Genomic DNA, 72,089 nt, shown 5'->3' on the forward strand with positions numbered 1-72,089 from the left:
CTTAATCATTTTCAGCACCCACACCCCCTCTTGGGCCAGGGGGACTCTTCTCGTCACAAGGGACTCTCGCCCTCACTAGAGCACACACCCCCTTCTGGGCTCTTGGGCTTGTATTTCCCTCATTGGATGACCCCCTGCCCTCCTGTCTGTGCTCATGGGTTTGCCTCCCCATCACTGGAGCACACCCGCCTTCTGAGCTTCCAAGGGCTCACCACTTCCTCAATGGATCAAATCCTCCTAAGGTTACAGGGGCTTGACTCCATTGCACTGGAGCACACCCCTCTTCTGAGGTTCAAGGGGCTCTTCTCCCTCTCACTGGAGTACAGCGTCTTCTGGCTTCAAGGGGCTCCGCTTCCTAGCACTCTCCAGCTTCCTTGACAAACTCCTCTTCTCAGTGCCCAGCCCAGAGACTCTTTATGTGAATTATAGCCTCAGTTTTAAAGCATTCACCATCTGCCTATTGGCTGAGGCACACTTTCAAATTGATTGGATAATCGGTTTCCCAATTTAGGCCACAGGAAGTGAGTCTTAAAAAGGCTTGCCACCGTTTTGGATTTCTTTTTGTTAGTGTCCAGTGCAGGAACTGGTGTTTGCCTGCTGCTCAGCTTCTCCACTGCCTCCTGGCTGTCCCTTTGCAAATAAGTTCATTTTGTGGTTTATGGTGTTTAAAGGGTCATTACCAGGGATAGAAAAACCTGCCTTACCTGATTAAAATCTATTTTCCGATGTGAAGGGAAAAGGAAGCATTTCTCTCCTTAATTGCTGCAGCTGCAGGGGAGAGGGAAAGGCATTCTCTTTTACAAGCACTGCTGCTGTGGAGGTGGGGTTGCAATGAGCTAGACTTTTCCCTTCAAGGATTCACACCTGTTGACTAAGGGGTCTCTGTGAATGTGCTTGTGTGTCCCCCTTTGTGTGTCTTTCTCTGAATACCCGGCAGACGCAGTCCCGGATATCCTGTTTCTTTGGAACCTGGTAGTTCTTTACTAGCTGCTCTCTCTCTGGGTTCAGGAATAGTTCAGGGCTGATCGACTAACATTCTGTGTCTGATTTAAAGGGACCCTCTGGTAGGGTCTTTCGGGAGGGGGGTTAGTCTGCAAGTCCCCTCCCCCACCTCTTGTGCACTAATTCTTCTCCTTGCACCAGATAACATTTAGGATGCTTAACTGGTCAGATTGGAGTGTGGGTTAGTCTTACTCTCAGGCAGACGGTGTGCAGGAAACAACCTCTAAACAATACATCTTTTGGTGTCAAGGTGCCAGGCATTTCAATTTCACCACTTCATTCACATTTCTTCTGTTACCGACAACAAACATTCAACTTTATACATAGACTATCATGACAACAAACATTCAACTTTATACATAGACTATCATTGACTTTTCACCTTTTTTTGTTGCTGTTTTTATTAAACGGTTGGATCATGGAAAATTACAGCAAATGAAATAAACACAGATAACATATGCAGTATGTCAAACACTTGTGTGTGAGCGCGATAGAAAGAAAATATGAATATCAATAGATCAGGATGGAGCGCTCCCTGTCTTTAGCATCAAATACCTTCTCCAGAACAACAAAGCCCTTTAGGAGACCCCAGTCTGCAAATACAGTCTAGCCAATTTAGGCTTAAATGTTAAGGCCGGAAAGGTCTGGTCGTAATTCAACAAGGGTGCCCAAATATTCAGAAATTGGAGAAGTCTGCCTTCCTTTGCAGCTGTAATCTTTTCCGCCACCAGCACGTCCCACACTTTAATCCACCACAAAGAGAGAGCTGTGCCCTCTGAGGATTTCCAGCAATGTGCAATTGTGATACGTGCCGCTAGCAATAATTGAGTAATTAGTTTCGCCCGCTCTCCATATTTAGGATATACCACTTCACTATGGTCACCAAAAGTAATGTTTCAGGACCCATTGGAAGCTTCATACCAGTTTTGGGATGTGATGATGGTAACAATGGTATCCCAGAAGGCGTTAATAAGTGGACAGTCCCACCACATGTGAAAGTATGAGTCTTGAGCCCTGCATTGTCGCCAACAAGTGGAAGCAACTGAGGATTGAAAATGAGGAAGTTGGGCGGGGAGTAATACCAACGAAATAGATGTTTTGGAGCACGTTCATTGTTGGTCACACATGTGGAGGAAGAGTGGTTTGTAGTCCAAATCTCTAACCATGCTTGATCCTCCAGTGGGTGGCCTAAATCTGCCGCCCAATGGCTCATGTAAGATAGGCACACAGTCAGCATATCATCTCTCAAGAGTTTATAAAGTTTGGAATCCCCCAGTCCCTGGTCCACAGTTAGCTCTATTGGGCTCAAGTTTTGTGTTGCATTCTGTCTCTTCTCTGGATGTGTGATCCAGTGTCAAAGCGGCGCATATGAAAAGCTATCCAACTCCAAGAGAAGGAATGTCACTTTGCTGTCTTTAATTGAGCATGGGTAATCCCCATCAAACAGCTGAGCCAAAGTTAGCAGACCACCCAAGTGCAATTTCTGAATGCTTCTGGATGCAAATCTGGGGAGAAGGCAGGGTCCCATCCCATAAATTCAAGGTGACTTTCGTTGAGGAGAGCAAATTCTGTCAACATTTTCGTGTACCATGGGAGATGTAAGGCAGAAAACAGAGGGAAAGTGGGAGTTTAGACTGTTCAATCTCAGCCCATTTTGGGAGAGGGAGAGGGAGAAGGTACATCCACATCAGGAGGTGTAAGTTTGAGCGCGTTCCACATATTTTTGTAGATCTGGAAGCCAAAACCCACACAATTGGGCGCCTCCCATCATCACCCTCCCAAGGATCCTAGACCTTTTGCTTCCCCAAATACATTTCAGAATCTTACGCTGAACGCGGTCTAATGAGTTTGTTGGGATTTCCACCGGTAGAGACGAGCACATATAGAGAAAGCAGGGGAGTACATTCATTTTGACTGCCGTAATACGGCCCGTCCAAGAAATCCCCACTTTTCTAAATCCGTTTCTATAGTCTTAAAGAGGGGAAAGGGAGAAATTAACCACAAATTACCCTTTAGGAGAAGCCGTGATCCGAACCCCCAGATATTCGATGGATGTAGTATCCCACTGGATTGGACAGAGAGAATGAAAAGACCTAATGTCCTGTTGAGATACTCCCACCCCCAATGTCACTGATTTCCCATAATTTATTTCAAAACCTGCAGTTGGCCAAAGGAGCGAAGTTCTTGAATGGCGTCTGTAGAGATGGGTGAATGTTAGTTACCGAGAGCAACACATTGGCCCTCATTCCGGGGTTGGTGGAAGTCATGGCACTATTTGTGCCATGACTGCCACAAATAACGGGTCCGGCGCCGGTATAGTTCAATGGGGACTTACCGGTGTAGTCCGACTTTTGCGGGACCGATAAGTCCCCATTGAAAATGCCATTCCCCATTCCTATTTGAGCCCCCATAGGGCTCAATGGGAATGGGGAGGGCGCTAATAACGGGCTTGTGACTTGCGAGCCCGTTATTAGTGCCCTGCTCCCTTAACGGGTCCCGTCCAGAATGGCTGGTCAGACCTGCCGTTCATGGTGGGACCTGCTAAGGGACCTTGTAGTAGGGCAGTAAGGGATTACCGGCACCGGTCTCCTTACTGGTGCCCGGTATCCCTTACCCCCCAACTTGGAATGAGGCCCATTGTCTGCGTAAAGAGAGACATTGTCTGAAGAGCCCCAAACCTTGACCCCTAGAATCACTGAAGCACTGCGTATATGCTGAGTCAGAGGCTCCATAATCAGAGCAAACAAGAGGGGGAAATGGGACATCCCTGTCGCATTCCACTCGGGAGAGTAATTGGGGATGATAGATCTTGGTTTACCCGGAGCAATGTGTTCAGGGAGATGTAGTTGGCTGACACCATTTTGCGAAAATAGGACCCAAAATTGAACGCTTCCAGGGTTGAATGCATAAAAGCCCAATCCACCTTTTCAAATGCCTTAGTGGCATCTAATGCTAGGAGGGCCAATTTACCTTGGTTCATAGTAGTCGTCTCTATCAAATTCAGCGCTCGCCTGATATTATCCCCGGTTTTTCTCCCCAGAACGAACCCTGTTTGCTCCAAATCTATCAAAGCTGGAAGAAGCGGAGCCAGAATATTAGCCAGAACTTTTCAATGGTTGCATCAATATTTAGCAACAAAATCAGCCTATATGAGGCACAGTCCTTAGGATCTTTCCCAGGCTTCAGAAACAAAACAGTGGCTGAGGTTTGTATAGAGGGGGTTAAAGTGCCCGTTTCTCTGAAAGAGTTAGAGGGCCGATAGTGGGGGCAACAACTGGCCTCTAAAAAAGGTTATACAATTTAACTGAAAACCCATTTTGAAGATGAAGACATCACAGCCCTAAATGATTGGGTAGAACTATTACATAACACTTCTAAGGAAATGATGATATGGTTTATAAATCAAGCAGCACTAACCCATGAAAGAATTATGAAAGACATAGAAGACACAAAAGAAGTAATTAAGGAACTTCAATGTCCAGAGATCACATTTAAGAATTATCAGATCCTGGATGAATTTTTAGGTAACTAGGAGAAAGAACTCAAAATCAAGAAACAAAGAACCTTTATCAGAGATGAGAATGATTATATCAATAACAGAATATTCACCTTCCAAAGAAAATATGATACCGGTACTAAACCAACCCAAAAAAGCAAAACCCCGTCCTCAAGTAATCTTTCCACTCCCATCTACTTCTGATGTAGAAACATCAAGTGATAAGGAAGTATCTATAGCGAAACCTATCTCAACAGCAGCTATTCCTACAATTGACATGACAACAGAGAAAAATCAAGTTCCCAAAACCAAGATATGTCCTTTTTTGGAGGAACTACAAAGACACAGGATCAATTCGTGAATAAGCAATCCAATGTATCGCGGACTGCCAAAACAACAAAGATCTCAAAATACCTCTCACCAAAACACCATAGAGGCAGTAGAGGAGGAAGCAAAACAAGGAGAAACAAATCAAGGAGTAGAAACAAGAGCACAAAGACAAGGGAAGAGAAGGTGAACCTCATTATAAATTCATTAGAATATGAAGTTACACCAGCATTAACTACAGCTTTAAGCAAGGGACTCTCTTTTAGTCCAACGTATAAAGGAGATTATTTTCAGCTACAACTAGACCTGTATACATTTTGCAGGAAATTAAAGTTGAAAAAACATTTTGAGGAAACAACTTTCAAAAAAACTATTTGTCAATTTCTCCGTCACAACTCATAGATAAAATGGTTGAAGACACTGTGGACTTATTGAATATTGAAGAGGAACAATTTTACACCAAGGAAACATTCCTAGAAGAACAAGGTATCTCAACAGATCTAATGGATAAAACCAGCTTAAAACCGAAATCAACATTTGTGCCAATCTTATCTACAGAAAATGTAATTGATGTATTTCATAAGGCAGTCAGCAATAACATACGGAAGAATTATCTAAATAAAAAACACATGAAGACAGCCTATAACCTAACAAAAGAAAAAAACAGGCAATTAAAGATTTGTCTAAATATAAGTCAATAATAACCAAAGCAGCAGACAAAGGAGGAAAAATTGTCCTATTTAACAGAATTGACTATATCAGAGAAGGATCTAAACAACTTAATGTAATGGAATGTTATGAGAAGCTAACCAATAATCCTATTCCTGACTTGGAAATTCTCTGGAATGATGATATTAAAACCTGGCATGAACAAGACCTATTAAGTGATAAGGAATATCAAAGTTTGATTTGTAAAAATTTTATCATGGCAACAATATATTTTTTGCCTAAAGTTCATAAAACCTATAAAGATTTTCCACCACTTCGACCTATCATAAATGCCATTGGCTCAATAACAGAAAAAACTTCACAATACATTGATACTCATCTACAACCGTTGGCAGCAAACTTAGCTTAATTTGTGAAAGATTCAAAACATATCATACAGCAGTTAAACCTAATACCATGGGAACCCAATTACCACTTTGTCACATTGGATGTAGTGCAACTATACACAAGTATACAACACCAAAAAGGCCTGTAAAGCACAAAGTTTTTTCTCAAAACGATCTGTTTCATTTCTTGAGCAAAACAAAATGATAATTGAAATGCTACATTTATGTCTGCACAATAATATATTCATCTTTGACAATACCATCTTTAAACAACTCCAAGGAACTTCAAAATTTGCCCCTCCTTACGCAAATCTTTTTATGGGTTTTTTTGAATTGCAACATGCTTGGAAACATCCACTTTTCCATACAAACATCAAATTTTGGGGTCGTTTCATAGACGACATTTTATTAATTTGGGAAGGAAACATGAAAGATCTGGACAACTATGTAACTCATCTCAACAACAACTCTTTTAATTTGTCATTCACGAAATCAGCCAGTGCCACAAACATAGAATTTTTGGTCCTTGAACTTTTTGTTGAAAACGCACAAATCCAAACAAAGTTATTCATGAAACCTACAGCTGGAAATAGTCTTCTCTATGCAACATCTGATCATCCAAAACACACTGTGCACAGTATTCCATATGGGGAGATTCTCAGAATTAAAATAAATTGCAGCACTGTCTCTACCATTCAAGATAATCTTTGACAAACCTATCAAAAATTCATACAGAGAGGCTATGGAACAAAAATCATCAAAAAAGCAACTATCAAGGCAGAACTTGTATCAAGGGACTCTCTTTTGAAAGACAAACCAAAATTAGCAAAAACAAGTCCAAAAACTTCTTTCATCACTACATACAGTACGGAAGCAAGTAGGATCAAACAAATACTCAAGAATCACTGGAATATTCTTCTCACAGATTCAAGTCTGCAAAAACATCTGGATAATCATCCAAATATTTGCTTCGGAAGAGCACCGACTATTAAGAATTTGATCAGCCCAAGCTTTCTGAGTCCATTACCCAATGAGAGGAAAATCTTTTTTCAAATGGCAAATAAAGGAACTTTCAAATGTGGGCACTGCAAATTATGTCCGTTCATAAAACAAGGCAAAACAGAAATTGAACTACCGAATGGAAAAATTAAACACATTAATCAAATGATGAACTCTAACTCCACTTTTGTTATCTATGGGATAGAATGCACCTGCAGGAAGCTATACATAGGGAGTACCATAAGAAAACTAGAAATAAGAATGTTTGAACATATAAGAGCAATCAGAAATAAAGATCTAAGATCCCCCATCTCAGTACATATCATCACGAATCACCCAGATTTTGACATCTCCAATTTGAGAATTTTTGGCCTGGAGAAAGTGACTCTATCTCCGAGAGGAGGAAATAAGGAAGATGTATTACGAAAAAATGAATGCAAATGGAATTGTATCATGGATACCTGTGTCACAGGTTTAAATTGTGACACAGAAATGTATAACTGGCTTTAAATATCTATTTATATTTTTTTGTTGGTTGTTTGAGGTTTTTATCACCTGTTTATTTTCTATACATGTATGTTACAATTAGAATTGATTTGCTTAATACACATGATCTAAAAATTGTATTATCCTATGATCAAATGAGAATTCAAAATCAGCCCACAAATCATGTTTGCATGAACATACCACAAAATTTAAATAATTAGCCAATAAAAAACAAAATGAGCACATATATAACTTATCTATGTAGAACTAAAAACAGAATAATTCTTAGCTGAATGACCAACAAACAATAATATTCGAAAATAAATAAGTATTTCTAAAATATGATACATTTTTAGGAAGGTTCGAGTTTAGAGGTAGTTTTACCAATTCAAAATGGCCACCGGCACGTAAAGATGTGCGCGATGACGTCATCGCGTCACCCTAAATCACGTGGACGTGGCATGATGACGTCATCACGGAACGATCAAAGCATAAATAGTAGGAATCAGCCAGCTTAAGTCATCCTTTTACTCGGATGCTTATCATGGCAAAGGATCGCAAAACAAGAAACAAGGTAAGAGTATTATTTCTGTAGAACTAAGTAGTATCAGAAAATTAGTATTTAAACTGTGACCCTTTCTCCAAGCGCACTAACAAGAAAAACTTTCTTGTTGTTTCTTTTCACCTTCCTCCCTCCAGTTATAACACAGAACTCTATCCAAAAATTGGGATAAAAAGGCAAACCCTGAAAAAATAAAATAACCTTCAAGTTTATTTGTTCATCTATTTTGAGCCTGTCAAAATTAGCTGGATATATGCTAAAATCACAAGAATGGTGAGTCATTACATACAAAAATGCATTGTTGGGTATATAAAAATTAACAGCAAAATTTAATATGTGTAATTTAGCATTATTCTAAATGAAATTTTGTTTTTTTCTTTCTTTTAGCAAATACACTTCCTCTCCTGATGAACCATTGTTAGCAACAATGGGGAAACACATGTTGAGAGAGATATAGTTAGGCACAGATAATCAGATTAACAAAAATAATTTTTCTTGAAGAAGCTACTAAACTATAGGTGTGAAGCTAACACCTAATATCAAGTTGTATCAAGGATTGAAATGATGTGAAGCAAACACAAAATTGGAACAATTTTTGTTTGAATGTTCTTTAATCTATTGCGCAAAATGAAAACAAAATTGAATTGACTCACCTTGAACATATTCTTTGAATATGGTTGGCGCATTTGAGTAACTTTTACAAACTTCTCTTTTTTTACTTAAATTGCATCTGTGTAGCAGACACACAGTTTTGGAATAGACTCATGCTGACAACCTAGTACAATCACTTCGAAGTGCACATTTAGTTTACCTTGTTTTACAGCCAAAATTAGCGGTCGCCAAGGGAACATTTCTTTACTCAAGGCTGGAAAGGTTTTTTTCTAATTGAAAACCCATCGGGCCTGGAGCTCTCGCCTTCAAGGATTTAATGACAGCATCTACCTGCTCCAGCTGGATCAGAGCTTCCAAGACTATTATGTCTTCCCTGGGAAGATGTGGCAAAGCAACTCCCTCAATATATTGTTTTTGGGCCTGAGGCGACCGGGCCACTGCTGTCATTGTTTCCAATAAATGTGCCCTCGCTAGCTGCAGTTTCGCTTGTCCCCCATATTGTACCACCCCTGCTGGTCTCTAAGGCCTATCATAGTGTTGTGTTTTTTAGTTTGGGCTAATTTCCTCACCAAACGACGGTTGGCTTTATTATTTTTGGCATTATAGGCTTTGTTTTGTCATTAGCAGGGACTGGGCCATCTCTTCAGTATAAAGCGCCTCCAGTTTACTTCGGGCAATTCGAAGAAGTTTAAGGGACCAACCCTGCTTATTTATTCCTTCAATCTCAGAAATGTCTCGTTCTAATTGGATTCGGGTCTGCTGTTTTGGTTTGTGATAAGCCGCTGTGTGAGCTATTAAACCCCCCCTATTTACTGCTTTCATGGCATCCCATGTTGTAGCCGGGCATGTGAGATCTGAAGGATTTTCCCAGAAGTAGTCCTGTATCACTTTTGCTACCCCATCCCTTACGGCCAGATCATTTAAAATTGGGGCATATCGCCATTGAGGCCTGGAGGGGTGGGGGGGCTGTGTGCCAAATCCTAACCTTTAGGAGGACCGGTGCATGATCAGAAATAATCCTGGGAGTAATCGAGACACTATCAATGAGTTGGGGGGGGGGGAAACCAAGATTAGGTCTATACGTGATGAAGAGCGGTGGACATGGAGAAGAAAGTAAAGTCATTCTCCTCTGGATGCAACACTCTCCAAGAGTCCACTACCCCCAGAATTTGAGAACATGGAGGCTACTCAAGGCAATCTTAAAATCCTTAGCAGAGGGGTCATGTGTTTTGTCTTTGATGGGGTCTGGGTCCCCTTTAAAGTCACCCCCAAGAATAATCTGGCCCTCCAAAAAGGGGAGAAGCGTAGTCTCCAGTTCTTCGAAGAATCGGATCTGTCCTTCGTTGGGAGCATAAATCGAGACTAGGGATTACAACTGCCCCAACAACATACCTTTTATTCCACTGTATCGGCCTCCCTGTCTTGTATAATGTCCAGTTCCTCTAAGTGGATGTCTTTTGCCAGCAGGATTGCTGTTAACCCCGCTTTAGTGCCACTAGAGGTCAGAAATGTTTAGGAAAATCTCTACTCTGCAAGCAAATATAATCCACAGTGAGAAGATGAGTCTCTTGCAGAAAAATTACTGACCCTTCTAGAACCTACAACCTACGCAAGACAGATTTTCGTGTCTCTGTGGAGTTCAAGCCTTTCACGTTCAATTACACAAAGCCTGACTTTTCACCATTTGTGTCAGGCTTGGCAGTCACACAATTAACATTCTGGATTTTGATCTGGGGTACAAAGTTAAGAGTCACCCAGGCAAATCATGGATCCAACATTACATTGTGTACTAACATACAGTTCTCGAAACTTCCCTTAGAAACGCAACCCAATTATCTCAGCATTTTAGGACATCTAGACATTTTGGGTGGCCTGCTCCATTTTGCAGAAGCATGGTCCACCTAACAGAACTGATACACACCCATGCAATAAAAAAAAAACAATCATCACTGCTACATCCCTCCTTGTGCTCATAGCATCTATTTCCCGCTTCCCCATCCTCATATTGTCCCATCGCTAATGCTTCTCTCTTCCAGCAGACTATGTTTTGCACCACTGGTGGAGGCACAGTACGCCACAGCATGGACAAGCCTAGGTGCCCTGATTTTAATGCGGTGGAGATTGGGTGTAGTACAAAGCATAGTTACATAACATAGGTAGTCATGTCAGTTAGGATTTGTCTGTGGGCAGCAGAGCCTGGGTGGTGTGGTAGTACAGGAATGAGAGTTAAAGAAATTCCATCCAAGGAGCCTTTTAACTATGTTATTTGGCATGCAGACGATAAAACGCACTTCATGACCCGGACTCAGAATATTTAGATTTCATCACTAAGTTCATCAGTATGATCCTCACAATCTACTGTGCTGGTGTCATGTAAGACCTGGGTCTGAAGTTTTGGTCAACTGGAAGACCTGAAACAAGAATGTGCAGTTTTGAGCACATTAACCAAAATGCACAGGGCTGGTCCACTGGAAGGACGGGTGCCTACATTTGCACTTCAGCCTTCTCGTGCCTGCCCACCTTCAATAGAACCCTGCACCTGCAAACCGTGAATACAGCACTGGCTGCTCGCATGCCCTCCCTGTGGCCCTGTAGCAAGCCTTTTCAATGGCGAATTAGTCACAGAACAGTAGGACTGGAAATGCTAATAGCCACACAGCAAAGACAAAGATGTGCAGGAAATGTGTATGAGATTCAATGGAAACAGATTTATTTGCAGGAGGAATCTCCCCATCACTGCCCATCCCATTACTGGGCATCCCAAAATGGCGAATTTCTACTGCTCGACTTAACTGCATGTATATGTGGGAGGGGTGGGTTCAATTAATAATAAATGTTGGGGTATGTGGGTTGTGGTGTGTATACCCCTGCATATAGGCGGTGAAACAAAAATATTCTCCATTTTGAGACGTGCAGTAAAAAAGGCACAGCAATGACATAGATCCGTCTGTAAAACATCTGAGTAAATATCAGTGAGTATTGAAGGGCCCATTCAAGGGACTTGGGTCATGTAATGTTGTGGAAGGCCCTAAGTATTGAGTGAGTTGGGCAAAGTGCATTCTCACAAATATGCTTCTCTTTGTGGGCTGCTCCAGAAGTTTCTTTCACTTCCATTTCCCTCCTTGCAGCCATATCATAGCTTCCCACCAGGCATTAGCGGTAATTACAAGGCACATCAGTGGGATTTGGGGAAATCATCAGTTATCATGGAAGGCAAATAAGGTACATTTGCAGGGAACATTAAGGAAGTAAGATAGCTCAATGAGTTGACCCCCTCACTGTTAAGCTGTGTGTGACTTGGTGGTCACATGCTCGAATCACAGGAGGACACACTTTGCATTTACATTTAAGTGCTATTTAGGTGGCTAAACTGTTATTTGGAGCACAACAAAGTGCTATATTGCATTATTTGGATTCAACATTTGATTGGTGGGAAAGTTGTGGAAATGTAATACAGCATCAAGAGATTTGGAGGGTATTTGAGGGATATTCGGTTAACACGTGGGAGAAAACATTAGCAAAATGTGCAGGAATACTGAGGCAGGGTTTATTTTGTAACGTGTGCAATTTGAGGGTAGTCTTGTTTGCTCCCAGAGCGAACACTGGGACGAGTAGTCCTGTTTGTAAGGGATCTCCTCTGTTCTGAAGCACAGAGGATTTCTGGGATATGCAGTACTGCTAGAACATCTTCGCTAAGTGTGGTAGTGTGCAATATTGTATGTGTACTCTGTTAGGAAGATCTGGACCGTGCAGTGGAGTAACTTTGCTGAAAATGTTGGGGGGGGGGGACATGCCATCTGGAGAAAATGTACCCTAGCCAAATAAATGGGGAAAAAATGGTGTGCCATGAAAGTAGGGGGGGGACAAACACCCCCTTAACCCCTTAATATGTTGTCCATGAATATGTGGCAGGCAGCCCTTCTGGCAGAACTGTGAACTGAAGACTTTGGGCTCTATCCCGGCAGTAATACCGCCAATGCAAATAGTGTTACCGCTACTCAGTCAGCACTATTAATGCCGGATCACAAGTAGTGGTGCAGCTGTAAGTTCCCAATGGGGTGGGGGCGCTATTAGAGCCGCGAAATTGGTGCAAAGTTGAGTATTTGACCTCCAGAATAAAGCTGGAGGTGAAACTCCAAACTTTCCACCAAACTCATGATTTGGCCAGCCCTTAAATGCGGTGGTAATAGTGTTGCCGCCGCATTTAAGGGCTGAGGCAAAACTCGTAATGAATGAGGCCCTATGTATTGTATAGGGGTGAATCAAGGTGAATGTCGGGGTAGGTAGTCGTCTGGAGACGTCTGCACATGTGAGGCAGAGTGCATTGATAGAAATGGATTTATGTGAGTGCTTTATTACTGATTGGAGCAATGTTTATTTGGTCATGGCCAGCAGATCAACTGACAACTCAGGACACCGTGTATAAAGTTTGAAAGGGTTTATTTTACAAGGTAAATGTGCCCATGGTTTAGAGAAGACTGGAAACAAGATTATGGGAAATTCAAAGAAAAAAATGGTGAGCAATTTCAACTTGGTGAAGGACGGTAGTCAGTCAGTCCACCCCTCTCCCTTTTGGTTCAGCCAGCCAGTGGTCAGTCATTAAGTCGTTGGGGTTTTACGTGCCTGATACTTCTTTTTTGGCTTTGGCTGTCGGATTCTCCTTCATTTCACTTTTCATGATGTCATTCCCCTTTGCAGAAGGTTCCACCACCGTGGCCCGAATTTCCAAGCTTTGATGTGATATTAAACCTCACTGTACCCAGGAATGCCCAATCTTGTTCCCCAAGGTGCCTTTGCGAGACTCTGCCACAGTCTCTACCAGCACATGGTTGGTACGCTTCCGACCAAGTAGGTGCCCTTGGTCTTCGGCACTTCCTCTTTCTCCTGACTTCACTCACTCTTTCACTTCTCATCTGAAGTCTTACCCCTCTTTCCTCTATAAACTAACACAACCATGTGGCCATCTTTACTACACTTTTTAGGTTTCCTCTCCTACACCTTGTTGCAGCGTCTTGCTCCATCTTTTCTTTTGCCTCCTCTCTCTCCAAAAGACTTCTCCCCTCCACCTCTCCAGATTCACTTCCTCCCACTCAACCATTCCATTTCTTACCTCCTCATTCACTTTTACCACTGCCTGATCTTTTCCAACCTCTTCTCTTTCTCTCCTCCAACTCACTGGCTTTGTTTCTGTTCCACCAACCTGTTCACGGTCTTGCGGCTTACCTCCCTCCTCCTCATTTTGCTCAACTACCTCCTTTCTCTTCCTGCTTGCCCCACCTGCTCATTCTGCTTTTCTACTGTCACAACTCTTTCTGCATGCCCTTATCTGTATTATGCTCCTCCTCCAAGCTTTCTCTATTCCGGCTCAGGCTCATCCTCCTAATTTTGCCCTGCCTCCTTTTCATAGAACCTCACTCCTCCAACTCCCACACCTGCTGCAGCACTCCAGGCCCCATAATACTTACGCAAGCCCACCCACGGAGCACAACATTGGAGAATTATGCTCAGGTGTTTCACGATCCCCTCCAGACATGGGAATTGGCTCTCCAGGTTTGAATTTGTCCTTCAGCTAATTCTGGTTTGGCTCCTTGTTTACGCGTGGACCCCTGGGCTGAGCAGTCATTAGGTCTGTCCATTATCTTGGATCTTTGTTCTTCTTTGTGGCTGCTGCGGTTCAATCCTGCGGCACTGTAGTGAGAGTGTGCTCTACCGCGCTGGCATTTTCAAGCGTTGAGGCTCCAGGGTCGCAGCTGTTGGTGTTCGTGGTGCCTGCAACTTGAGACTGCTGCTTAGCACGCCAATGCTAAATATTCGTGGTTCAGTGACCACAGGATGCGGCGTTTGTTTTTCCATGAATGGGTCCCACGAAAGTAGTTCTCCTGGCAAAGTCCTTTCACTGGGTAGTGTTTCCTGGGGCACAGTGACTGCCACTCGTAGTCGCGGGAGTTACGCATACAGACTGTCAGGCACGTTGGGGCTACTACTATTAGCACAGCTCAGGGGAGAGTGAGTATCCATCAGACTTGAGAGAGGGTCTATCTACAGCAGTAGATTTACCTCAGGTTAGCAATAGACTGGTTGACATTGGGCATCCTCAATTTACCTCCTCTAGGGCCCACTTTCAGCAGGTGGTGATACCCAGGCCCCATATCTACCCAAGCCCCATCATCTAATCGAAGACATGCAACATTGTTATAGTTCCTTGTCACAAAGTGTTGTCTGAGGTAGGGATTAGAGGTTAGCTGAACTGTATAAAGTAGTGTGCCTCGTGTAACATGTAGTCCTAATGAGGTATCTTTATGAAAAGGCTTCTGGTTTATAGGATAAATCCCCTTGTGGGGGCATTTTTATTAAGTGAGTTTAGTGTATTCTGGGATGAGTTGTCTGTGCTTATATGCACTTTGTGACATTGTCCTATGTCTCAGGCCAATGGATGGGACTCGGGAGGCCATGGGGACCACCACCCTCTCCATGAAGAAAACCCTGCAGGAGGTAATGAGGTGGATCATCAAACCCCAAGTCCAACCTAAGCCTATCATGCCTAAATAACCTTACGGCCCTGGGGATCCACTGGCCAGTCTTTGAGAAGAAACATGCCCTCAAACAAGAAGTCACTGTTACCCATATTGAGAGGCAAGGTCATTACAATGAGAGAATCAACCCTGCTAATGTTTCAGTAGAAAGTGTCACCTGTAACCAACAACGAAGACAGACTGCTTTTTGGAAGGAACAGCATGTTTGAAGTACAATCTGCATCTCCAACGCCATCTAGCTGCTGGACCACTACCTCATGTTCCCGTGAACTAAGTCATGTAAAGTTGACAGCATTCAGAGGAGAGTGTGTTCGCTAGCCAAGCTCCCTTGCACAACTACCAAGGAGCCTGCATTGCTAGAGTTTGCATGAACCACAGCAACCACGAGGAAACTTCACACACCACATGAACCAAAAACCTCTGCCAAGTGGCCCAAGACTGCAGACTCAGAAGAATGCATCAAAGAGGACAGTCCACTGTCTTAAAAGCGCCTCTTAAGTCCTTGACTACAGCATGCATGGTAACCGGGAACAGATGGGGAATTTGTAGTTCTCTAGAAAGCTGCTGAACTACATGCTCACTCACAACAGACCCCTAGCTGAAATCAGTTTCACAATTACAACGTCATCTGATGGTCCTGCGTGTGAAATGTGACAGAGAATCAGGAAAGATGTGGGCGTTGGAGACATGATGTGCCAGATAGTGTGTGGTGGTGCAGCAATTTCTGAGAAGAGCAGAAGTGAGGTAGTGCAAGTTAAGAGAAGGAGGTTGCAGAAGTTGAGAAAAGCAGCGGGGATTTGTTGGAGAGTAAAAATGAGCAGGAGGAAAGTGAGTAGCAATACGAAGGAGGAGCAAACATCTGCGGACGAAGGAGTGGCTGTGAAAGATGATGAAAATAGTAACAAGGAGACGGTGGAGAGACCATCTTACAGAAAAGGAGGAGTGGCGGTAAAGGAGGGGCAGATAAGTGAAGAGGAAGTGCATAGTACATCATGGAAAGAGGGAGGCGAGGGGGGCTGAGAGGAGTTAGGGAAGGTGGCGGCAACAAGAGATATTAAGAGGAAGAAAGTGAGAGGTGCTGGAGTACAAGAGCAGCGCATCCCCAGGGTACCCACATGGGTTTTGCCCATCACTCTGTCCAAGTCTCTGACGGCCTGATTCTGAGTTTATGCTAAATATAGTGTGGAAAGCCGATATTCTCCCCTCCACTTTCCAGCACCATCATGCTGAGCTGGGTGGAAACATTGGAGGGGAAATGTAGTGCTTTTTAGCAGCAAAAGCTGCTAAACTCTCTCGTTGTGGAGGCACGTGTTCCAGTATCATTGCGAGCATTTCTTAAGACTGCCACCTTTCTAATTTAAGAACGTTTTCTTAAACTTTTGTTAAACTACGAAAGTGGTGCTGCAGTCTAAGAAATGCTATATTTATAATGGGGAAAGGTGTTCAGTGGAGTTTACCGGCATCTCCCAGGGTACATTTAGGGAACACCTCTTTAGGTTGGTGCGGAAAGGGTGTTCTGGCTTTGGAATACAATCTCTGCCAGACACTAAAATATGAAGTGGTTGGCAAGGATGTTGCTATGCTGTAAATCACGGCTTTCCGGGAGTGGTGGATTTGATTTATTACTGCCATTCTCGGACTAGTTCAGAATCCTTTGCATCACAGTAAAGTGTCTTTCTGCAGGTACACATCACTCCTCTTATTTAACATGCACCTCAGAATCATCAGCCCCTGACTGTTCCTCTCCAGAAGAATTTCTCTTTCTTGCACTGCCAAAAGCGAAGTAAAAAGTTGCTTACAGGTTGCCACATCTAAGTTATGCACAAGTATGTTCCCGGTCAATTGCATGCCTCGGTAAGCGTGTGGTGTGGGTCCTATTCAAGATGTTGCCTTGCATTTATGCATTTATGATATTTTATTTGTACCTTGCTCATACATATGTGTTTCAGAGCGCGACAAGGCAAGGGAGGGGAACAGTGGAGAACACAACAACCATCTTACTAGGCCCAGTGACATTGAGAACGCGCAAGTTCATGGGAAAGGGAAAGGGGAAAAGTGGAGAGTGTGGGGCAGAGGAGAAACAGATAAATAATAATAAATACAAATAAATAGATAAGCAATAAACAGTGGTAGTGCAGCCAGCAAGTGGCAAGTGCTGTGTTTATGGCAGCGGACTGGGTAAATCTGATAAGTGCAGACAAAGAAGAAATGGAGGGGTGGGGGACTTTATGGGTACAGATACAGACCCCAGTGCGAGGGGTGGCCAGGAGGCAGTGCAGGAGGGGCGAAGGCAGAAGAAAGAGGAGAGTCTTGAGGTGCTTCCGGAAGCGGAGATGGTTCTCCTCACATTTTAGAGTGGCAGGGAGGCTATTTCAGAGGGAGGCACCAGCCGAGGACAGAGATCTACTCCCTGCTCGTTTCTTTGAAAAACGACTGACCCTGAGGGAATTAGAGGTAGAGGAGCGAAGAGCTCGCGAGGGGAGGTATTTGCGGAGGGATAGCTGAAGATATTTTGTTATAGATTTATATTTGTTTGAATTTAGCATTTCTTGACACACATTTTTACTTGTAGGGACGTTATTCACTTATTTGGTTACCATCAATTAATTCTGGTTACCATTTCAATTTGATCTACAAAGAGGGTTTCCTTTTGTCAGTGTACAGGGCCCTGTATAATCTGGTAACTGACTTCAGACCATAATTAGTGTCCAGCATCACTTTCATAATATGTGATTCCACCGGTCTGTCGAAAATTTGACCAGTCATCTTTTACGTCTCTTCTTTAAAGGGCTTCCTGTTATGTTCTGAATGGGGCAATGGACTCTTACATATACACATTGGACTTCAGTGAGCCATCTTGGTGCCACAAGTGAATCCCCTCTACAGTGACAAGTAGGGATTGCTTAGATTAAGAGCATTGATTTTACTTTTGGTGGGAACCTTCTTCCGACACATGTACAAAATAGATGAGAAGAAATGTATAATGTTTCAAGTGAACATAGAAAAAAACTGATTTGTTCATAAACAAGGAAGCATATTCTTCTTGGCATATAAATCCTTGTAATTCTCATTCAGATTGTTTATTTTTTAAGAGCCTCATATAGCTTAAGGATTGGGTTCTCCCTTACTTTGGAATACAATTCTTGATTGTAATATAGCAGCATAGTCCACATTATCCATGATTACAGGCCTTTGCTGCTTTGAACATTTTATTGTAGTCCTTATGTAGTTTGTTGATAACTGCCAGTTCCTGTGGAGTTTTATTGTTATTGAGTTTGTGATTTGAGGATTTAGTTATTTTATTGTGCAATGTGTACAAGTCTTCAGTGACAGCCTGAGTAAAGTGTTTCTATAAGTTAGCTGATTGTGTTGGGATGCATACCTTTGGAATAGTCTTTTAGAGGGTTGCCAGTGTTTTTAGGTTGCATCTCTAGGTCTTCGAGTGAGTAAGGAATCTGCGGTGCCATGTCATCCCCTAGAGATAATGGGGCTTGGACAACTGTATGATACAGGCTCATATCGGAGTACCTGGGCATAGGTTTTGATATAAGTGGTCTGGTCTCCGAATTCTGGAATACAAATTGCAGATTCTGTCCAAATGTATAAAGATCTTCGTTCATGCTAGTAAAGATGCCTCTTGGTAGGCGGGGGAGGGTGGGCAAGGGACAGGCCATTCAAGGTAAAGATGTCTGCCATTTCCAGTTGTTTAGAGAACATTTTTAATTACACTTCTGATATGTCGTCGGTTGGTTCCATTGCATCCTCTTCTTGGTCTTGTTTCTAAAGAAAATAGCCTTCCTTGATATATACATATAACACAAGGAGGGACTGCTCCATACCTCCATTTTTAGAAAACCTACTGATCGAAATATCGTTTTGCATTACTCTAGCCAACACCCAAAATATTTCTTTTTCAATTTTCCTTACAGTCAGTTTTTAAGAATCAGAAGAAATTGCTCACTCACAAGTGATTAACGTTGAGAGTGCGAATGTCCTCACCAAAGAAGTGTAAAAGCAGGGATACCCCGGCTTCTTAAACATGGGGCCAAGAGAGTATTGCACATTGACAGAGCTGCCCTGTTACAGCCAAATAAGGATTTACCAACTAAAGAGGATATTTTGATGTATGTGTGACCAAATTCTCCAGATTTACCCCCGCGTTAAAACAACACATTTACAGTCTCTGGAATGCTTTAGGCATTGGCCGGGCCACTGGCCCAAGCTTCTGTTTGCATTAATACACATCACAATCTTAAGAATAAGCTAGACAGTAGCTTAAAATAGATCACAGAACAACTGGGTTTGCCATATTTAGTGGGGCATCATCCTTGTGGCCACTGCTTAGTGCACACATTTACTAACAAGACTACAACTTTTCAAAGTGACAACTTAAGATGGCAATTGAGCCAGTGCTATAAATGTCAGACCAAAAATGCTAGTTGTGGTACATTGGGATGACCACATGCACAGCAGCTATAACATTGTTCCAGAATCAGGACCCAGAGCATACAAGCAGCAATTATGCAGACAACAACCACAGCACTAATGATATCCAGTGGCGGCTGATGGACCAGCTACTACCTGATTGCAATAACTTCTCTATAGTGAGCAAACTCCTCAAATTAGAACACTGGATTCTGAGATCTCGCACGCACTTGCATGGCGTGAACGATGAAATACAACAGTCAATTTTAGTGTGACATCTATTCTGAAAATAGAAGTGACAACAACATATGTCTTTAAAAGAAAACACCATTTTTTCATTTACTTTTCACACATTCTCCTATTTTGCCGGAAACTGAGGATGCATGACAGCACTTTTAAACCCTCAACCGAGCTCTTGCCCAAGCTCTCCGTGATGAAACCGCCACATACACTATAACTGCCCCTTTTGCACATTGCAGACTTTCCGCTTCAAAATGGCACACGCAGAGAGGCGCTGCGCCTTTATAACACAGGAGCGGTGCAGCTTTAAAAAATTGAAGCGGTACACTTCCGTTCAACTATGTGCCACGTTCGGAGAAACTGATGGAAGCCCTTTCACCATGGCGCTATGAAATGAAATATTTTATTTATATTGCGCTGGTACACAAGTGTTCATTTAATACGCAGATAAGAGAATGACAGAAGGTAAGGACACCCCTGATATCTAAAACACTCAAGATAAACTTCAAAACTAAGCTTTTAAACTGGCATTCACCTGCTATTATCCACAGGTCCCTGACAACGTCTGAAATGTGGGGGATGCGACAAGCCTACGGCATACCTGCCTTTCATTCTACCATCACACATTAGCACATAATCGCAAATTAAAGGTAAGACTGCTCCATTTACATTTTTAATTCAACTTGTTTCTAAAATATTGTTCTTCTCAGATGTACTTTTATACTACAATATACAGAGCTCACTAGCGAGTTTCAGTGTTTTGCTCATTTCCCTTTTCTAGGACTCCCTTAATTGAGGACACACAGCTACCTATTGCATCCTTTTGGAGCACCAAACCTGGCAAATAATCTCACCCTATACATTCTATATATTCTCTTTAGATATTTTGATTTTAAAATAAGACTGTTACAAAATCTTCTTTACATTTCCCTTCCGTTTAGAAAGACCCATTAACTTCTCAATAGGAGTAGCCCATACACAGCTTAATTACGTCCTGAGGAAGGCTTGGACTTAAACAAATGATGTTGATAGCCAAAACCTAAGTAGACTCCACAAAATATTATTTCAGAATATTCCCCTGGCAATCAAACAAATCACAATTTTTCTGCCCATACTATATACTTTGGACATGGTTGATCTTAATAGACAATCCGAATTTTCCCCTGTTTGTCAATATTTGTCTTTCCCCCCAAAAAACCTTTGTAATTGGATGTTTGACCTTCAATACTTGTTATACCATGTCCTTGGGTCTATTTCATGTGCTCTTGTCTTGATATGTCTTGTTTAAACTATGCTTTTTATACGGCAGAGTTGTAGACACGTTCTGCAACGTGTTCTATTGTACTCCCAAATGAATTTGCACATTAAAGACACAAGAAAGGTTTTTTAGATATCTTTGCAATTATCATTTCTGTAGTGTTCATTTAAATTTAAAATCATACACAAACTGTTGTCTTGTGCCTTTCTGGTTTGCTCATATGTATTTTCAAGCTCTTTGCCCCCTTTAGCACCATTACATTAAATTACTCTTAAGAGTCTAGCCCATCCCTTGCGTTTCCTTTTTGTTTCTAGTTTGGTCATATGGGTTTCCTCTTCTGTGTCTCATCCATTTTTCGGTTCTATGAAAGCAAATGGTTTTGGTTGGTCCTGCCAGTTGCCTCTGCCTTATTGGTGAATTTAGTTTAAAAAATAATTCTCAAGTTTCCTAATATTATTGAGCTAGATATCTGTTCCTCAACACTTGCATGGGATTCTGTTTCCAAGCTTGTGATGCATTAAATGAGCATTGAGAGAATGTATTTGGATCACTGAACTTCTAAAATGAAACAGGAATGAGGTCCACATACATGTGGACAGAGCAAATATATATATAATCCGGCATTATCAAAGCCAATAAATTTGGTTTCATGCACTGTACCACCTACAGACTAAAAGGTTTGGTGCAGGCTCATATGGTGAGGTATTGGCATCATATGACAAGTTAAGCCTCACTTGCGGCCAGATACAGCTATCTACAGTCATCCTAGCCCAGGACCAGGATTGTGTGCCAGCTATAACCATTGTATACCCAGATGCAGGGCATGTTCCAAAGATAGCCTTGTTTGTTAGGCAAAGCCTCACGTTATCAGATCATTCCAGAACACAACATGTTTTGATATCCTTTGCTTAGGTACCGTGAACACATGCTGGAATGCTTGCCCCTTCACAAAGTATACAGGCACCGCAGGACTACATTCCTAGAATGCAATTGACTAATTCAGTGCACAAATTCACAGATGTCCTAGAATACACTGGGCTTCACTCCATAGGCATGCTCGACAGGAATATGTCCCACATTACACTATGAGAAGCCCTGTGCAGAGTACATGTTGCCAAATGCATTATGCCCCACTAATTCTCCCCTGGGATGAACCGCCTCTCCTCACTCTGTGTGCCTTCTGTGGTGGTGACGTGGGAAAGCATGTCCCCTCCTGCCCCTGTCTGGCACATTAATCACCATGGCCTGGGCCCTGCATCCACAACCTTTTGCCTGTTTGCCACTCCAGCCAAAAAAAGTGACCCATCAGTGGGACACCAGGACCACTCACATCCTCAGCATGTGCACCTTGTCCACAGCTTGATCCTCCTGCATACCCCGGGCTACCCCTGGCAATGCAGCCCAAGCATAGGGCAACACCTAGAATAACCTGGCTGCAACGATGGCAGCACAGGCCTCCTGCATCCACAATAGGTTCCTCCTTATTGCACGGGGCGATGCCACGCCAGATCTTCACCCATCATAAACCACGTGGCTCCCCCACATCAATCCAGCACAAGCAGCCCAGTGGCAGCACACCTTCTCGGCACCTTGCTGGCAGAGCAACCCTATGACTTCACACGACTTATGCACACCACAGGCTGTGACACTGCCCTGAACCATGCTTGTGTTGCACAGCCCCCTCACCGGTGGAATTAGCCACCTGAGGGGCGGCTATGGGAGGACCTTTGCTCCACACTCTCTCCTACCATGAGGGTAAGTCGTCCGTGGGAAGAGGTGCTCAGTGAAGCAGCCCCCAGGAGTAAAACTGCTCTTCCTCTTCTCCCTTGGTCTCCCTGGCCAACTCTTATGACAGTGGTTTCTTACTTGGTCACACAGTCCAATGCCGCATTTCCCACAGAGGGGGGGGGGGGTCTAGTTTTTGTTATGGGAGACCAACATTCTAGATGCACACCATTGAAGATCTGTGGCGTGGCCCAGTTTAGGGGCAAAACAGATGACATCAAATAGCTACAAATCACAATTTCAGCTAACATCCTTATTCAATAAACTAGATCCACTTAACTTTTTTTTTAATTAGCTTGTTTTAATCAAGATAAATCTCGATTTTTTTTCAACAGAAAAACTCAGTATATTTGCTAATACGACAATATTCAACTTTAAAACATAACATATATCTTACATAATTAAAAAATATCATGATCATTGACACACAATCTGTAGATTAAAATAAAATAGAAAATAAAAGAAAAAGAGAATTATCATCAACATTATATATATGCATTCATTGTTGCTTATTGATGTTCTCCTTTGAGGATTACATACATCTGCAAAAGAAATGGAAATTCCTCTCCGGCAATGCTCGGAGTTAACAGTATCAGAATGGGTCAAATAATAGGTGGGCTTCAGAAAAGTAGGTCTGTGCCTCCCAGGTATCCCAAACTGATCCCTTTCTCATCATAACATACCAGCCTAGGATATTGCAGTTTGCATGCCCAGGTAAAATGTGGAGGGAATATGGATAAATCACATATGTGATGTTTGGGTTTTCACTCTACAATTAAACATGATGTGCCACTCTCTGACTGATTTAAGCAGAAAGGTGTCACTGTTGAATAAACTATAAGGTGTCAGGGGGCCTTCCTCTAGTTGGGTGTGACAAGGTCACCAATATAAGAACCCTTGACGGTGACGGGCACTTCCTGGAAGCAGGGGAGCTACCCACTCTGTGATGCAACCCCTGGAGATGGTTTTGGGGATCCTCCAATCCTCCTTCATGCAACCCAGGACTCAGGATCCTGCTGAGAGCTAGCTTAATAAACAGGAGAAATGTATGAGATGGGAAGGGTGGTAGGGGGTGTACTATCGGCCACAGACAGTACTCCACCCAGCGAAGGGAGGAAGACACCAGAACATCAGACTTAATGCATAATTAGCAGATCTAAAAGTCAGCAGATCATTTTGACCAGCATCCTTCCCTGCTCATAGCAACAGTTGGGGATCAAACCTCACATGATGGTTTTGCAAACCCTGACATGGAATATAGACCATAGCAGGAGACAAAGATCATTCTACCGGGAAACACAGAAAGTGGTCAGGCTTAGTAGGAACCTGCTCATAAGAAACAGAAACAATGTACACCATGAACGGCAAGCAGCAGAAAAGGAGCCATGAGCCACCATTATGGGGATCCTTTAAGTCAACATGGTGGACAGGCTGTTTAGGAGGTTGGGCTGTGGGGCTTTGTGCATGTGATCATTCTCCCTCTTGAATTATGCACTCTATAGCACACTGAGCAGGTGAACCAGGTTACAGATGAATAATCCAGATCATGGGACAGATCAGGGAAGCAGATCCACGAATCAGAGTGGCCATTAGATCAATCACATAATCACTGTTGATATAAAAGGAGACCCAAATCTTGGCATGCTGAGCTTGCTGGGATAGCGTTTCGGAGAGCGAGTGGTGTGGTGAAGGTAGAGGAGTGACAGTGGGAGAGAAGCAGACAGTGCAAACCCGCAAAGACCAACTAGTCGCAGGCAGTTGGGGCCTGAGGTAACTAAGTCAATTGGGCCACCCACTACACAAGGCTAGGATTAGGGGGCCAGTTAATTTCACACAACTGCTGAAAACATGTGTACAGGGAGTGCCGAAAGCCAGGCCTAAACTGAGTGACTCGAGAATTAACAGCTGGGGGTTGTTACCCAAAGTGTTGCTCAACTAAAAAGAAGTAGTTGGTAGTGAGGGATGCAATTCTACCGAAAGTACTGTGGCAAAGTCCTCTGAATTACCTTGCTGGTGGTTGGTGATGTCGCCGGGGGAATTTTATATTTGTGTTTTTGTACAATTTCAGCTTTAGAGCATAAACATTGCAAACACCATAGGAACAGCACAAACAAATAATGGCAGTAAGAAACCTAAATATCACAAAAAGGAAAGAGAAGATACAGACATGTTTGCCTCTGAAAGATTGGAGAAGTCAACTGTCCTAACACCACTCCAATAGAAACTGGACAACAACTTTTGTAGCACTACATCCCTCCCCCAAAAAAGGACAACACAGAGAATCCAACTATTGGAGCACTACCGTAAGGGAAACTAGCCAACGAATGCACAGTAACACCCTTACCATCTCAAGATAAACCTGAAAAACAAACGTCAGTGGAAAATGCACCACTTTCCAGAGCCGAATACACAGATGAAAGGTAAAGTTAATTCAAGATGCACTTGATTGTAAGTAGTACATAAACAATGTAATATACAGTGAAATAACACACATTAAATATATTACAATTCATTTAATGCTTCACTGTTAGTATTATTAAATAACTTCCCTCATCTTTGTACTAGAACACTCAGTGTAACATGGTAATAAACTATATACTATTTTATAACTGTATTATTAAAAACAATTCAGTACAACATACATATCTCCAGAAATATATCCTTAGTGCTGTATAGAACATGCGCTGTTCATGTGCATGAAAGAAATAGCGCAAGTACCACAGCAATGGAAGATCACAACACAAAATACATCCGTTCTAAAAATAATGTTCTGGATGTGACAGTTCGCCAACCTGCATGTTCAATTGAAGTCCCCAAATTAAATTACTGAAAGTTACACAAATACCAACATCATTAATACCAACACAAATTGATGTACAATGTGTTACAAAATGACTACTGCTCTGGAGAAACACAGAGATGCGAAGTGTCGAAAACGCCTACTCAGCCCCACACTGCTAATAATCCTGAAGATTCCCCATCATACAGGTGAAACGGATCATTATACCTCCTTCACCTCTTTTGGTAACATGGGCCGAGGGAGGCTGTACTCTTCAGGAGGGGTGTGCGCTGATACAGTTGCAACTTGAACAACAATAAGAGGGTGGAACATAAATAAAGTCCAACCAAGGTTCTATAAATAGGACTTTAATGAAAACGAATTGCATACCACTAATTAAAAACACAAATGATACACCTCATTAAAGGAATCACAGAGAATGCTGACTTTGAGAGCAAACGGGGCACTCTGGGTGAAGACTGGGCTGCAGAAGATTGATTCAAGCAGTAAATGTCAAAGGTACTTAGAAATGCCTCAAAGGGCAAAGAGTGGGAACTTTTCAGTCACTAGGGCAATCTAAAGTGTATGATGTCTACAGGACATTTGTTGGTCCAACTGTGTGGTGAGTTTTGTGCAGCAGTGATCCCCTCAATTGGGCGAAGCAACGGTAAGCAATGGGGCAAAGTCAGCTCGAGGAGGCCCGATGGTGAACTGCACTGCTTCATCAGCAGATGGATCCAAGGTGCTGGAGTGCAGACAGGTTGCTTGATAGCAGATCTGAACACGTTGGGCCTCATTATAAGTTTGCTGGTCCGGGAACTACAGTACTGGTAAGCTTGCCGGTACCGTAGTTCCCGGATGGGCAAACTATGAGTTGTGCTTGCTGGTGCCTTTCTGCTTGCCAGGTCGGACCTGGCGGGCAGAGCGGCACCCGCGAGCACATCATTTCGGATGCACCGGCACCGTTCATAATGGTGCCGGTGCATCCGGCTTCCCCTTTCCCATTGAGCGCCCTATGCGGCTCAATGGGAATGGGGAAGAATTTTTCCCGGCGCCAAGGAATGGGCAAATACTGGGTCTGGCAAAGCCATAATGACCCGTAATTGTCCATTTCTGGGCGCCGGAAAAAATAAAATACCAGCGTCAGCCGTGCCTGTATTACAGGTATGGCCACCACCAGCCTCTTAATGAATGAGGCCCATTGAGTGTAAAAAACAGACCCTGTTGATCATGAGAGCTCGAAATGCATCTTGAAGCTGTCAAACCAGCTTAAATGGATCAAAGCTGAGAAACAACATCTAAAATTGCTCCTTGACTTATGGTTTACTGTCATACTCAATTCAAGACCCCTATGCATCCTTTCTTGCTGCACCCTCCAGCCAATGGGGAGTTGGCACCCTTGCAAGGTTCTGCCACCCCCACTGAGAAGGGTCCTAGGTGGCAATATCTCAGTTGCAGAAGGTCTGGTCAAATTATTATTATGCTATATGATATTTATTTATTTTTATGATATATGATATATATGATATATGATATTAGGGTATCTATTGAGCACACCTAGCTTTCAGAAGGAACAGAGCGCCTTATTGTCAAAGGGGGAAGAACATGGTGAGGGAAGCAGAGAAACATGGGAGCAGAGAGCTAACAGGGGAGGGGGCAGAGCGGTTTGTTAGCAAGGGATCTACAAGCAATCAGGGGAGGAAACAGTGGGCAGTCCCGTGAGGTTGGTTCATAGCACAGAGCCAGGTCTGGATGTCAGAGTGTTCGAATTTGTTGGCCAGGAGTAGGAATTCAGTCTGGGAGAAGTTAAGCTTCAGAAAAGCACTGGTCATTCATGACTGGATCAATGAAAGGCAGACCATGAGCGTGTGGAGGGTGTCTGGAGGTGGAGCTGCGTTTCATCTGTTGTACCAAGCAAGGAGGGTTCCGAGCAGTTTGATGTAAAGATTGAAGATCACTTGGTAGAGGATTGATCCTTGTGGGATACACAGGTGATGGGCAGAGTTGATGATCTGGAGGAATCCATTTGTACGAACAGGTGGCGATTAGCAAGGTATGATTTGAACCAGCTGAGGACAATCTTGCTGATCCCCATGCAGCATTGTAGATTGTCAGTGATTGTCTGGTGGCTTACTGTGCCAAATGCCGCTGACAAGTCAAATGTGCCCTTGTGATGGGTAAGGAGCGTACCTTTCCTCGACCGTAGAGCCTTCTGTCTTCCCCTTTATGGCAGAGGAATTTGGAAGTGCCAACAGAGTTCCAGTGAACACTACTTCTTCTGAGAGTCCAGAAATGAATCCCCTAAGGGTAGGATTTCCATTCTACTCCAAACCCAAATTGCTACTGCGGATTGGTCTAAAGCAAGCCTGTTGTAAGGGGTCCAATCCAGGCTGCTGTAACAAGTGTCATTTGTCTTCTGATGTCATACACAGAGTGCTTTATCTGCAGGACGTGGGATGGGCAGGAAGGGTAGGGAACCATAGCAAAATCCAAAATGGTGTATCCCTTCTCTTGGCCTAATATCTGTCCTCTGACTTCTCTACCTCCACCCCTATTTCTGCCTACTACAAAAGCACTCCAATGATCAGGCACCATGAGTGGGAGTGGCATTGTTATGTTAGAACTGTCTTTGTAGCACTCTTTCACAGCGGACCTCATGGGAGAGTTCCTGTGCCCCGAAGAAAGCTGTTGCCTTTCCCAGGGGGGATCAAAAGAGCAGCTTCCTGGGGTAGGGTCTTGCATGGTTGTTGGGGAAACACCCAGAACTGCCAATAACACAAACCAGCTCTGTGATGACTGAAGCACTGCTCACCAAGCTGACAACAAATTGACATCCCAATGTTGCAGCTTTATAACTGTGTGACCCCAGCAACCACCATTCCATAACCAGACATATGTTTTATGTACATTTTAACGTGCCACTGTGCTGACTAGGGTGCACACTTATGTTTTTGTGCACTAGCACCTTGAAAAATCTATTGTGCTAGATGGAATTACCAGTAAAGATAGCAGACCAAATAACCGGACAGACTCAAAGAATAATAAAGCAGGGTCAACTGGCAGACATCGGACTGATGCTTGCACACTCATACACAAACTTGATTACACAGAGGTCTTATACCCCAGTATGCATCATCTATGATGTAATCCTAAGTGGCAAACTATAAAATGTATTAGCTGGAGGGATTGATTAGGGGAATATGTCAATTTATAGAATTCATAGGGGTTAGTACACCATTGGCTGTCTCTTATCTGTGAGGCATGCCTCAAACTACCTCTTAATATGTATAATACTGATTATAGTGAACAAACTGGCCGCAGATTGGTCTACGCAAAATTGTATAGCAGGTGGCCCCATAGACCCTCTGATTAGTTGGCATTCTCACCCAACAGTGAACTTTTGGCTCGGCTAGCAGTATGTAAGTGAAACAAAACCCAGGTGCTTGAATCACGCCAGATTACTCCCCACTTTCCCGATTAGTCTGGCCATGGGCCAAATTTTCCCATCCCTAGTTGACCTTGCAACCTACTGTCTGTTCTGGGACATTCAAGGGAGTGTAAGCACATCGGTTTCTTCATCCAAGGCTTAATGAATAGCCCTTGTTTTCGACTTCTGGATCACTTGAAGAGACTGCAAATTTGTCCACTTCGGCCTCTCATTTACTGCTGTTTGATTTATTTACACTTCATGGCCTCTAGAGACTTGCCCACTCTACCTTGTGTAGACTATACACTTTTAATTGTCCAATACTTGGCTCTTGCAGATGTTTCCTTCTTCTTTAATCTAAGAGAAATAGGTCCCGTTCATGTCTTATACGTCTGCCTCCTTTTGTGCTTTCTAGCTATTCCTTAGAAATTGCATCCTTGATCATAAGACAACATAGGCTCCTCTTTGTTTTGCACACAAAGCTGTTCTTCCAGCATCTACTGACTTTTCAGCCCTGATCTGTTTCTGAGGTAGCTGAATTGAATCTTAACACGAGCCGGTGTCCATTTTCCAATTATGGCCGTCCTAGCCCCATTATATATTTCTCCTTAGCAAGTATCTATATGTTTATTCTACCTTGCGTTACTGCGTATTCACACTGATTGGTCAGCAAGTTATGTTGTCTTCTTTTGCATTCATGATTACTTTATCATTTCATACATTTTTTGATTGTTACTCCAGTCACATCATCTCTCTTAAGTATTTTCATATCATTTCAGTATGGCTTCGTATATATCACTCTGCCCTCATCAGGTTTCACTCAGCACTCCATGATATTCAATGGTGCGTGTTGACATCCTTCGACATGCATCCTTCCACACTTTCTGTGCGAGGATACATTTGGTACGGCTGTCTGAGTGCATATTGTCTCTCGTACACTTGATGCAGTATAGGAACAAGACATGAGGTCCCATGTGTGGCTCTTCTACTGTACCAGTATGACAGCGGTGAGGGGGAGGGAGTTAGAGATAATGCGTCCAACTGCTCCTCTACATTTTGAATCACAGGTGCATAATAAAAATAAAAAGACACCACTTCCTGCTGGAAGTTTGTGTTCCAGTAGCTGTCAGGAATGCCCATGTTACCTTTGATCCTGCCCTGCTGCAACTGCAGGGTCGTTTCTGGACATGTCATGAGATGGGAACATCAGAGGCCCATGAGAGCACTATGATTTTCGTGGCCAACATTATGAAAGGGGGCTCTGGTTAGCAGACCTCCCTTTCAGAAACAGAATACCAAGCATCCTTTTATGTCTATAAAAAACAAGTTAAAATGTTAAGGCTGTGCTACCCTCACCAGATGGCATTCTGTCAAACACTGTTTTACAACCACTAACCCCAAAACAATCTCTAACTCAACATCAATCATTTCAACAGGTACAATACGTGTTCAGACAAATACACAACATTACCTATGTGTGGCACACTACCATTTGGAAAATTACCCTAGTGGTTTTGGGAATATTTTGAGAGTCCAGAACCAGAGGATGTGGAAAATAAAACTAAGGTACCATGAGTTCAAATATGCTGAGAAAAGCAAGCTTATTTTGTGATATACACATTATTTATTTTGTGGTCTTTTCATGTATAAAGATGTTCTATTAACATCACTTGTGTTTCATTATATTCTTTTATTACGCTACTTTGCAAATGTTATGTTATTTATTTCAACACAAATCATACTTTATGTAATTAACATTTTTGACACAGATATCGAATGGTTATTTTTGCTGTATAATTACTTCATGTATTTATAGCAATCACTTGTTTTACTTCATTTTTCTAAAAGAAAGTTTCAGCTTCTATTACTTTGTTTTTCTTCTATAATGGCTGTCTACAAAACAATGAAGTGTCATATTAATGTATTAAAAGGTACATGCACAGTTGGTAAATGAAAAGAATGCAATCATATGTGTACAATTTATAAAAATAACCACACACATACAGCTGTATATTTAACAATGAATAGGCATATAATGTCAGTTTCCAATACAAACTATTAATAAAAATACACTAAAATGAAAAAGGCTATGCACATGCACACCATTCTTTTCATACGTTCCACAAAATATGTACGTGGGTAAAATGACATATGTGCCAGTGCTTACATATTTATTTATTGTTACATTTGTGTAGTGCATAGGCAGTCCTTGGGCATGGCAGCGCTGTTACTTGTGAGGAGCTTAGTTACAGAGGAAAGTAGCAGTACTGTACATAATTCATTACAAATAATACAATGTACATTTTGTCATGCAGGTATATTTCTTAACTGGGAGTAATGAATGGAGTTCAGGTGAAAATTAATGTTTTCACCGCTTTGCGGAATGCTAGGTGAGAGTTTTCAGCTCGTAGGGATGGTGGCAGTGCATTCCATTGTAGGGCTGCTAGGTATGGGATGCTTGCACCTCCTGCGCAGGCTCTCTTGATTTTGGGTACTGTGAGCATGTTTGTGTAACGTGTTCTGGTCAGTCTTGTGGATGCATTAGAGTGTATCCTTTCAGAGAGATATGGGGGAGCAGTTCGGTGGACACACTTATGGGTTAGGGTGAGGGCTTTGAAGAGTACTCGCTCTTTGATTGGGAGCCAGTGTGCCGGTTTCCTGGCGGCAGTGATGTGCTCCATTTTGGGAATACTGATGGCGGCGTCCAGAGAATTGTTTTGGATGACTGGTAGTTTTTCCATGTTTTTTGCCGATGTGCCTAGGAAAAGGGCATTACAGTAATCCAAACCCAATATTAAGAAGCCACTCTGAAAAAGTAGATAAGGAGGGGCATACATTTACATATGCAACATTGACAAAATGTTTCCAAGGGCCACTTACCCCGAAACTATGCAATTGTACGGATAGCATTCTTCGAAAAGTAGCTTGCATTACCACATAGTTACTTCTTCCTCTGCGACAGTTCATGACAATCAATATGCGTATTTATGTATGAATTACCACATGGACAATAAGTAAATGCATAATGTAACACACAGAAAATAGACCACAATGTAGACATTTCAGGTAAGGTTTAAAAAACAACTCTGAACCACAAATATACTATACACAATACTGCATCTACATTAACAATTCTTTTAAAGACACTGCCTGTAATATGTACATAGTTGTAGGTCATACATTTCATAAAAACTAAACCTCAGACTTTGTACACATGTGTAAATGTATGCTTTTATCTGTGCATAAGGTAGGTTTGCTACTAACCGTGTGTTTACAGCAAGTGTTTGATATAGTAGAAGGTGTACATTACACACATATGAACACCCCAACAAACTACCTTCCAAATAACATCTCCATAAATACAAAAGTATACAAACTAGAATTACCACACAAAGTAGTAATAGAAAAAGGTATGTTTGGCAAATACCCGACATATCTGAAAATATAAAACCAAGTACATTTTAATATAATATTACAAGTAAATTTAATACAATTGTAATGGTAAATGCATTCATAGAAATGAAACCTATTTAAACACAAGTTCAGTTCAAATGATACAAATATTTCTTTCCACGTTATTTACTATGTTTAATTTATTATATACCAATTACTAGACCTAAGGAAGTGTATTAAACCATTAAACATATTTCTTGAGCAATGCAGGGCAACAAAAGAAAAAGAAATGTACATTTAACCTATCACGCGACTGGTGTTATTTACACAATAATAAAAAAGCGTTTCATTGGTTACAACCATATCATTTTACTTTGTGTTTTAACATTATAAAACAATTTAATCACATGTCGGTTAACCTTCATCCAAAAGAAAGTAATGCAGCAAACACTTTTCAGTTAAACATAATGTTGTAATGGCTTTAGGTACCCGGATGGGAATGTGAGAGGTGTCATCAGTGCAGCTATAGAACCCCTGTGTGCGATGTGTGTGGGCAAACTTACTTCTTTGTTCCAAGGTAGTCACTTGTTCTTCTGCCCTGGAGGTGTTGGTCCAGCAAGGGAGTTATTGCTATATAACTCAATGAAGTACTTTGCAGTCCACTTCGTGGAGAGCTGTCTTTATATTACTGGCGACGAGTCTTCAGCAGCCCCCCCCAGCCCCTGAATGCTATCGTTTCCTAGAAAATGAGTCGCTGATCGCTGCTCTGTGAACCCTGGTGCATCGTTTGAGAGGAGAGGTGTGAGCACCAGGCGAGGGGCAAGGAGTGTTCCACATATGGTGGATAATTTGATACTCGTTCACGGAGGCTGAATGAAAACCCGGTGTCTTGTGGAAAATAGCAATGCGAGCAGTGCGCACATCAAAGGAAAGGACCTAAGTGCGTGCAGTCGTTGCGGTTGGCCTTTGCTTGGTTGGCATCTGGTCACAGTCTCATATTGGGTTTGGCCCAATGTCCGTAGAAACAATGAAGTCTGCAATTTTAAGTAGAGTTCAGCTACGTGGGAGTAAAACCAGCTTTTGAGGCAAAAGTACATAAATTGGGTCTTCCAGACACACTGTGGCTAAACAAATTGAATGAACAGAACACAGCCGGTGTCTTGCAAGTGCACCCCTGTACAAACATTAAACTGTCAACCACAAAACCACTGGAAACCCAAAGGATGTGGTGGGAACAAAGTTGTTACCTGCCATCATGGCCATGCCTGGGGTACTGGGCCCTGTAATGTTTATGCCGACTCCTGGATCTCCCAATCCTAAGTGGACACAGTGGAAGAAGGTATTTCTTCATTATATAAGGGCAGCATGTGAACCTTCATATTCCAATGACAGGAAAGTGTCACTCCTAATGCATGTTTTGGGGTACAAAGGGCAAAATATATGCAATACGCTTCCTGATGTAGGGGACAATGTTAGCAGCAGTGATGTGACCAGTGAGTGATGTGATCAGTGAACTAGATTTGGCGTTATACAAATTGGATGCTCATTTCAGCCCTAAAACCAGTACCATTCTGGAATGATACAATTTCAGGATTCGTGTTCAAGAAGAGGGCGAGACTGTGGAAGAATATGTTACAGCTTTGCATTATCTTACCTTGTCATGCATGTTTGGGGCTAGCTTTGACAAACACATACGGGACCAGTTCATGACCCATTGTTGTAGCAATACGATCAGAGAAGAACTGTGGCTCAGGGATGAACCAAGTCTGGATGAGGTTCTTGGAATTGCGCAGAGAGTAGAACATTCTCTGGCATGTGTGGCAAAACTTGTCAAGGCTGAAAATAAAGGATCCAAAGTGGAAGTGTTAAAAGTATCGAAGAGAAAGCCAAAGAAAAAAGTTCAGAAAGACAAACTGAAAAGTGGGGTTGAAGATATGTTTTCGATGTGCTAGTAGTTCACATTTCGCAGCCTCCCTGTGGGGGCCCAGGGAGGAAGGCTGTTTGTGCAAGCTGCAAAAGCAGGTATCATTTTGCTAGTTGCTGCAAAACCTTTCAGAGGAACGTATTTTATGTGACAGAAGATGATCATGGTTCCTCCTCTGCAGAGGAAGATACAATAACTTTTAATATCATTAATGTTGTTGGGGAAGATGAGGAGTGTGAACATCCATATGCTAATCTGTGTGTGAATGGCGTACCTGTGTCAATGATGGCAGATGCATGAGCCAATATTTCTCTCATGCCTAGGGATGTGCTAAAAGGTGTGATGCTTGGGAATGTCTGTGACCTGGAAAGGGCAGATATATCCCATGGTGGTTATAATTTGGATAAGAATGACCTCTTAGGTTATTTCAAAGCAGAACTGAATTTTAAAGGGAGGTGTTCGCAAGGGAAGATGTATGTCACAAAGAAAGGGGCTGCTCTTTTGGGGTGGCAAGCTCAGAAAATTCTGAGGATAAAGTTGGATCCCAATGCGAGGGAGCAAGTGCTGCATGTGGGTGAGTCGGTGTGCCAGAAATGCAAACATTTGTTTAAGGAAGGCATAGGGAAGGTGAGAGGTATGAAACATAAGATTTTCATGAGGAAGAATTGCAAACCCATTGCAGCAAGATTGCGTCCAGTTCCTTTAAGCATGAGAGAGGAAGTTAGGAAGGAGCTGCAAAAGTTGTTTGTTCGAGATGGGTGTGATAGAGAGACCGGGTGCAACGCAGTGGATCTCTCCATTGTTTGTTGTGAAAAATGCTTCAGGAGAACTCAGTTTGTGGGTGGAATTGCAGGTGGTGAATAGGTTTGTTGTGGTTGAGAGACACCCATTACCTAATATGGGTGAAATGTTAGCTTTGATTGGTGATGGCAAAGTGTTTGTTTTCAAAGCTAGATATGGTGTCATATCATCAAATTAAATTGGATGAAGAGAGCAGGAGGTACACAGCATTCATTACGCATGAATGTATATTCCATTTTACGAGGATGCCGTTTGGGCTGGTATCGGCGTCCTCTGTATTTCAGAAAATGTTAGATAGGATTTTTAAGGGTATAAGTGGCATGTTCTGGTTTCAGGGGGAGATGGGAATGAACATGATGTCACAAAGTGCTTAATATTTTGGAAGAGAGAGGTATCACTTTGAAGAAGGAGAAGTGTGTGTTTGGCAACAACAGGGTAGAAAACGTAGGTCATGAAATATCAGCATCTGAGATGAAGCCCAAGAGTGATATGGTGTGTGCCATAAGGAAGGTGTGTAGTCCCACATCAAAGATGGGGTGAGATCATTTCTTGGCATGATGGAGTTTTATCAAACATTTCTTCTGGACTTTGCAGACAAGGTGAAGGAGATGAGGAAGTTGCTCAGGAAGGGAGTGGTTTTTGAGTGGAATGAGCTGTGTGAAGAGGAGTTTTCATGGATCAAGGAGGAGATTGACTTGGCTAAGGCCCTGAGGAGTTTTGATGCCAGGAAAAGGAGCATCATAATGGTGGATGTGAGTGATAATGATGTTGGTGCTGTCTTGTCACAACTGAATGAAAATGGGTGTGAGAAAAGTGTGTCCCATGCCTCCCGAGTGCTGAGGGGGCAGGGAAAAATTACTTGGTGTTGGAGAAGGAAGCACTAGCCTGCAGTGGAGAAGTTTGCCAATTTTATGTGGGGAGCAAAGTTTGTAATTAGGACAGATCATAAGCCATTAAACATTTTTTTTAATCTAAAGGTATCAGTAAGGTATGCCGAAGAGTGACTGGATCAGTCCCTAGGACACAAAGTCATTAGTTCAAGGTGGAGGTCGTATCTGGCCGGGGGAATGTTTTGGCGGATCATTTATCAAGGTTAGTTGGACAGGTAGAAGAGACTGGTGAAGAGGTTATCAGCAACCTTGTTTTTATGAATCGCGAGGGAATTATTGGTATGGAAGAGTGGATGGAAGCTATGGGTGCTGATGAGGTATTAAATCAAGTGAAAGGTTTTATGGAGTCGGAGTGGCCCAGTAAGATGAATCTAGCTAAGGAAGAGAGGTCTTTATGGGGGAAAGGGGGTCCATGAGGAGTTGTGCCTCGTGGCTCGCATCTTGTATCGATGGGAAAGAGTTCTGGTTCTGAAGTTGTTGCAGAATAGAAGTATTGATTTGGCACCTGAGGGACACTTGGATGTGGCGGGGCAAGTATTGGTGGCTGGGTTACGACCGTGAGGTGGAAAAGAGGTTGGGTGAGTATGTGGAGTGCAGCCGGTCATGTATGGATGAGAATGCCAAGGGTCAGCCAATAGTAAAAGTAGAGATTCCCAACGGTGTGGGATGAGGTGGTGATGGACATCCTTGGTCCAGTAAATTTGGGATCTGGCCATAGTAAATGTGTGTTAGTGGATCATTTGTCAAGGTGGATTGAGTTCAAGGTGGCCAGAGAGGCAATGGGTGAGATGGTCATTGAGTTTTTGCAGGAGATTTTCACAAGGGAAGGCTTGCCGCACAGTCTGTTGACTGATGATGGAACGCAGTTTGTGGGAAGCATTTGTCAGAGATACTTTGATTTGTGTGGCATTCGGCATAAAAGAATGGCCTTGTACCATCCAGAAGCTAATGAAAGAGTGGAGAGAGTGAATAGATGTATCATGGAAGCAAAAGTATGTGGGAAGGATAAGCAGGTGGCGATCCATGAGAGAGTGCATGCGTTGTAGATGTGGCCTAATGCTGCAACAGTGCGCGTGCCTTTGAGATGATGAGAGGCTGTAAGGCCAATACCAAGGTGATTCGTCCTTGGTTGATAAGAGCAAAGGAGACTGATTGTGTGGTGGATGTGATAAAAAGAAGATTGGATCAAGATAAGGATCGTGGCTTAAAGTGAAGAATGAGAAGAGGAGTGGGAGGATCCTGAAGGTTAGGTGTGGTGATAGGGTGTGGATTAAGAAGGGTGTTGTGAGGGGGAAGGGCAACACCTTATATTAAGAGCCACTGCAAATGGAGAAGGTCATGGAGGGTACGGTGAGGGTGAGTGGGGTCAAGTTTAGAATAACAATAGAATGGCTGTTGTAAGAAGGTGGAGTTGCTAAAAGAGAAGGGGAGATGTGCTGTAATGGCTTGAGGGACCTGGATTGGAATGTGAGGGGTGTCAGCTATAGAACCTTTGTGTGGACAATCTTACTTCTGTGTTCTAAGGAAGTCAGTTCTTCTTTTGCCCTGGAGGTGTTGGTCCAGCTTGGGGGCTTGCTGTTATATAACTCAATAAAGTACTTTGCAGTCGACTTTGTAAATAGCAATCTTTATATTTCATAACAATTGATTACAAATATTACAAATACATTTAGTACTATAAACATTGCATTTATTTTCCTCTTTCTTCAACACTCGTGGTGCAGTAAAGATCTGTTGCTACAGGTGCAATGACATATTCCCCCATAGAGCAATTTACACAATTGAACAAAAGGGGTTAATCTAATACAGCATTTTATTTGGGAAGGTAATATTTAGCAAATTATAATATGAAGCTAATTTTAAATATATAAAGTACAAAAAGTTAAACATAGTATGTGTTGTACATTCCTGGTTATTTTAAATGTGCACATTAATGTTCACAAATAAACCAATCCTACTTCCGAAGTACAAATGTTTTAAAAAAAAGTAAAAGGCAAGTGATATGCAGTTAATATAATGGAAAACGTAACCACAAGTTCAATAAAAATAACAGTGTTTCATAAATAACCAAATATGGACATTCACATTATGCTGTATTTATATATTCTAGCAAGCAAGTAGTGCACAAAAGTAGTACCACACATATATACAGTTTAAATGTTGTATACAGGTGTATATATTATGTGCCTATACATTTACAAACATATCCATAAATAAAATGCAATTCACAAACATCCATTTTACAATCCAAATGTGGTTTATAAATAGTAACCAACTTGAGTAATATTACTTTCTAAAATGTAATATTTTTACTTTACGATCTGTAAAAATAATTTTTATCTGTAAATATCTTAAACTATATATATATATATTTATAAAACAGGGCACTGTCTGCATAATTAATTCCCCATTAATTTTCTTTGCATGTGTTTTATGTTTATTAAACACACAACTATATATGTATACAAAACATGGGGCCCAATTTGTAGAAATCCTGCATTAATAATATACTGTGTGTACTTACTTGGGTGAAATGAATAACATATAGAAAAGGCAATCTGTACAGGTGTCTCCACTAATAATATCGTGCTTGTATAATAAAAGTATTAACAAATAAATGTTACAAATATTGCAATGTGTACAAATGTACAATAATCCACAATTTGCCCTTATTATTTTTCAAATAGCAAAAGCAGGTGTAAATGATCAAACACATTAGTAAATGTATGTATAATTTAAACATAGTTGTATACAATTAAAAACTGTTTACCACTAAAGTAAATTAACAAATTTCAATTTAAATGCCAAATAAACAAATCAATATTGTATTGCAAATATATATAATCATTTTGTATTGTATTCTTTATTCCGATCGGTAAAAGACATGCCAGTCTAGAGAAAATACATGGAAAATATACAACCAATCAAATATTTATTGAGAAATTATGCATACGAAAGAGTACAACACAAAGGAGTAGTATTGGACAAAACACAACTAATACACTTAAAAAATTCACATGTGAAACAAAAGGGGGCAAGTGTGACATTATTGAAGAAAACACTCAAACAAAATAATACACATACAAATGATCGTAACACAAGGCAACATACCACTACTTAAATATACTTCGCATAACAAAAACATAACAATGCAAACAGTTTCTTTAGAAAAATGCAGCTTTTAGGGCAAAAGAAATCACACCCAAAATCTTGTTAAAGCATTTCTTCATAAAATACTGTTATTTCAAAGCACCGTAAGCGCACAATAAAAAGTTAACTATGTTTTCACACCAGTGGAAAAGTGCAGTGAACAATAATGTGAGGATAGTACTATCCATGATTTAATTGAAGTTTCAAAGAATACCAATGAAAACAGTAATACATCCTGCAATAATGAGTAACACTTCTGAACAATGGACATGCATACAAAACTGTACCATACATGGGTCACATTTTCATTCATTAAAACTATTCCTTAATAAATCCTGCAAACCTAAAAACAAAGGCAAAATAGACATTTTGCAACACCTTGAACAATGTTATATGCAACAATATATAATATTAGCAGGACATCACGTCTTGTTCTTCAGGAAAACACTGAAGGTTCATCTTCATGTGTGCTCTATTACAGAGTGTTTAACTTGGTTTAAAACAATGACTACCAAGATGTAATTATTGAATAGCATAAGAATTTAAACATTGAAAATATGAATGAAAGAGAGGGACAGTTCACTCTTTACAATCGAAAGAGGTTATGGGTGGTTTGATACAATTATTTCAAATAAAACCTGCAGAAGGCATATTACTAATTGTATGGGATAAATACGTAGAAGAAAAATGTTTTACCTACAGGAGAAGGAGGAACATTAGTTGATAGACCCATAGCAATATCTGCCTATAAATACAGGACAAGTCAATTGTATTGAAGTGCTCATTAATGTATACTGAATCATTAATACATTTTTCATTTACTTTATGAAAGTGAATTATCCACATTATGTTATGGAGTTGCTTATACACCTAATACAGGAAAACATTAAGGTAATATGATATCATCTACATTAATTCACAAAGTATAAGCTAAGATCAAGTTTTAGAAAGCAGCCTTGCACACATTTTGGCCAATATGCGAGGAATGAGAGAATACTGGTAGAGGCAATTATCTTTCTTAAATGATATGTTGTGAAATCTAAGACCACCAACTTGGTTTGTATCTCTGAGTTGTGCTAAATATGCATGGAAAAAATAAATTGACTTTTTAAAATAAGCAAATGCACACCCTGAAAACAGCAATTCTTTAACTCCAAATTAAGTTTGTGCTCTAGATCCACTTAATGTCTTAATACATTTTCATTATTGTTTCTTGCACTGTTAAAATTCATTTTACACTCAGAATTTCCACCATTAGGCAAAGTAACATATTATTTTGGGAGAAAAGAATACCAATCCTGAGGACCTCACCATGTTCATGTGGTTGTATTGAAGGAACTCCATGATTTGCAGAAGATGGTTCCAAAACAGTAAATAACCTCTTAAGAAATGTGTAACACATTTCCAAATAAGCTACACAAGACTTAACAACAAAATAAACCATAGGCACAAATTCACTTCATTAGTTTAAATGATTGTACAAAAGGAATTAATGCTTTAATACAAGATATTTATTTGCTTTCCCTAGAAAGCAACCTGCAGATGCAAATTATTATTGAACATCCTTCAGCCAATAGACACCATGCAATATGAAAAACACCCAAAAGATATTACGAATTAAAGCAAGATTGTAATAGTACTAACATTAATACTTTGCTAGAATGTAGGTATGTGGAATGCAAACGTCATTTCAATTTTTAGCAGACAATTCAATGGCTGCAAGTCAATACCTAACCACCTACATCACTAAAGCAGAAGTTGGCAATTACAGGATCCTTGGCAAAATGACAAGTCACTATTGTTTAATTAGTTTAGAAGTTAATGTGGCACACATAATGGCACATAGCCGGTCAGATAGCACAGTGAGCTGATCACTCACTACTGACATATGTGCTCAGCCTGCTCTAACAGGTTAAAATCCTGCAAGGTCAACTCAGCCTTTGATCCTTCCGAGTTTGATATATTTAATATCACTCTGTGGGATAACAATGTCTTTTGTTATATCATTGCTCTGAGACCCATGGGTGTGTAGCACTACATAAGAAATAGATATTATTATTACATTGTTGCTGCTAGATTAATAGGAACACCTCTTCATGGTAAACGTCAAGTCATTAAGTGGATTACTTTGCAATACCCATGAAATAAAGCATTAAAATCTTACCATCAACTAGAAATGTGCACAATAATTAATCCAGAAATTGTGGAAATTGTAAAAATAGATTCTGGATAACCACTATCAAGTAATATCGGACCGTTTACAACATTTATGTTTGTATGAAATTCTCCAACATTACAATTATCAAGAAGATGTTTAAGAAAGCAATGCGAGTGATGTTTTAAAAGAGGATCCACAGGCGGTTTCATAGTGAAACATCAAACACCTAGTTCATCTCCGGTAATGTACATGTGAATCATTTGAAAAAGAACGGTGCTATTATTTTTTACCTCAGCTCTTTTGTCAATGGTGTAATGAATCTGAATTACAAGAAAATGTGAAAGAATTGTAAGCACAATTTATTAATTAAAATGATAACATTGAATGTCCTGCTTTTAGTAATGATCTAAACATGCTAGATGAAGAAATTGTGCAAGAAAAGATGCATGGAATAAAACTAGCAAAAGATACACACAAAGCAACAACACATTCAAATTGCAATGTACCTGACCCACTTGGCAAGCATTACAAAGAAAGGATGCAGAATAAGACATGCAGGCTGCAATGCAACAAGATGACAAACACACATGAAATCTACAGTGTTATATAATAATGAACAAGCAGGCACAGGATAATGTTTTTTAATTAAAGCTATATCTACATTTTTGCAAAACACATTTGCTAATCAATTAGTGTGTGTTATAACAGCACAATCTGGCATTGTAGCCTATAATATTGGAGACATAATAATACATAAACTATTTCTGTTACTGGTAAATCATGACAAAAAAACTTAAATATGAATAACGGCATGCTGAATTTTCCCAGGAATTAAATGAAATTTTATAAAGCATGAAAGTAATAATAATTGGTGAAATACGCATGGTAGGCAACCTAAGCTTGCATTTAAATTTCTTCGAGTTGAAGAAATGTTAAAATATGACAATCATTGTTTTTAGTACACTTTTTATTTGAAGAAATTATACAATGAACACCATTTAATTGGGAGCTTGTATTTAAATCCATCCTAACAAAAGATAGTGGCAATCAATAAGGAGAATTGTTAATGTAAATATATGAATGTATTTCTCATACTATGAATTAACTAAAAAGATGAGACCAAGTGAACATTTAGAATATGCTAAAATGCTTGAATTAATTTGAACTGGCAAGGTCACAACAACTCTATCAAAATATTACAAACAAGACTAATACAATTGGTTTATGGAGATAACGTAACAGCAGCAGAAGTAAATAGTTTATTATTAAAAGAGAGTAAAAACATATATGCTTTATTCCACTTTAAGACATTGTATTGTGAAATAATTCCACCCGAAGCAGTAGACAAAGTGCAACAGTATGGATTAAGTAAAAAGATGAAAGAAAATGCAAACAAATGATTAAAGGACTTACAAGTAACAGTGTCAAAACATGTAGGCCTTGATAGTTGTTTAAATATTCTTCTATTTTTCTTTGATGAAAGTGGCCAACTCCTTGATTCTCTTTCCACTAAACATCACCTCGTTCTCTCATTCAAGGTTCCCAGTGGCATTGTTATGTCAGGGCTGCCTCTGAAGGACTGGCTCCCAGGAGGCCTCCTCTCAGAATTTCCTATGTCGGGAAGGTCGGGAAGGAAGGTCAGGAAGGTGTTGCTTTCTTGCACAGGGATCAAAAGAGGAAGCATCTTAGTCTCGCATCTTGGTCTCACCTATTATACATTCAATCCTGACGATCTTCCCACTCACCTCTACCTATGCTTTCTCCAATCACCCTACAACTTCGTCCTAACCCTATCATAAAACTCACATATGGAAACTCTTGTACCTCCTACTTAAAACAAACAACACCTATCCACCTCACCTCTTTCCTCTGAGACTCAGAAACTCTACTCTTCATTAACACATTACCTGAACATTGCACTCTGGACTGTTCAGTCTGTATGCAACAAAAGGTCCTCTATCACTGACTACTTTCACTCCAGCTCTCCCTTCCTATCACTGAAACCTGGATTTCTGCATCTGACAGTGCCACTCTGGCGACCCTGCATGAGCTATCCTTCATTCACTCTCCTTGTCTGACAGAGGTGGAGACGTATCTACACCTACTCTCGTCCCACCTCAACACCCCTCATATTTCCAATGCTACCTCCTCCCCTACGACATGAATTCAGCACTGCTACTATTGATCTACCTCAGATGATTCATATCATCCCCATCTATCGCTCTTCAGGTCCCACTGGAACCTTCTTTGATTATCTTGGGCTGCTCCTCGATTCTCTTTCCACTCAAGAATCACCTAATTCTCTTCAGTGACTTTATCCCTCTCTAACCACTTCTCAGAAATCTGAACTTCAGTCTTTTCTTAGTGACCTTCCTCACACTCCGTGACCTTCCTCACACTCCCTCCCCTACATTCTGCACTCACCTATTTGACCATCATCCTCTGTCACCATCTCCCACTTTTGCCATACTAATACTGAAGAAGTACTATCTCTATTAATGAAGGCTAACCCCTCTCGTGCCCCAATCAGACCCTCTTGCTCCTTACCTAGTCAAGCCTATTGCCCCTTTAGTGGCCTTTCACCTCGCTGAACTCATCAGCCTGTCCTTAGACTCTGCTTGCTTTCCCTCTATTTTCAATACGACCACAGTCATCCCTCTCCTAAATAAGCAAGGACATGACCCAAATCTACCAGCTCCATTTTACTGCCCCCTGTCTCTCCTTCCACACTACTCTAAGGTGCTCAAAAGTGTTTTGTTCAACCATCTTACCAATTTCTAAGACATCCACAACCTACCCCTTACAAGCAGGTTTCCGCTCTTGTTACTCCACAGAAACTGCTCTCATGAATGTCTCCAACTTCATCTCCTCTGCTAAGCATTCCAACCTATGCTCTATCCTAATTCTCCTTCACCCGTCTGATGCCTTTGTCACTGTTGATCACTCTGGCCTCCTTAATACTCTCTTCTTGGGATTCACGATCACGCCCTTACCTGGATTGAATCGTATCTGGCAGCTCACCAATTCTCTGTTTCTTGGAGCAACATCTCTCAACTCACTCCCCTAACTGTTGGTATTCCACAGGGCTTTGTCTTGGGTCCTTTCCTCTTTACACTCTACACCTCTTCTGTTGTGGCACTAATCTCCTCCTTTGGATTCCCGTACCAACTCTTTGCATATGACACCCTCCAAATATTCTTCTCTTTTCATGAACTCTCCTGTGATCTATAATAAAATTTCAAACTGTCTCTCTGCCGTTAAATATTGGATGGCTTTGCATTCTCTGATATTAAACTCAACCAAACACAGGTGCTCGTCTTCCCTGCCAAATACTCTCCCTCATCTCTTCCCATGCCTATCCAGTTCCCACTTGACACTCTCCCCCACTCTTATACAGATAGAAACATCAGTGTCATTTATGACCCTTCTCACACCTTCTCTACTTTCATCTCCAAAACTGCAACAGCAGCTCACCTCAAACTCCTAAATATGAGGAAATCAGGCACCTGCTTCCTTTCAACACAGCCAAGCATCTCTTAACCGCGCTTGTATTCTCTAAACTGGCCTAGTGTGCAATCATCCTCTTTGGTCTCCCTAACTATGCTTTCTATCCACTCGACAAGATTATTAACTTTGCTACCAGGACTCTTTGAACTCCTTCACTGCTCACCTACTTCCTCATACTATCACCAGGCTGGTTGGCTAATGATCAAAAACAGGACCACATTTAAACATCTTCTCCTGGTTCACAAATCTATCCATGGAAAGGTACCATCATATATTTCCAACTCTACATTACTTCTCACAATCTCTGTGCTGCCTCCTTGACCCCCCTTGTGGCATCTCGCCCTCTCAGTGCTTCACTTGCATGGAATGTCCTTCCCCTGGACAGCCAAGAAACAGTCCACACAGATTTGTTCAAAACCAAACTAAAAGCCTACCCCCTTGCCTCTGAGTAACCCTCTTAACCTACCTCTCACATGCAAGAAAATTCCCCTTGCCTCTATCCTGCCTCTGTCTCTCACTGTCTACTGCCTCCACTCTAGCACTTCATCCATCATGGTCACATCCCTCATACACAGCTGGTCCTACCTCCTACCTGCACTTAAAAATGTCTAATGTTGGTTGTCCATGGTGACTGTTCCATTTACTCTCACCCACAACTTGGTCAGAATGTCACACAAACTTACCCCACTGCAAGAAGCTAATGCTTCTGATCAAATCTGATTTCTTATCTATTGTACGGTCTTTTGTGATCAAAGGAGCACGGTTCCTCCCTGTATATGTAAATACATAAAATCAAAACAGAAACACGATGGCTGGAAGTTTTTGAATGAATCATAACCACGGGCAAAGCTCTGGGCAACCCTCCAGACCATCGTTTTTCAGCCTGCCAAGCCATTACAGAAGGGGAAAATCCATATGCAAATCAGGCTTGGTCCTACCCCAAAAGGAGCAGTCCAGCCCGAACTGCTAGGTCACATCCCTTCTGCATGAGACCACAAGCATCCCCAGACATGTTTCAGCCTTGTTGGGCGTCATCAGTGAGGAGTAGCTTGGGTCTCTAGGCCCGGCAGACTCGGGACCCACGTCTGGGCATACCCGTCCCACTCGGGGTGACTTTAGCAAAACAGAAACACGATGGCTGGAAGGTTTTGAATGAATCATAACCACGGGCAAAGCTCTGGGCAACCCTCCAGACCATCGTTTTTCAGCCTGCCAAGCCATTACAGAAGGGGAAAATCCATTTGCAAATCAGGCTTGGTCCTAGCCCAAAAGGAGCAGTCCAGCCCGAACTGCTAGGTCACATCCCTTCTGCATGAGACCACAAGCATCCCCAGACATGTTTCAGCCTTGCCAAGCCTGATTTGCATATGGTCTTTCCCTTCTGTAATGGCTTGGCAGGTGAAGAACGGTGGTCTGGAGGGTTGCCCAGAGCATTGCCAGTGGTTAAGATTAAGTCTAAACCTTCCAGCCATCACCTCTTTGTTTTTGCTATGTCACCCCGAGTGGGACGGGTATGCCCAGACGTGGGTCCCGTGCCTGCTGGGCCTAGAGACCCAAGCTACTCCTCACTGATGAGCCCCAACAAGGGCGAAACATGTTTGGGGATGCTTGTGTTCTCGTGCAGAAGGGATGTGGCCTAGCAGTTCGGGCTGGACTGCCCCTTTTGGGGTGGGGCAAAGCCTGATTTGCATATGGTCTTTCCCTTCTGTAATGGCTTGGCAGGTGAAGAACGGTGTTCTGGAGGGTTGCTCAGAGCATTGCCAGTGGTTAAGATTAAGTCTAAACCTTCCAGCCATCACCTCTTTGTTTTTGCTATGTCACCCCGAGTGGGACGGGTATGCCCAGACGTGGGTCCCGTGCCTGCTGGGCCTAGAGACCCAAGCTACTCCTCACTGATGAGCCCCAACAAGGGCGAAACATGTTTGGGGATGCTGTGGTCTCGTGCAGAAGGGATGCGGCCTAGCCGTTCGGGCTGGACTGCCCCTTTTGGGGTGGGGCCAAGCCTGATTTGCATATGGTCTTTCCCTTCTGTAATGGCTTGGCAGGTGAAGAACGGTGGTCTGGAGGGTTGCCCAGAGCATTGCCAGTGGTTAAGATTAAGTCTAAACCTTCCAGCCATCACCTCTTTGTTTTTGCTATGTCACCCCGAGTGGGACGGGTATGCCCAGACGTGGGTCCCGTGCCTGCTGGGCCTAGAGACCCAAGCTACTCCTCACTGATGAGCCCCAACAAGGGCGAAACATGTTTGGGGATGCTTGTGGCCTCGTGCAGAAGGGATGTGGCCTAGCAGTTCGGGCTGGACTGCCCCTTTTGGGGTGGGGCCAAGCCTGATTTGCATATGGTCTTTCCCTTCTGTAATGGCTTGGCAGGTGAAGAACGGTGGTCTGGAGGGTTGCCCAGAGCATTGCCAGTGGTTAAGATTAAGTCTAAACCTTCCAGCCATCACCTCTTTGTTTTTGCTATGTCACCCCGAGTGGGACGGGTATGCCCAGACGTGGGTCCCGTGCCTGCTGGGCCTAGAGACCAAAGCTACTCCTCACTGATGAGCCCCAACAAGGGCGAAACATGTTTGGGGATGCTTGTGGTCTCGTGCAGAAGGGATGTGGCATAGCAGTTCGGGCTGGACTGCCCCTTTTGGGGTGGGGCCAAGCCTGATTTGCATATGGTCTTTCCCTTCTGTAATGGCTTGGCAGGTGAAGAACGGTGGTCTGGAGGGTTGCCCAGAGCATTGCCAGTGGTTAAGATTAAGTCTAAACCTTCCGGCCATCACTTCTTTGTTTTTGCTAATACATAAAATCAATACATATTTGTATAAAAGCAAGAGGAAAACCATAAAGAAATGTAGTTAAAGAAGACTTAGTTAATAGAGGATTGGGTTACATAGTTGGTTTTAAGAACCATACTAGCATTCTATGTATTGAATATATTGTAATAAAGTTTGAAAACATAAAATGAAAATAATCAGTCGGTTTACAACTATAAAATGTAGTTAAAAAAATTAGATCTCAAGGCTTAAGTTTAGACACAGCATCAGTAGATAATGTATTGAATGTATTCACAGGTGGCATGAACTATGTCGCTTTATCCAGAATATGAACTATGACTATATTTAATAAACACAAGAACTAACACCAGTTTGAAATTGCAATGTACTTGACCCACTTGTACAACTGTTACAAATAAATGAAGTGGAATAAGAAATGCATAATGTACTGGCTGTAATGCAATAAGATGACTAAAACATAATTTAAAATTCCTAGTTGTCAAATTAAATTGAGAACTAAAGCAGCATGTACACCATTTGTTTAGAACATGGTTCATGAATTCTTAAATGAACCAAAGGTTTGTAAATGTGTAAACTTGAAACATACAATGTTATATATTAGCAGACAAGCAGACACGGTAAAATGTTTTTTTATTAAAGTTATGTCCACTTTTTTGTGAAACACATTTGCGAATCCATTAGTGTGTGTTAGAAAAGCACAATCGGGTCTTGCTGATAATAATACACATGGATGTAACAAACAGTACAGCTCATACTCCAGCCTTAGGAGAATATAATAGATTCTGGTCAATATTTGCAGTGCATTTAATTTAAAAAGCATTGAAATATCCCAGACAATTGAAAGAAATGATAACATCAAATCCAAAGTATCAAAATAAAAACAACATTTTTAACAAGTAACAAAAAACAGGAACTTGTAACTACTAAAAAAGAAGAGCTCTATTTCATATCAATACTCATCAATAGTTGAATAAATTGTTGTGCAAATGTTCCTTTACATGTGCTGGTACAAATTACACCTTTAATGGTACACATTGAATATGAAAGTCACAATCTGCTTAAGTAATAAAAGCAATGATTCCTGAAATTCAACAAAATAGAACACAAACACACATAACTGCGCTCCTACACTTACAGCAATAGATAAAGAATTACATCAAGCCTATTTTATAAACATACAATTGTGAATAATTGTTGTTTATATTTCAATTATTAATTCCAGCTGGTTCTCCAGTTGATACAGTTAATTCTGTAAAAATGTCAATGTACTTAAACTCTAATAAAACTGTAAACTTAACAAGTACCATTCATAAAAACGTCAACGTTTTCCACATCACTTGTTAAATTTAAATTGTAAAATATATAACATATATTGTGGGTATGTAAATTAGCCAAAAGGCAAGCCTCTTACTTCACAAAACTGTCTGTTGTACAAGGCAGTGCTACTTATAGATAGCTTTATCAACCCAAGACAGACATTTTGCAAGGCTGCAAACACCTTCCACACCGCCTTTAAAGTAACCAATGTTCTACCCATCCTCAAAAGACCAGAACAGTCTTGCATACTCTAAACCTCGCATCTATCTTCATTCTTCTTGACCGCTCCACAGCCTTCAATGGTCCAGGGCGCAGCACTTACCTGGACTGCCAGCTCCTGCCTCACCAATTGCTTACCCTCCAACTCCCCCTTATCCCACCCCTCCCCCAGTGGGAACCACTACAAGCTCTGTCCTTGGACCTCTACTCTTTAATCTCTACATCTCCTCCCCCACCAAAATGATCTTTGCTCTTGGGTTATTGTACCACTTATTTGTAAGCAAAACTCAAATCCTCTACTATGGTCACCCCAGAATGCTACAGGAAGTTCTCAGACTTCATCCATCTGCCACTGGGTGACAGTTCACAATATTATGCTTCAATCCTCCAGTGCCTGCCCTTCCTCCCCTCGTCTATAGGTTTTCCCGTGACCTCTCCCCAACAACCCTTAAGGCTTGCAAACATGGAGTCCTCTTTAACATTGATTTGAAGCTCTAAAATTTCATCTCTTCTAGCAGGCCAGTGCATAACGGGCAATGGGGTGCAGCCCCTCTCTTTTTGTGCACCAGCAGTGTCACTCATTCTGTAATTCACATAGCACAATTTCAGGTGTGTTCTACATGACAGAATGAATGTCTCACAGAACGGAGAGAAGCCCTGCAATATGCCAGTTGGGGTCCTGTTCCAAGTGGAGGCCTATCTTCCAGTAGCCAGTAAATGGCAGCAAGGAGGCAAGGCTAATAGAAAGCCTATCATTCTTTGACACACCTGTCATGTCTTTCTGTGGGCTGTTCTGAAGGCCTGACCCATGAAGGAAAGTGTCAATCAATTTCCTTTCTTGCTCAGCTCTGGGCCCAAGAGGAGGAGTGGAGCCAATGCACGAGGGGGACCCACCATCAGGATTGTGTACTTTTTTTGTTAAATTGCATGAGTTGTGGGTGAGTATGTGAAGAAGAACGATGGATAGGTACACAGCCAGCATGGACAGCCCAAATGTATGTTCTTCTATAGGGATGCTAGCATATATTGGCATAGTCAGCATGTTTTCTTTAGAGTGGAATTTTCAAATGTTTCCCATAAAATCATGTCTTGGGTTGTCCTCAGTCAGAAAGCTCAGATGTTGTTGGTGTAGACCCAGGCCCAATTAGGGACAAGCTGGTCTTCCTAGCTTCCTAGCTATATTGCTCACGGCTGAGGGAAAACCGAGAAATGAACAAAGATCCAAGGTGAGGAAAAGGGCTGTAATGTATATTAATGTTATATTAAAAGGTTTGTGGTGTACATCACTTACCTGTTCACCTAAAGACTCATGGACTTTGCCATCCAGCACCTCCCTGGAACTGGAAGGAACCTTGAGAGAGAGGGAACAATGAACATGCTTCCACTGCCGAAGACAAAGAGAACTGTCGAAAAAAGAAAGGTTGAGGAACAATGGTTTGAGGGGAAGGGAGAGTGAGCATAGAAGCCAGATGTTCATTATGATGTTTCCTGGGGGGGGGTTAGTCTTGAGCATCACCCAGCTGCTCTGTGACCTTTTGGAGGCAGGCTGTGTATTCCAGGAGTTGCTCGACTGCTTGCCCAGTGCAGCCCCGCCTGCTGAAGTAGCCAGAGAACAGAAGTGGCCTGTGCAGCATCAAAGCCCACCCACGGGCCAGTTTGAGCAGGCCAGAGGATGGTGCAAATGAGTGAGCCGGCACAGGACCAGGCTGTGTAGCATTGAACCACTCCTAAAATGGGAACAGGCACAGAGTGAAGGCCCTGCCCTATTCCAAAACCAGGAACCAGTGCAAGGCGGAAGCCCTGGCCAGTTCACAGACCAGGATCCCAAGAATTCCTGGGCAGGGCATGCCCAGGAGTTGGGTGTTCATTCAGGCCCCAGGACTTTCCTACCTGACTTGGACCCTGGCAAACCTGCTGGCCACTTTGATATGACTGGGACATATGACAACTTGTCAGATCATTTATGTAATCACTGTGTGGATTCGGAGATGGAAGCTGTGCCCTCAGTCCAGTGCTGCCCGGGTGCTAAAAGGACTGTAGGGGCACAGCAGACCCCTTTAAATCTACCATCCATGGATGGGTGGTCGTGTGAGAGGAAATGTAACTTCTCTCAGGTGGTATCCCCCTCAAGATGTCATGACTGACAGGGGACCCAATGTCATCAAGGTGGCTGTGCAAACAACTCAGAATCCTTGGCAGCCCTCTGCCTGCCAAACCACTTTCCAGCAGTGGAAAGCTGGCTTAAGCAGGGCCCTCGTTCTAGAACTTCCAGACTATGGGCAGGGAAATTAAAGCCAGACCGGCACCTGTAAAACTGGAATTGGAGTGGACTCAGTGCAGCCGAGCCTAGATGTCTCTGACCAGCCCATTACCTGTCTTCACAGGTGGCTGCTGGGATTAAAGAATAACTGTGCCATGGTTGAGAAGAATCCAGAGCTTGGGCAAGGAGGAAATCTCTCTAACGAGCGTTAAAATGGACATGCTTCCTAAGACTGTACCTCAATATGCAACGTCAGATGGCATTCAGTTCTTTTATCACCTTGCCTTAGAAGGGTGAGTCTGAACATTTTGGGCTGGGGGGCCTGTGAGGAATTGCCATCTGGAAAGGGTGTAGGAGCCCTGGCTTTTTTGATTGTTATTAAATAATACAATGATGCAGGTAATTCCATCTCTGAAAGGGAAATCCGCTAATCAGATTCCCCTCTCCTACGCTCCATGCCAAAAACATACAGTGTACGTGGGAGGAACCTAATTTTGATAAGTTGGAAGGGAAGATTTGGCGCAAGGGCCTGTCTGTGATTTTAAGATATGAGTTGAGCCTTTTGTCTATGTAAACGTTTATTAATGGGAGGACTGTCTCATTGTATGGAAAAATACTTCTGGCTGACGAGAATTCTTTGTATTATGTTCTACAGTGCCAGTTGGAGAAACAAACTCCTGGTTGTCTGATGTATTTGAAACTTAGGTGTTCGACAATTTTGGCAACCATCAATTTTGCTATTGAAGATTTCTTATTGAACCCGAACAGCGTTATGCGATTGTTTTATGAGCATTAATGGATACACACTTTATTGTTAATTGTTGTGTTTATTCTTGGATCTTTGATTTTCTTTCATGTATTGTGTTGTCTATTGTGGTGTGGTATTTCGTGATTTTTAGTGATGTGTCTTTTAAATAAGGTTTTGTGCAAACCAATACAAATAAAAAAATAAAAGAAAGAAAACAGTGTGTACTTGGGCCATGCTGTACCAGTATCCTGATTCACAGCACCTCCTCTAGCAGTGGCACAAAAAAAGTTCAAAAGTCACAGGTGCCATCTTGACAACTGCAGTGACATCCAAGTCTCTGCAGTGAAGAGGCAGCATTTAAAATATGTACCCCTGTTCCAAAAACTGCATATCTCTGTTGGATCTGGTCATGCTGGCATGGTAAACTGTAATAATAAACCATACCTCAGTTAGGGAATGGTGTCCAGCATCTCAGCGTTATCCCAGCCACAATAAATTGATATAGCACATGTGTCAGCCCTGTGGGCCCAGTTCAGCTGTGGAAGGGTTACGTGTATCCCAAAAGGGCTCTGCATTGAAAAAATATTATTCAAAATATGTAGTGGGGGTGGGAGGGTGGGGTGGGGTGCCCCTGCCCAGATTCAGGCAGCACCGTGCACAGAGCAAATAAAGCACCTGGGTGGACTATGCTGCCCGCTACTATAATGAGAAATGTACATTTACATTAATATTCTAAATATATGTTAGAATGATACTCTAAACATGCACATCTCTCAGGGGGCGGTGGTCGCCAGCCCATACAAAGGAAGCGTCACTGTGTTTGACTGGTATAAGAAGGGTATGCTCCACATCAAAGCATGCCGAAAATGATGAACATTCTTTAACTGAAATGCGCAGATTAACACTGGAAAATAATGTTGCATGCATTGTTGCAACTTTATGCAGTAAAATAGTCTGTCATATATGAGGATTTCGGTGTGGATGAAAGTTGTGCTTTCATGCACTTTGATAGTTTTTTTTTTGGGTAAGCCTGATTTGCTTCTCTGATCTTTTTAGCTATTTGTGATAGATGCGTTGAATTGCTACAATTTTGATTTATGCCAAAGTTGGCCACAGGAAGGATCACATGACCCAAAACGTAACTCAAATGAAAGAATAATACTGAATTCTTTGAAGAATGAGTTTGTTCTTAACTGGGAATACTGGCATATATTGGCAGCGGCAGCACACAATTCTGGCATTATTGGGCACAGCCAACATGAAAATGTCATTTTACATTAGCGGAATATGGTCACTCATCATGACAATGTGTTGAAAAATTCTCCAGTGTACTACTGTTGGTGACCTGGCACCTATTGTTTTTTTTTTCAGGTGTCACTCTACAAAACTGATTGCAAATGTATGGCATCATTGTCCATTTTTTCCGAAAATATATGCTGTAAAATTATTTAAAAACAATAAGCACTTAGTTGCTTTGGGCTACACAGTGCTTTAAGTGGGCCGGGGCCTGCCGGGGCTGGGCCCCGCCAGTCTCCAAAAAGTGGGGCTGAGCCGGGGCCCTGCCGGGGCCCCCGTCCCACCACGCCATGGCAGGACGCATTATCCCATCACGGCCGCAGCCGCGACGGGAGATGTGCCCGCCAGTGTAACGTTAGGCAAGTGGACAGAAGTGCCAGCCAGCCACAGCGTCACTGAGGCTGGCTGGCACTTCTGTCAGTCACTGTAACTTCCCTGATGACCCCCCATCTGAGGGGTCATCAGGGAAGTTACAGTTCCTTTGTTTGCCCTCGCCAGGTCACTGACCCTCTGTGAACCTGCAGGCTCCATGATCTAATATGTAGATTATATCACGGAGCCCGCGGGTTTCCAGAGGGTGAAAGACGCCTCGGGCTCTGTGATCTCTGCTCAGAGCAGCGATCACTGAGCCCGAGGTGCCTGCCTGTCTGTCTCCTTTGGCAAATCTTTATAAAAGATGCCTTGAAATGTGTACATTTCAAGCCATCTTTTATAAACGTAGAAATATGTCTACGTTTATAACAGACGGCTTGAAACGTACACAATTCAAGGCATTTTTTATAAAGCTTTGTGGACGGACAAAACCACCTTGGGTTTTGTCCGTCCTCAACGCTTTATAAAAGATGGCTTGTACGTTTCAAACCGTCTTTTATGAACATAGAAATATGTTACAAATGTCTATGTTTATAAAAGGTGGCTTGAAAAGTACACAAACCATAGTAAGGTAAGAACACAAGTGTGCGTAACGTACTATGGTTTGTACACTTTCAAGCCACCTTTTATAAACATAGAAATATGTAACATTGCTATGTTTATAAAAGAAGGCTTGAAAAATACACAAACCATACTAGTACGCATACAAATATATAAATGCTCTACTACATTTATATATTTGTTTGCGCACCCTACTATGATTTGTGCACTTTTAGGCCACGCCTACAGCGGATGCCACGCCCCCAAACGAGGCCCCCCCCCTCAATTTCTTACCCCACTTAAAGCACTGGGGCTACACTCAATCACTTGTGCACTTTCATGATTAATACCGCCCCTCCAATGGAATGAGTTTACCAGTTGTCACTGACCTCACCTGGCACCATTGCAATGATCACCCTGTCCACCATCGGGGAGGGCGCTGCTCTCGTCATCTGCCACGCAACACACTCTTATGTTCACAGTGCCATCTGGGCTAATGGTCGTTCGTGCCCCCTCCTAACCCCCCTCCCCACTCCTTTGCTGCACGCGACAAAGTCTCTCTCTCGCAGTCTCTTTCTTTTTTTTTTGGCGTGGGGTTCGGGGGGGGGGGGACTTTAAAGCACAATGGCCTCCTCTAGAAACGCTTGCTGCTAGTCCTTAAATCTGTACATAGAAGCAGCCTGGTAAGGTACTTTTCCCATTGTAGTTTTTCCAAACGCCGCTTTTCTGATTTTAGTCAAAACGAACTTTAGCTGATCTGGGCTGACAATAAATGCCTACGGCCAGAGCATTGCATTGCTACAGTGAATTACAACATGCTATCTAGAGGTTATATTGTATAGCTAAACATTTTATGGATTGAACTTGATCTCGCCCTTCCATATTGATAAATGGACAATCCTTTCATAGTTTTTCAACTATGACAATCCTTTCATAGTTTTCCAGAAAAATAGGCACAGTCTTGTATTTCTTGAACTGAGACTCACATTTACATCACTTTGATGTTGGCTTTTTTTTTCATATATTTTATCCTATTTTCCAAAAATGTTTTTGTGTCAATGTTGGTTTCCCTTTTTAGCAATATTTTAACAGGGCCTGAACCGCAGGTGTCTTTATTCATCCTTACTGAGATTCTCCTGTCCACTTTCTACAGCTTCAAAGATCTCCTTCCTGTGCAGCCTAGTCACACTGCCCAGAGACCGCAGAGCTTTAAACTGTGATAACTTTCTCTCAGTAGGTAAGGCTGTTTCCTTGGATCTCTACAAGAAACTAAAGTGAGACTTCTAAGAGATTGCTGCCAAGGGTAAGCTAGTCAAGGCATGGACACTCTATATCAAGTTGAAAAAGTAGACCACCAGCAGCATTGCCACCCCCCCTCATTGTTATTAGGAGGGGCCCCACATGATGTTTCGGAAAGGTATCTGAAAGGTATTCATTTCGAAACTCCTGTTGCGTCGAAGCTTTTGAGTTACAAAATGGACCCCTCATCGTGCACCATACGCACCCACAACCTAATCACTGGGCTGCTTATAATGGGGAGTAACAAAACCCGCCCCTTTGTCCCTCCCCATGCTCCACCCATCTACACCCCCATAACAGAGGACAACTTGGAACCCCCAGCTACAGTCTCCCCAACCAGCCATCGTCACTGCCCGCTAACCCCTCTCCCATACCCATTTTCCCCCCAAATCTCCCTCACCGTTGCCTGGCCCAACCCCCTTCAAACAGAACACATTGCAAAAACTATGTTTTTCACTGGATTACGTGCAAACCAGCCATCAATGCGCATAGCGGCCATTAGACAGCTGCTACCAAAGACACATAATCCAGAGGGGTGCAAACGATGCCACTGTACATAGTGAGTGCAGTACACTAGACTAGACTAGCATTCCCTGACTCAGGAAAGAGGTTAATTCACACAGCTGCATGTGTGCAAAAACGTTCTCAACTTGGGCACTAGCTGTGTTAACAGACTGCTTTTGGCCCACAGAATCACTGATGCATTTATGGTTTAGTAATTACAATCCTAATGTAGCCAACGTACGTCTAAATAAACACACAAAACCGCTACAGATTCTGGATTTCAGCAATTATTGCATCAACAGCCCCTTTTGTGTGGTTATATCGTAAAGCCCAAGATCCACCCAATTATGAAGGCTCCATCCAGCAAAGGTTCCACCACGCCATCTCGTTTTTGAGCTTAGCATTTGCTCAGTGTTACTTGAGAATTTAAGCTCAGTGATCGAGGGAGGCTTTCATAGCTCCAAAGGACGACAAGAGGAGGAATGATAAACAATGTATTAATGCTTTTCCAGGTGGTCAGGTCTGCGACCCATTATGTAGCTCTTTACATTGAGCAAGATTGTACAAAGCGTGCCCGTAGGTGATTGGATCACATAGTTTAATAAAGATCTGGGGAATCGTTTACTTTCCTGGGGTCTCCCTCATTGTGCTTGCTCATTAATATGATTTTAGATCAGCCGCTGCCCACCTATCTTTCACACTACTTCTTGATAACCTGTGAGGTGAAATTCGAGGGAATTCCTGTGTCGCCACACAAATCTGTTAAGCAGGGATTGGGTTTTCACAAAGAACTGAGCGGTCACTTCAACAGGGAGCACCTAGAAGAGGAATAAAAACCCTAGGAGGACATTAAAGGTGTACACTGTTACAGTACTTATGATTTTTCCTAATTTCTGTCATTCCATATAGTACTTGTCACAGGACTCCACTCTTGTACAAGTAATTTGAATGCCCGGGTAGCTAAATTATCGAGAGTTTGGATCTAGCCATCAGGTCATCCATATTCCATATGGTAACTTTAGTTGTTTCTGTGTTAAGTTTGCAGACATACATTTTGGAGAATTATTTTATGGTTCTGTTTCTTAGCTCAAATTCCTCATTGCTCCTGTCTGAAGAAAATGATGTTCTTGTTAGGAAACATTCTGGCCTCCATTCTAAAGCAGTGATCTGAAACCTTTGGCTCCCCAAATGTTTCAGACTACAAACCTCATTAGCCTTATCCAGCAGACTCAATGGCGGGGGGTGGGGGACATGGGTGTCATCGACCAAAACATCTGGAGAGTGACACGACACAAACCACTGTTCTAAAACTTGTCAATGTAAATCCCGGTATTCCCACGTTATTCCCTAGTGCTGCTGATCGTGCATCTAAGAATAGTGCAAAAAGCACTGGGGAGAGTGGGCACCCCGCCATATGTGCACTTCATTCAGAGTTTGTTTCATTATTCATGATGGACATCTATTGTCAGTGTTGGTCCCATTTAGAGTGATTGGACCATTCCTGTACATTATCCAGGTATACCCGTTGCATTCAAAGCACCCAATAAACTGCCCAAATTCACCCTATCAAGGGTTTTCTCATCATGTAAACATATCATTTATAAAGATGAATAGAGAAGTTGTGAATTAATATAGAAGTTGTGTTAAGTGAACTAATTTTTATTGGTATGAATCCATGTTGTTTTGGGCCCTCCACTGTATCTAATATGTGGTTCAGTCTTACGGTAAGTATCTTTGAAAATATATGACCAACATTCTTTTGGGGGTTCTCCGCAGATCACACGCAGATCTCAGCTGTGAATCTGTTGAGTTATAGCCGCCTTCAATTTGACTAATTCACTTATTACTTTAGTTATTTCAAACTCTGTTATTTTCTTCTTCAGGAGGCTTGTACTTATATAAATCTTCACAACAATGATTTGAGGAAGGCTTTCTTTTGTTAAAAATGATATGCAACCACTGTTGGGGACTTTTGATGTTCTTGTATAGTTCTTTCGAATAGTGTTTAAAAAAGGGCCTTATTCTTAGGTTGCCCTGATGTAGGGTTCTCTGTGTTGGATGGATTCTTTTTATAGCTCTTCTAGCTGCTTGTTCTTTTCTAGCCTGGAGTGCTAGGAGTTTCCATCCTTTCTTGTAGTGCTGAATTTCTTTATTTTCCCCTTGAGACTAACCATATTTGGCATTTCCTGACAAAAGTCCTATTAATTCCTTGTTTTTCTCCTGAATCTTTTAGACAGTTTGCAGAACAACTTACAACAAAATGCACCATCAAATGGATTTTATGGTTTTAGTCAAGTCTATGTATTTGAGTTTTTTAAATTATGCAACTGATGTTTATTTTCAGTTTTTGGTTCCTTTTGAAAAAGAGGTAACATCCCCCTGCCCTACCAAGGAGGCTTTAAAGCAGTCCCATACCATTGCCTGATTGTCAGTCATGTCCTCTTATACTTGATTTGACTTGGGTCTGGAATTAGATTCTGCTGATCGAGGTCTAGCCAATGCCATTCTATTGTATTTCTCATTGAATACAATGTAGAAAATTCAGCTGAAACAATCCCATAACCCCAGAGATGTGTCGGCTCTTCACTGGACTTCAATAATAAAAGGCTAGCCAGTGAGGCTAACATCAGGTATGATCTCAAACTTAATTTGTGGCTATGGGCATAAAAGCTAGAAGATCTAGTAGCTTGATACATATTTTTACATACTTCTTCCAAAGAAAATGTGTTTATCATATTCCTGAGACATTTTCTTGCTATATGACCTGATGATGTGCTCGTTTGATGTCTTTGTAAGCCATTTAGATGCATTAGAGGCTGTATTCATATGCTAAAGTCCCACCAATTAATGAGCATTCTTGGTATGCTGGTAGTTCCCCCTCATTACCCTTTAATGATTATACTTTGTTCGAAATAGGCCCACAGAATGAAGCCACAGCTAGGGCAGATTTACCTGCATGTCTTAATGTTGCTGTCACCCATCTAGCTTTGTCATGGTTGTAGATTTGTTTTGTGTTAGAGGTGCAATGGTTTGAGGTCAACATTGCAACTGCTCCCTGTGATTTTATTAGATGTGTGTCCTGTGGGAAATAAAAATCGTGTTTTTTGTAAGTGCAAATATTAAAACATGTGAGCTCTCTCCATGGGCATCAATAGGGCATGGATATTCCAAGTTGGAGTCCTTAAACTGTTCTCACCCAATGCTTGTTTGTTGCCGGGTCTCATATCCTTTTTCCTAATTAATTGCTCACATTTTACTCTCTGGGTTTCAGTTGATCTATCAATTACTCTAAATGCTCTGTTTTTGTGAGTACCTCACTTTTCCCCTAAAAGATGTATATCTACTTTCTTCACTCTCATCCACAATACATATTTCTTAGTTTTAAATGTTGTCCCTTCTACTGACCTCCCTTCCTCATTCTTCCTAACCCTTCCTCTGGAAAGGAACTCTTTATTTTGCTGTTAATCAAGCAGCATATTTAGGCTTGCTACCAGAATTCTAGTAATACATTGTTTTTGAGCTAGAACTCCCCTATCCACATGGCATTCTTGTTGGAGTCTTTCATATTTCACAGAGGATGAAGTGGTGTACCCGAATTTTCCCAATGTGTGTTGGGCAGTTTCAAATATTATGAAGCAGTTCTACATGGCGTAGTGCCCTCTCACATCAATATGTTCTGTTATCCCACACATTAGTCAAGTGTATGATGAAGTAGGAATTCATTTATACAGAGGGATTGTGATCTCATGTTATGAATACAGGCCATTGGTTGCCTCCAACACCATTTTGGATGGTACAAGGCTGGCTTAAATATTAGGGGAACAGATTAATCGGTGAGTCTATTTTCAGAAACTGCTGGTTTAAGCATGTCACATCAGTAGTGTTAACATGCTCTAAATGTACATAATTATCGCCTCCAGTCTCACCAGTAATGCACATTTTACATACATGGGGCCTCATCACGAGTTGGGCGGTAATGCCGGCTCTATTACCGCCGGCGTTATTAGCCCTACCGCCAAAACCCCCAGCTATTAGCGCCGGATCACGGGTTTGGCAGAACGGTTAGTGCCCATTCCCCATTGGGCCCATTCTGGAATTCCTCATTCCCCATTGGGCCCAATGGGGAATATTCATGCTATTACCGCCGGCAGACTTCCCGCCGGCGGTAATAGGGCCGAAAATCAGCAAATTTGCAGCGGATTTCCCCCCGGTTCAGAGCTGGGGGGAAATCCGCCAAGGCCATGATCTGGCGGACCCTTAAATGCGGCGGTAATAGCGCTACCGCTGCATTAAAGGGTTACCGCCAGACTCGTGATGAGGCCCATGGTGTAGAAGAACATTATGATTTTATTAAGGACACAGATGCATGAAACATCCCATCCAGAAGGATAGTACATATATACTAGCATTCGCTGTTTATGGCGTTAGGAGTAGAACTGTTCTTATTATTCTACATTATAATTCATGAATGCATTATGTGATAAAGCAACTGTGGTTTTGCTTTTGCTCTTGTAAGTGCATAACGGAGATCGGCGAAAGAATCGAGTCCTGATTGGTTAACTTTGATTTTTCAAGTTGGTTGTGACTTTTCCGGTTTATGAAAGAGGTTAAGATGCAGAAACCAGTGAACGTTATCGCTGTATAGAGAATGGATGGGTGGGAGGAACTATGGGATGGAGGGGGTCAAACATTTTGCAGGTTTTTTGTAAGAATTCCTGTGAGTTTAAAATGTGTTTATACAAAATACTTATTGCACACAATGCGCTCCTTTGTGTCATTAAAATGTTTTACCTATTAATGTGACTTCAAACTGTTTGCACTTCATCCAAGGCCCCTCACTTTGGACACGCCATAACTGATGAATTTAACCCTACTGATATTTCTTTGTTTTTCCATTTCTCTCTCCCTAATTGTTGACCTATAGATTGTATGTTATGATGACATTTCCGAATGTTCTTGTAATTGTTAATCATCTTAAAAACCAAATAATAAAAAATAAAATAACAGATACAATCTTAAAATATTGCATATGGGATGTCTCCATTAGCGATTGCAAAATATATATTTTATTAACATCACATCCCAGATTGCACTACTCCGCGGTGAACCACATGGCTGTTATTCGTGGAGCAAAATATTGGAAAGTTGCATGGGCTTCTTTCTCCAGTAAACAACAATCCAGGCACAATTCTGAACAGCTGTAGTGCAACCTGGAGCAGGGGACGGGGGCGTGCAGAGTCTGGGGTCCAAAGGATTTGCAGTGGCACATGTTACACCTCGCATTGCAGCTCTCTGAGGTTACTATGGGGCGTAACTGCTGCCTGCGCTTGTTTCAGACGCATTATTCCTGTTGCGCCACCAGCGGGAAGAGGAGGCATTTAATAGGAAGGATCCAGAGGGAAAGGCAGTCGGATGCAAGGGCCTGACTGTTGTTTGCTAGAAAGTGCCAGCCTGACAATGGTGCTGTAACAAGCAAAGAACCCATGGATGTTCCTAAGTGGATTTATTTTGTGTTCAAGGTTGTATGGAAATAGAATGCTGTCAATTTCCACACAGCCCAGGAGAACTGCAGCTACTGAGAAAGTGGAACTTCCCTGATGCGCACCATTCATGGAATGCATGTAATTACACAAATGTACCCTACACCTTAGTCGTGGCAAGGTATGCCTTACTAGCTCTCGAGCATTATGTTTAGGGCGATGTTTGCTGTTGCAGGGACATCAATATGCTTCTGCCCCATCCCCTATTGGGCCACATTTGATGCTTTTAGTCATTGCAGTGCCTATTTGCTGCTCTAGCCAAGGGGGTTGTAGTGCCTTGCCCTAGAATCGACTGGGTTTATCCGGTGCATGTTAAGGGACATGTTCCACCCACTCTTTCCATGCTTGAAGGGAACAGGATGCAGTCTAAGGTCACACGCTACCAGTCCTGCCAGTGAAGTGTTGGCACATTCAAATCCACAGCTATAATTTCCTCTATACAAACTTAGTTCTGCATATAATTAAATATCAGTGAATGAATGTGTATCCAGTGGGGCATTAAGAATTTGCATTAGATTATAATCCTACCCCCTTCCATATTACTCAATATTGCATAATACCCCACCCCTCAAACTATGTCCGATGACCTGCAAACTACTTCTGATGACCTGCCCAGAGAAACAAATGACCCTGCATGACACGCAAGGTGTAGGGAACATGTACATCTCCTCCTTCAGTAAGTGGGCCCTTTGAGGGGAAACCCAAAAGCAAGACCATGACCAGTGAGTGACCGGACAGTGGGTTGTCGGTATTGGCAACGCCGCACAGAATGTAGATGATGGAAGGCATAAAACTTGCCAATGTGCAATGCTTGCACATCATTCATAGTCGAAGTGGGTAAACCATCTAATGCAACAGGAATGGCTCAAAGATACTGCCACAGAGAGGATATCAGATATGTAGACCAGTCTGAGAAGGAAAGGTAAAAACAAAAACAGTGAGAAGGGTCGCGTCACCTGTCAGAAATAGGAAAAGGAATAAGTAACTAGATAGGAAGCACAACACACAAGCAGCATTGGAAACCCCAATAACTGCATGTCTCAAAGGACCGGTATATCGCAGTTGGCAGAGTCTCAGGTGGTCATCCATCTCCAACAATAGCCCTTTGGGTTACAGGGCGCGTTCTATTGGAAACAGAAGCCGAAGCTCGGTCGACGAAAACGGGAATGAATCAACAAAAAATGGGATATGCGACTGGAAAGGTAGCTGGACCCTTAACACGATGATCATAAAGAAACACAGGAACTGAGAAGCAGTCTGCAAAGGGGAAAAAAAGCACATGGGCACCAAATGCGAATATATTGAGATAAGCAGAACCGAAAAGGGAACTTCTGCCACAGCTTGAAGTATTAGAACAAAAGAAGCAGAAATAAAAGACCACACAGAGACAAAGCTACCATCTAGCAATGGATACCCATCTATGGATTCAGTGGGCAATGCTGGACTGGCATTAGCGACACATGGTTCTTAAAGGAAAAGTGCTCTCTGGGAAATCAGACACAGAGACTGGCGTTAAGATATATCTGCTCTGGGGCGGAGCTCCAGGGATTCAATTAAACAAGGGTTTGGGAGACCGTCAGGGGGCACAGGCAGCATGGATCGCTGGCATGCTGTCTCCTTCCTCCCTGAGTGTCAAAATGCAGAGTAAATGCCTTAATTGTAGCAACCCCCCCTTGAAATTGATAGTGCGGCCCCCGATCATCCCTGGGGTCACCGGCCCGAGTTTGGTGCAGGGTAGCAGCTGGTCAACCAAGCTGATCACCAAGTAAACTGGGACCCGGCCCTCGTGGAGAATGCCCTGCGTGCGTCATCTTGGAAGCGGCGCTGCATCAGAGCCCCAGTCACTGGGTTCGAACCCAGTCAAGGAAGCCGTGGCAGCACCTGGCTGCCTGACCGTGGCAGAATGGGCTGATAATGGAAAATTGGAGGCCAAGAGAGCTGGCCCCGCGAGCAGGCTAGGTGACCTGTGCAGCGCAGGAAGTCGGAATGTGTCAGCCCTCTGGAGGACCCTGGTCTCGTGCCTCAGCCTGGAAGTACAGCACGCTTATATAAGGACACAGCCAAGAGGTGAGGAACGTCCTCAGGGGCTGGGCACCGGCGAGGAAAAGGGGCACAGGAGGATTGATTTTCTCTATACTGCTGTTTATATATACTTTGTGTCCATAGTGTTTTAACTTGTTGATAATTCGCTTTTATGTGAGAATCTTTTAAATTTGCTTTTAATATTATTCTTGCTTTTATAACTACCCTCATATTTATCTGCTATTTTGCTACACAAGTGTGATTTAAAACAGTAGCTTTTGCTATCTGCACGCACTTGCGGGCACCTAGACTACATTACCCTGCACTCTCTGTAGTCCACGGGCCTATTTCTGTTTAAACCCGGCGCGAACGCGCCGGCACGAAAGCAACTAGCCGGTCTGTGCCAGTCTGTGTTCGGGCCATGTAGACGTGTTTCCCGTTTCCGCTCACCTCCATTATGGAAATTCAGGAAGTGCTCGAGGCCATTTCCGCAGAAAGAAAGGCATCTTTGCATAGAACACAGACTGATTAGAATACAAGATTGAACCCTGCATCGTATGATATTGATTTGAAAGGTACTGCTCACCAATTGTCTACTTTGAATGCTTTGTATATATCTAATGATAATCCTTGTAATGCGCCACTGCCAGCCATGCCTCTTCCACGACCTTTGTACGAAGAAGAGCTCCCAATCTGTGAATCCGTTAATACATATGAGACCATAGAGGAAACTCAATTTACCATTGCCAAACCTGCAGTGGCTCGTCCTATCACTCCTATACATCACCTTAAATGCCTTCTTCTCAACACACGCTCCATCATTAAACATGCCCACAAAGTTCATTCTTACATCACCGATAATATTTTATTTTATTTATGTTTTAATTTTATTTATGTGCTTATACCGTGCCGAAAGCCTGCAGGCATCAGGGCGCGTGAAACACAAAACAGAGACAGCCTATGGACAAACAACACGTACATTCTGGAGGTACTGATTCGGGACAGAAGTTAAGATGACCGTGGCTTATTTAAACAAATGGGCTTTAAGATTACTCCTAAACGTCTGGTAATTGTTTTCCAGCTGAAGGGTTAGGGGCAACTTGTTCCAATGTTGCACTGCCTGTACCGGGAAAGATTTCCCCATGCCTGTTACTGGACTGAAACAAGGCACCTTCAACAAACCCTGATCTTCTGATCTTAGAGACCTCGATGGAGTGTATCTAGAGAATTGTTTCTTCAGATACATCGGGGCTGCGCCTTATAGGCATCTGTGGACGATTGTCATGGATTTGAATGTAATCCTTTCCTCTATTCTTAGCCAGTGTAATGATTTCCTTCCTTCCTTCAGTTATGGACTCGCTGTTCTTTATGCTTTTGACGGAGCGAACAGCATTATTATCCATGACTTGGCATTTCTCGGTTTCTTTCTTTGGGGCCCCTAACATCAGGGCATTGCCGTAATGCAACCTCGATAGAATAATGGCCCTAGCAATCGTGGCTGTATTTTCCTCTAAGAAAGGGCGGATGACTCTCAGTAGGCACAGATAATAAGCATCATTCTTATGAAGGTATTTAACCTGAACCTCAAATCCCACTGATGCTTCCACCATCATCACTAGCATTTTGACCTACGTCACTACTGGGATGATAGCATCCTTAATACCAAGGCTTTATATTCTACACCTAATTTTGCTCTGGCCTGGTGTGTTCCAAAAATCAATAGTCCCGTCTTGGTATTGTTCAGACACATCCAGTTCTGTTTTATCCACTTATCTATGATGTCATAGATTTCAGTAATTTTGGCACTGTCTCCAAGATGATCACCTTCCAGTTTGAAGACCAACTGGGTATCATCGGTGTAGTTTGTAAAGAACACGCTGACGCTCTCCAAAAGGTCACAGAGTCATCTCATATGCACGTTTAATAACAAGGGAGATAAACTTGCCCTTTGGGGGACTCCAAATTTAATGTGGGTGGCCTCAGAAAATGTTTCCCCCCAGTGTACCCTTGCTTTCCGTTCCACTAGAAAGGATGTCAACCACGCTAAAGCGGCCGGAGAGCATCCTGCTGTTTTATCCAGAGCCCTTTGCAGCAGTTGGTGATCCACCAAAAGAAATGCTGCGCTGAGGTCTAACAACATCAGTATCCCCGCCTTTCCCTTGTCCAAGATTGCAAGCATGCGTGTCTGCAGATCTAACATTGCAGTTTCGGTGCTGTGAGTGTAAGTGATTTCAACCCAGCACTCCACATGAGTCAATGCCTAGCGTGTGATGCCCAGCTGGAACCCTTAATTATTTATTTATGTCTCAAAATTCTTTTATTTCTGAATGATATACCCTTATATCACGCCCCTCTCTTTGAACCCTCCTCCCCCGGTCACACTGAACCAGGAAGCAGGCTGTTTTGCAAAGTTAAAAAGATTTATTTGAGGTATTTTCACAATATATATATATATATCACAATACTTTATTGGTTCGACAATGATCACCAATGGGGTGATGTCACAACAACTCTTTTTAATCACACAGAGTAATGATAGGAAAAATAATGCAGCATAGAACAATACTTTGTGTGAGTTCAATCAAAAATGCAATGTGATCACTCTTTCCCACTGCACACTACTCAATCCCCCCAATATGCAGTATAAAGAGATGGAAGGAGAGAAAAAGGTTTCAGGAATACACACTCAACAAATACAGTATCAATCCCAATTTCCCCCAGCAGACACAGAGAAAACAGGAATGATTGCAACTTGGTAAAATGGTTTTGAATGTGGCTTTGAATGAATGGTAAAAAAAACCCCACTGAAAATGGATTTAATTCACTAAAATGGATTCAATACTAGTGGGAGCCGCTTTGTATAGTTTCAGATAAACACTAGCAGTGATTATTGAGTAACTAGCAGGTTGAAAACTTAATTCTGAGGTCGGATGCAATGTACAGCTGTTTCACACGTGATAGATTGAGCCAAACGAAAAATTAGCGTCAAACTTTTCCACGCACGGTAAGCGTGATTGCGGAAAAACTACAAGGAGTTGGAATGCGGTTTTGGGTTTGTTGGAAAGCTGAGGATGTTGGCTTCAATTTGACACTTCGTTTCTAGCATACACGGTAAAGAAGTTATGAAGGTTTTTGTAGAGGTCGTTTTTTTTCAGAAGGAGTCAAAATTTGTAAAACAAGGTTGCGCTTTTTAAAATTACAAACAAGGTTTCTTATACTAGGGAGACTATGAAGCCACAAACTACACGATAGCACAGCCACCAGTCCAGCGATGCCTCTGGCTGGTTTTTGCCCGCCGAGACGCTTGTCTTTTTTCAGCAAATATATTAGCGCAAAGATGATTTTAACACTACTATTACCAAAGGACTATAGGGATGAGAGAAAGATTCAGGTAAGACAAAAGATTTTCTACAATGCAGTTCTGGATATAAGAGAGTGGGTTTGGATAGGGATGACTTATGGATAATACATATGCTAGAGGCAATCCTATGGTATGGATACTCACTACAACTGTTTGGAATGGACCCGTCAGAGATCTGGTCAGGGACACTCTGGACACTGCACGGCAGGATTGGACTGGATCTGACGGATTGGTTCTGGTTTGTAGCTATCTGGTCACAGCTCTGCTATACTGGGTCGGATCTCTGGATTCTGGCAAGAATTCTTAGCAAGAAAGCAGCACAGCTCCGCCAGGCTGTTCTTTTATTGTTCCCCTTGGAGGTCTGGGGTAAAATCTGGTTTCAGGATTTTAAAAGGCCAAGCGGACAAGGGTTCAGCTTTCAAAGTCCTGGAGTCTGGAATATGGATTTCTCTTGCAAAGTGCTTCGCCAGCAATCGGATGGTGGGTGGATGTGTCTCTAGGTCCTAAGCTATCTCTATTTATGTATTTTCTAAAAGGGTGGGTATGCTGACTTCTACTAGGCACACCCCCTGGTATTCTATTGGTTAGGGCCTTTCCTCTCCCCTGATTTGAGAAGAAAACTTGGTGTCATGATGACGCTGTGTTTTGTAATCCAGGGAGTACCTTCCCTTTGTTTCTGCACATGAAATCTATTTTTTATACAAGACATATTTACAATTTTACAAACTTGCTAGCAACTGCATATTGATATCACAGATTTGGTGGAGCAAGTATTCATCCGAGCCCCATCATGGTGAGAGCTTGGGTCTAGATTTGGCAATTTCTCACACTTTTGGTCTAGTACCCAATGTCAGATTTCTCCACATTTTTACACATATGTGCGCATGACATCTGGGCATAATCATGTGAAGTTTCATGTTTCTGGCATCACCACAATTGCTACAAAACCACAAATTCTGTAGTCATGTCCCTGAACATCGCACAGAGTTCTGAGTAGTTTTAAAATGTGACCAGAATGTTCATATTAACAATACTGTCATTTTACACATTTTTACACTTTTGTACAGTCTGTTAAATCTGGGTCCAGGCAGGGATATATGTATATTAAAATCCTTTATTAAGTATCATTCAAGGACAGCAGGTACCCCTTCAAGAGGCAGGCTCCAACTGACCAACCTTAGAATACACAGTGAAACTAAATACTCTAAAAAGAATTACATGACATCACAATGTTACTCTTTTTGCTGAAACGTATTATAATGTAAATGTGGCACAATAAATAACACAGGGAAGATTCACCTCAACACAGTCCTCCGTCAGACCTTTTCAAAAATATACTTACTTGTGCTTTAAGAATACACATAACTGTCTGTCCCGCCTCCAAAGTTTTGGTGGTTCAAGAGCAATCCCTGCCTCTTTCCTCTGGCAGGAGTTTCTGTTGACACTTGAATTTGCATACCCTTTAAATCGAGGAAGCCCTTTGTCTCACTCCCAGGAGCAGCAGCCAGTCCCCCCCTCTTAATCAACACCTGAATGGGAGCTCCTGTCCTTTTGGTGGGAAGCAGAAGGGTGGTGTGTTTCCCAGTGGGGGAAGCTTATTTGAGGTTTTGCTGAATCAGGTTAAAGTAAATTGTTACATTGTTCTTTGTTGAAATTAAAGTTACAATTTTTAAACAGGCAAACAAATCTCTAATTCCAGTCTTTTTAAACATAGAAATTAAATAGTGGCAACCTATATTGCTTTTGATAGCCAGTCACTTCATTTCACTCATTTGATTTTACTGTACAAGTTTAAGCTTCCAGTGTAATTAAATGACAGCTTTCATACAGGCGGCCAGCGGTACTGTGCCCATATCTGACAGATTTCCCCAGGCAAGCACATTTTTTAATGTGAATATTCTTGCGATGAAATCTGCTTCTCCTGACATTGTGTGCTTATGTGGATTCTTTTAATACAGTGACTGGTAACACCCAGCAAGGATGTTGGATATTTTCTGATGCTTGGAATTATTATTTTGTAATTTCAGCAACCAAGGCAAAATGGATTTCAGAGCATGTCTGGGTTTCCTTGTAATGAAACACTGCCTTTAATGTAGTTTCCATTTTCCCTCTCTGGGCAGCCCAATGACAGATTTCAGTAGTGTGGTCTCCTGTTCCACTACTGACACAGGCCAAGTAGATTGGCAGCCATCTTTCTGGTTTCACTGTGCAATTCTCAGAGGTTTAGCGCACATAGGGCTTTTTGTGGCCATTTTCTTGGTTCCGGTTCCACCAGCACACAGTGATGTCGCAGGGCAGAGCCTAGTGGGTCAATGCATCCCACATGAGCCTCTCGGAAACCCGATTTGTTGCTTGTGTAGAATCGCATGGGTTTCTATATATTTTTGGAATTGGTTTGTTGCTACCTTATCCAACATTTGTAGATTAAAATTTGAGTTTGTGATGGGGCGTAAACTGGTAGGATCTTTAGAGTCCAGACCTGCCGTCTTGATTAGAGTCATGATGGTTACCTCTTTATTGCATTTTGGTACTATGCCCTCCTGAAAGGATGCTGATTTTAGCCGGCAAAATATTTTCTGCACATTATGTGGGTTTCATTTTAGCCAGTACTGCAGCCAGCTCTTCCTCCGAGACAGGGAGGAAACTAAAATTGGACGATTCACACTCTCTAAATGTTACTATGGATTGTGATACTGCAGCTACAGGTTCCTCTCTGGATAGGATTATGTTATTTCTAGCCTTCTGAATTTCTGCCGAGAAGGCCTTCTGCAGTATTTCACAGTCCTCTTCCGTTGGAGTAAATTGAGGAGTAATGACTTTAGGTTTATCCATGCTCTTGAGGATTTTAAAGATTTTACTAGTAGCATTCAGAGCTGCTGCTATTTATTTATTGTACTAATTCCTCTTTGCTTCTCTGATCTCTTTTCTGTATTCTGAGTTTATATATTTCCATCTCTCTTTATTTTCTAGTGTAGGATTTTGTATCCATTTCGTCTCCATGCTGTGTTTTTCAAGTATTAATTTATTCAGTTCTCCATGAAACCATTTGTGATTGTTATCAGTTTTTCTAACTAGTTTATGTTTTAGCGGGACAAACTGTTCCACCAATTCACAAATATGTGATGAACTGCTGAAGTATATTTTCGCAAGAATCATTGTCCTGGATACTGTCTTGGATCCTTTTCATATAGGGTATCAATTGCTCAGCACCTATGTTTTTAAAATTGCAACTACACACTTTCACGTGTGGGTTACATATGGCTATAGATGGGGTTTTTAACAGTACGATACATCAGAAGAATCTATTCGGAAATTGTACCAATGTCTTAGTTAGAGAACCTCTGCACCTATGTTCGTGCGCCAGGTGATTCAAAGAAGAATAAGAGTGGAAAGCACCTGTAGTCTGGATCCAGTCAAAATCGAATAGGGCCCTTTTAGCCTTCTAGCCTTCATAGGATTAGAAACCAGGGTCTCCAAACTCCCACCAATATCACTGAGAATAAGCTGTGATCTTTCCCTTAGGGAAGTTTACACATGGCTGCAGTTCACATTTCTCCCCATTGGTACAGAGAGTCAGGAATGGGGACCATAACTTTTGAGAATAGAGACAGGCAGGCCCATTGGACCCTCGCCCAGAGGGAGACAACCCCTAGTTCAAATCGTATGGCTGGTAATGAGACTGCATTAGGGACCCCAAGGATTCTCCTCCAAATACTGCCCTCAATTTTGTACAAGGTTTTGTGCACTTTATCTGATTTTAATTCCAGACCATAGGTCAGTTTCAGTACAATCTTCCCCCTCAAAGAACATTACAGCAGGTTTAAGGGAGAATCTTCCAAACTTACGGCCGATCTTAACAATCTGAGCTTCCAGAAGCTTGAACTTATGAAGCACGGCCTCAGTGGCTATATTGTACCCTTTGTAAGCCGCAAAGTTGAAACCCAAATACCTGACCCTTTCTAAAATTTTCAAGGGCATACCTCCAACGAGGCCAACATGTCTGATGGTCTTCACCCTCCCTTTTCTGAAAGTAAGAATTTTAGTTTTGTTAGAGTTGATGATCAGCCCATTATCTTTGGCGTAGCTCGCAAAGTTATTTAGTGACCTTTGCAGACCGACCCTGGTTAGGTAAAAGATCAGAAGGTCATCTGCCTATGCAAGCCATATGGTTTGCCTGGCCTACCTTAGGAGCAATTAACCCTTCCTTTGCAAGGGAGAGCGCAACATCCGACAAGTATTGGTTGAACAGACAGGGGGCCAGAACACATCCCTGTCTGACCACCCGGTAAGATCGAATTCTCCGCGAGACATCACCCTTTTGACCAAGATGGACCTGGATTCCGCAATTCTCGTACACCCCAGGCAAACCAGGTACCGTCACAGAGGCGATCATTGGTGGTCCAAACATACTCTCACAAAACTGTACACATTCCTGTTCAGATATTGAGTTGAGTTGGGAGACTACATGGTTAGTGTCCTGTTCATTCACTAAATGCCAGAAGGCACTGATCTGAGCATTAATAAGAATCTCCAACATCATCTCTGCATCGTGTTGCAAGAGGTTATGTTTCAATGATTTACAGTCAATTTTGTAAAACTGCTTGATCTTCCTTACCAGCTCGTGGTGAGAGTCTTCATCCAAGTTAGTACGGTGAATGAGTCTCAATTCCCTCCTCATGGTATTTTTTGCATCAGCCAACTCCCCATTATAACAATGAGTGTGTCTGGTAGGTCCTTCTCCCTAGTATTAATCCCAAGGGAAAGCCCAGAGACAAGGGAACTAATAAGCATCTGAAACTCACTCGCATTAAAATTATTTAACTTCCACTCAAGAGTGGATCAGTTGAGTGCATCCCTTAGGTTCTGGTTCAAATGGCGGATATTAATGTCCATCCATCTTACTGCATTGACAACCACATTGGCAGTTACTCAGGGCTGGAGCCGAAATTCCCTGGAATTCAGTGTCCAGTCAAAGGTAGCTGTTAGAAGGGAATGATCGCTCCAGGCATTTGTCAAC

Source organism: Ambystoma mexicanum, chromosome 2q, assembly GCF_040938575.1.
Source record: "Ambystoma mexicanum isolate Mex_15411 chromosome 2q, UKY_AmexF1_1, whole genome shotgun sequence".
Lineage (NCBI taxonomy): Eukaryota > Metazoa > Chordata > Amphibia > Caudata > Ambystomatidae > Ambystoma > Ambystoma mexicanum.